We start from the raw sequence: 65711 nt of genomic DNA, 5'->3' as shown, positions 1-65711 counted from the left end.
AAAAAAAATCACAACGAAATGAGGACAAGTTGAAATATCTTTAGTTAGTTTGGCTTGGAGTTGATCATGAGACTCCAAGAGTTTCGAGCGAGCACTCCTCAGGACTTTGTGGGCCTTTTCAAGTATCTCATAATCCTCAAGGAGTCTAGCATGGCCAACAACAAGCTCATCATTTTCAATTTTAAAATCAACAACAAGAGAATTAGCATGATCATGATATTTTCTTAATTTAGCAAGGCCAACAGTTTGTGTCTCCTCAACAGCCAAAATAAGGCCCTGCTCTTCCTCAAGAGCAAGAGAAAGACACGTGATATCATCGGCATACTCACGACTATGCCCTTCCAACTCATGATTGTCTCATCTTCAGATTCAAGAAGAGCATTTGCTTTGCCTAGTTGTTCCAAGAGGTCCACAAAGTGCTTATTTGTCTCACCTTTAACTTTGGCCATGAACTTGTCAAACTCATTCCCTTTTTCTGGTGCCTCGATAGAATCCATCAAAGATGGGTTAGATGAAATGATTGGATTGATGGGAGGAGTTACTAGGGGCGGTAGTGCTGCTCCGAACAGGGGATTAGTACCATCGGTTAGGTGAGCGGTACTACCGATCTGGTAGTGCTGGTCAGAGCATTGCTCCCATAGGGGAGCGTACTACCCCCTAGCACAACGTACTACCGTGTGTACTTTTTTTAGATCTTGTGCCATTGGACTATGCACGTGTAGATCAAGCACCCGGTTAGTCTTCAGCACCAAAAAAATCTAGGATGAGAAAAGCCCTTTCATGTGTAGCCATGTATACGTACTCCATCTGTAAAGAAATAGAAATTGTGCATACAAATCATCAGGGTCAGTTTTGCATGGAAGATTTTCTAGTGGGTCTAGTTTGCCAGGAGGGCTTGGAGCGTGTGCGGCAAGGATGACGACGTGCGTATAAGGCTCAGAGGAGTTTGAAGCGCGTCATGGCGGGATCGTGCATACACAGGGCGTCAAAGAAATGCATGAAGATGTGCGGGCGGACACGATGCAGGGTGGAGCATGGTTGCAGCCGGATAATTTTGGTTGGGTCGGACTGGACAGTCTGATGGATCGACGTGGATGTCGGTCAAAGCAGAAGACAACGTTGATTTCAGCGATGACGACATAGGAGCGTGATGCTGATGGTGGCCGACTTCTGGGCGTGGGAACACGTGGTGCATGTTGGGGAACGTTGCAGAAAACAAAATTTTTCCTACGGTTTCACCAAGATCCATCTATGAGTTCATTTAGCAACGAGTGATCGGATTGCATCTACATACCTTTGTAGATCACGCGCGGAAGCGTTCAAAGAACGGGGATGAGGAAGTCGTACTCGACGTGATCCAAATCACCGGAGATCCTAGCGCCGAACGGACGGCACCTCCGCGTTCAACACACGTACGGTCAGCATGACGTCTCCTCCTTCTTGATCCAGCAAGGGGAAGGAGAGGTTGATGAAGATCCAGCAGCACGACGCCGTGGTGGTGGATGCAGGGGTCACCACAGCAGGGCTTCGCCGTTCTACTACGAGAGGGAGAGTTGTAGCAGGGGAGAGGGAGGCGCCAAGACTCAAGGGTGCGGCTGCCCCTCCCTCCCCCCTTTATATAGGCTCCCCAAGGGGGGGGGCGGCCCTAGGAGATGGTGAAAGTGCGTTATATCGACTAGAAGGGGGGTGAATAGGCGATTTTTATGGAAGTCTTCAAAACGTGGGAGTTATGAAGACAAACAGCGAAGATTATGCCTATTACTATGCAACGGAAGTTAGATTACACTAGGCCAGCCATGGTCAAGTATTCAATAAAGTGAAAGCGCAATGACAAACAGCTGCAGTGTAATAAGGATCAGGTGGGAGAAGTTATGAAGCCAAACAGATCATACATTCACGTTGTGAAGACAAAAGATAGAGCAAGCATGCAATGGCTTCACAATGAGTAACAGTAAGAAAAAGGAAGTGAAGATGAAACCAGTGACTCGTTGAAGACAATGATGTGTTGGACCAGTTCCAGTTGCTGTGACAACTGTACATCTGGTTGGCGCGGCTAGGTATTTTCCCCTTAGGACACACAGTCCCGGACACCCAGTCCTGAACACGCAGCTCAGGACACCAAGTCCTCACCGTATTCTCCTTGAGCTAAGGTCACATAGTCCTCGCCCAATCACTCTGGTAAGTCTTCAAGGTAGACTCCCAAACCTTCACAGACTTCGTTCACTGGAAATCCACAATGTCTCTTGGATGCTCTGAACGCGACGCCTAACCGTCTGGAGGATTCACAGTCCTCAAGTGTAATAAATCTTCAGATCACACAGACAAGAAGACTTAAGTGATGCCCAATGTTCTCTGGCTCTGGGTGGTTAGGGCTTTTCTCCTTGCTAGGAATTTTCTCTCAAAGGCTTCGAGGTGGGTTGCTCTCAAACGACAAAAGCCGTGCACTAAAATCTGAGCAGCCAACCGTTTATGGTTGTAGGGGGTGGGCTATTTATAGCCACTTGGCAACCCGACCTGATTTGTCCGAAATGACCCTGGGTCACTAAGGAACTGACACGTGTCGCAACGGTCAGATTTCAAACTCTCATGGCAACTTTACTTGGGCTACAAGCAAAGCTGACTTGTCCGGCTCTGGACAAGATTCTCTCTCATTGTCTTCACTCAAAGACATAGGTTTTTGGTTTAGGCATCACTTCAGTCATTCTGACTGGTTCTCCTGGACCCCACTTAACAGTACGGTGGTTCCTATGACTCAACACAAAAGAAAAAGAACTACGAAAGATCTAAGTCTTCGAGCTCCATAGGCTTCATAACGTGTCTTCTTTTGTCATAGTCTTCAATGTGACTATCTTCATATACCACCTTTGGCTTCAATGTCTTCATACATTTTTAGGGGTCATCTCTGGTAGTAAAACCGAATCAATGAGGGACTTCTACCTGTGTTATCCTGCAATTCTCACAAACACATAAGTCCCTCAACTAGGTTTGTCGTCAATACTCCAAAACCAACTAGGGGTGGCACTAGATGCACTTACAGATGGTATCTCCTAGGGGGGCGGCGGCCAAGGGTGGAGTGGCCCCCGAAGGCAAGTGGGGCGCCCCCCCACCGTAGGGTTCCCAACCCTAGGCGCATGGGGTGGGCCAAGGGGGGCGCACCAGCCCACTATGGGCTGGTTCCCCTCCCCACTTTAGCCCATGGGGCCCTCCGGGATGGGTGGCCCCACCCGGTGGACCCCCGGGACCCTTCTGGTGGTCCCGGTACAATACCGGTGACACCCGAAACTCTCCCGATGGCCGAAACTGCACTTCCTATATATAATTCTTCACCTCCGGACCATTCCAGAACTCCTCGTGACGTCCGGGATCTCATCCGGGACTCCGAACAACTTTCGGGTTACTGCATATTCATATCTCTACAACCCTAGCGTCACCGAACCTTAAGTGTGTAGACCCTACAGGTTCGGGAGACATGTAGACATGACCGAGATGGCTCTCCGGTCAATAACCAACAGCAGGATCTGGATACCCATGTTGGCTCCCACATGCTCCTCGATGATCTCATCGGATGAACCACGATGTCGAGGATTCAAGCAACCCCGTATACAATTCCCTTTGTCAATCGGTATGTTACTTGCCTGAGATTCGATCGTCGGTATCCCAATACCTCGTTCAATCTTGTTACCGGCAAGTCACTTTACTTGTACCGTAATGCATGATCCCGTGACCAGACACTTGGTCACTTTGAGCTCATTATGATGATGCATTACCGAGTGGGCCCAGAGATACCTCTCCGTTATACGGAGTGACAAATCCCAGTCTTGATCTGTGTCAACCCAATAGACACTTTCCGAGATACCCGTATTATACCTTTATAGTCACCCAGTTATGTTGTGACGTTTGGTACACCCAAAGCACTTCTACGATATCCGGGAGTTACACGATCTCATGGTCTAAGGAAAAGATACTTGACATTGGGAAAACTCTAGCAAACAAACTATACGATCTTGTGCTATGTTTAGGATTGGGTCTTGTCCATCACATCATTCTCCTAATGATGTGATCTCGTTATCAATGACATCCAATGTCCATAGTCAGGAAACCATGACTATCTGTTGATCAACGAGCTAGTCAACTAGAGGCTTACTAGAGACATGTTGGTGTCTATGTATTCACACATGTATTACGATTTCCGGATAACACAATTATAGCATGAATAAAAGACAATTATCATGAACAAGGAAATATAATAATAATCCTTTTATTATTGCCTCTAGGGCATATTTTCAACAGTCTCCCACGTGCACTAGAGTCAATAATCTAGTTACATTGTGATGAATCGAACACCCATGGAATTCTGGTGTTGATCATGTTTTGCTCTAGGGAGAGGTTTAGTCAACGGATCTGCTACATTCAGGTCCGTATGTACTTTACAAATATCCATGTCTCCATCTTGAACATTTTCACGAATGGAGTTGAAGCGATGCTTGATGTGCCTGGTCTTCTTGTGAAACTTGGGCTCCTTGGCAAGTGCAATAGCTCCAGTGTTGTCACAGAAGAGTTTGATCGGCCCCGACGCATTGGGTATGACTCCTAGGTCGGTGATGAACTCCTTCACCCAAATTGCTTCATGCGCTGCCTCCGAGGCTGCCATGTACTCCGCTTCACATGTAGATCCCGCCACGATGCTCTGCTTGCAACTGCACCAGCTTACTGCCCCACCATTCAAAATATACACGTATCCGGTTTGTGACTTAGAGTCATCTAGATCTGTGTCGAAGCTAGCGTCGATGTAACCCTTTACGACGAGCTCTTCGTCACCTCCATAAACGAGAAACATTTCCTTAGTCCTTTTCAGGTACTTCAGGATATTCTTGACCGCTGTCCAGTGTTCCTTGCCGGGATTACTTTGGTACCTACCTACCAAACTTACGGCAAGGTTTACATCAGGTCTGGTACACAGCATGGCATACATAATAGAACCTATGGCTGAGGCATAGGGGATGACACTCATCTCTTCTATATCTTCTGCCGTGGTCGGACATTGAGCTGAGCTCAATTTCACACCTTGCAACACAGGCAAGAACCCCTTCTTAGACTGATCCATATTGAACTTCTTCAATATCTTATCAAGGTATGTGCTTTGTGAAAGACCTATGAGGCGTCTTGATCTATCTCTATAGATCTTGATGCCTAATATATAAGCAGCTTCTCCAAGGTCCATTGAAAAACTCTTATTCAAGTAGGCCTTAATGCTGTCCAAAAGCTCTATATCATTTCCCATCAAAAGTATGTCATCTACATATAATATGAGAAATGCTACAGAGCTCCCACTCACTTTCTTGTAAACGTAGGCTTCTCCATAAGTCTGCATAAACCCAAACGCTTTGATCATCTCAGCAAAGCGAATGTTCCAACTCCGAGATGCTTGCACCAGCCCATAAATCGAGCGTTGGAGCTTGCACACCTTGTCAGCATTTTTAGGATCGACAAAACCTTCCGGCTGCATCATATACAATTCTTCCTTAAGGAAACCATTAAGGAATGCCGTTTTGACGTCCATTTGCCATATCTCATAATCATAGAATGCGGCAATTGTTGGGGAACGTAGTAATTTCAAAAAAATTCCTACGCACACGCAAGATCATGGTGATGCATAGCAACGAGAGGGGAGAGTGTGATCTACGTACCCTTGTAGACCGACAGCGGAAGCGTTAGCACAACGCGGTTGATGTAGTCGTACGTCTTCACGGCCCGACCGATCAAGCACCGAAACTACGGCACCTCCGAGTTCTAGCACACGTTCAGCTCGATGACGATCCCCGGACTCCGATCCAGCAAAGTGTCGGGGAAGAGCTCCGTCAGCACGAAGGCGTGGTGACGATCTTGATGTACTACCGTCGCAGGGCTTCCCCTAAGCACCGCTACAATATTATCGAGGACTATGGTGGAAGGGGGCACCGCATACGGTTAAGAATATGATCACACGGATCAACTTGTGTGTCTAGGGGTGCCCCTTACCCCCGTATATAAAGGATCAAAGGGGGGTGCGGCCGGCCAGGAGGAGGGCGCGCCAGGAGGAGTCCTACTCCCACCGGGAGTAGGATTCCCCCCCCCCTTCCTAGTTGGAATAGGATTCGGGAGGGGAAAGAGGAGAGAGAGAAGAAAGGGGGGCGCCGCCCCCCTCTCCTTGTCCTATTCGGACTAGGGGGGAGGGGCGCGCGACCCAGCCCTGGCCACCTCTCCTCTCTTCCACTAAGGCCCACTAAGGCCCATATACCTCCCAGGGGGGTCCGGTAACCTCCCGGTACTCCGGTAAAATCCCGATTTCACCCGGAACACTTTCGATATCCAAATATAGGCTTCCAATATATCAATCTTTATGTCTCGACCATTTCGAGACTCCTCGTCATGTCCGTGATCACATCCGGGACTCTGAACAAACTTCGGTACATCAAAATGCATAAACTCATAATATAACTGTCATCGAAACCTTAAGCGTGCGGACCCTACAGGTTCGAGAACAATGTAGACATGACCGAGACATGTCTACGGTCAATAACCAATAGCGGAACCTGGATGCTCATATTGGCTCCTACATATTCTACGAAGATCTTTTATCGGTCAGACCGCATAACAACATACGTTGTTCCCTTTGTCATCGGTATGTTACTTGCCCGAGATTCGATCGTCGGTATCTCAATACCTAGTTCAATATCGTTACCAGCAAGTCTCTTTACTCGTTCCGTAATACATCATCTCACAACTAACTCATTAGTTGCAATGCTTGCAAGGCTTATGTGATGTGCATTACCGAGAGGGCCCAGAGATACCTCTCTGACAATCGGAGTGACAAATCCTAATCTTGAAATACGCCAACCCAACATGTACCTTTGGAGACACCTGTAGAGCTCCTTTATAATCACCCAGTTACGTTGTGACGTTTGGTAGCACAAAAAGTGTTCCTCCGGCAAACGGGAGTTGCATAATCTCATAGTCATAGGAACAAGTATAAGTCATGAAGAAAGCAATAGCAACATACTAAACGATCGGGTGCTAAGCTAATGGAATGGGTCATGTCAATCACATCATTCTCCTAATGATGTGATCCCGTTAATCAAATAACAACTCTTTTGTTTATGGTTAGGAAACATAACCATCTTCGATTAACGAGCTAGTCAAGTAGAGGCATACTAGTGACACTCTGTTTGTCTATGTATTCACACATGTATTATGTTTCCGGTTAATACAATTCTAGCATGAATAATAAACTTTTATCATGATATAAGGAAATAAATAATAACTTTATTATTGCCTCTAGGGCATATTTCCTTCAGTCTCCCACTTGCACTAGAGTCAATAATCTAGTTCACATCGCCATGTGATTGAACACTAAGAGTTCACATCACCATGTGATTAACACCCATACTTCACATCGTCATGTGACCTATACCCAAAGGGTTTACTAGACTCAATAATCTAGTTCACATCATTTATGTGATTAACACCCAAAGAGTACTAAGGTGTGATCATGTTTTGCTTGTGAGATAATTTTAGTCAACGGGTCTGTCACATACAGATCCGTAAGTATTTTGCGAATTCTATGTCTACAATGCTCTGCACGGAGCTACTCTAGCTAATTGCTCCCACTTTCAATATGTATCTAGATCGAGACTTAGAGTCATCCAGATCTGTGTCAAAACTTGCATCGACGTAACTTTTTATGACGAACCTTTTGTCACCTCCATAATCGAGAAATATTTCCTTATTCCACTAAGGATAATTTTGACCAATGTCCAGTGATCTACTCTTAGATCACTATTGTACTCCCTTGCTTAACACAGTGTAGGGTATACAATAGATCTGGTACACATCATGGCATACTTTATAGAACCTATGGCTGAGGCATAGGGAATGACTTTCAGTCTCTTTCTATCTTCTGCCGTGGTCGGGCTTTTGAGTCTTACTCAATTTCATACCTTGTAACACAGCCAAGAACTCTTTCTTTGACTGTTCCATTTTTGAACTACTTCAAAATATTGTCAAGGTATGTACTCATTGAAAAAACTTATCAAGCGTCTTGATCTATCTCTATAGATTTTGATGCTTAATATGTAAGCAGCTTCACCGAGGTCTTTCTTTGAAAAACTTCTTTAAAAACACTCCTTTATGATTTGCAGAATAATTCTACATTATTTCCGATCAACAATATGTCATTCACATATACTTATCAGAAATGCTGTAGTGCTCCCACTCACTTTCTTGTAAATACAGGCTTCACCGCAAGTCTGTATAAAACTATATGCTTTGATCATACTATCAAAGCGTTTATTCCAACTCCGAGAGGCTTGCACCAGTCCATAAATGGATCGCTGGAGCTTGCACACTTTGTTAGCTCCTTTTGGATCGACAAAACCTTCTGGCTGCATCATATACAACTCTTCTTCCAGAAATCCATTCAGGAATGCAGTTTTGACATCCATTTGCTGGATTTCATAAAATGCGGCAATTGCTAACATGATTTGGACAGACTTAAGCATAGATACGAGTGAGAAACTCTCATCATAGTCAACACCTTGAACTTGTCGAAAACCTTTTTGCGACAATTCTAGCTTTGTAGATAGTAACACTACTATCAGCGTCCGTCTTCCACTTGAAGATCCATTTAATATCAATGGCTCGCCGATCATTGGTCAAGTCAATCAAAGTCCATACTTTGTTCTCATACATGGATCTCATCTCAGATTTCATGGCCTCAAGCCATTTCGCGGAATCTAGGCTCATCATCGCTTCCTCATAGTTCGCAAGTTCGTCATGGTCTAGTAACATGACTTCCAGAACAGGATTACCGTACCACTTTGGTGCGGATCTCACTCTCGTTTACCTACGAGATTCGGTATTAACTTGATCTGAAGTTACATGATCATCATCATTAGTCTTCCTCACTAATTGGTGTAGTAGTCACAGGAACAGATTTCTTGTGATGAACTACTTTTCAATAAGGGAGAAGGTACAATTACCTTATCAAGTTCTACTTTCCTCCCACTCACTTCTTTCAAGAGAAACTCCTTCTCTAGAATGGATCCATTCTTAGCAACGAATGTCTTGCCTTCGGATCTGTGATAGAAGGTGTACCCAATAGTCTCCTTTGGGTATCCTATGAAGACATATTTCTCCGATTTGGGTTTGAGCTTATCAGGATGAAACTTTTTCATATAAGCATCACAATCCCAAACTTTAAGAAACGACAACTTTGGTTTCTTGCCAAACCACAGTTCAGATTGTGTCATCTCAACGGACTTAGATGGTGCCCTTTTAAACGTGAATGCAGCTGTCTTTAATGCATAACCCCAAAACGATAGTGGTAGATCGGTAAGAGACATCATAGATCGCACCATATCTAATAAAGTATGGTTATGATGTTCGGACACACCATTATGCTGTGGTGTTCCAGGTGGCGTGAGTAGTGAAACTATTTCACATTGTTTTAACTGAAGGCCAGACTCGTAACTCAAATATTTTACCTCTGCGATCATATCGTAGAAACTTTTATTTTCTTGTTACGATGATTCTCCACTTCACTCTGAAATTCTTTGAACTTTTCAAATATTTCAGACTTGTGTTTCATTAAGTAGATATACCCATATCTGCTCAAATCATCTGTGAAGGTCAGAAAATAATGATACCCGCCACGAGCCTTAACACTCATCGGATCTCATACATCAGTATGTATTATTTCCAATAAGTCAGTTGCTCGCTCCATAGTTCCGGAGAACGACGTTTTAGTCATCTTGCCCATGAGGCATGGTTCGCAAGCATCAACTGATTCATAATCAAGTGATTCCAAAAACTCATTAGCATGGAGTTTCTTCATGCGCTTTACACCAATATGACCTAAACGGCAGTGCCACAAATAAGTTGCACTATCATTATTAACTTTGCATCTTTTGGTTTCAATATTATGATTATGTGTATCACTACGATCGAGATCCAACGAACTATTTTCATTGGGTGTGTAACCATATAAGGTTTTATTCATGTAAACAGAACAACAATTTATTCTCTTACTTAAATGAATAACCGTATTACAATAAACATGATCAAATCATATTCATGCTCAACGCAAACACCAAATAACACTTATTCAGGTTCAACACTAATCCCGAAAGTATAGGGAGTGTGCGATGATGATCATATCAATCTTGGAACCACTTCCAACACACATCGTCACTTCACCCTTAACTAGTCTCTGTTTATTCTGCAACTCCTGTTTCGAGTTACTAATCTTAGCAACTGAACTAGTATCAAATACTGAGGGGTTTCTATAAACACTAGTAAAGTACACATCAATAACATGTATATCAAATATACTTATGTTCACTTTGCCATCCTTCTTATCTGCCAATCACTTGGGGTAGTTACGCTTCCAGTGACCAGTCCCTTTACAGTAGAAACACTTAGTCTCAGGCTTAGGACCAGACTTGGGCTTCTTCACTTGAGCAGCAACTTGCTTGCTGTTCTTCTTGAAGTTCCCCTTCTTCCCTCTGCCCTTTTCTTGAAACTAGTGGTCTTGTCTACCATCAACACTTGATGTTTTTCTCGATTTCTACCTTTGTCAATTTCCGCATTACGAAGAGCTTGGGAATCGTTTTCGTTATCCCTTGCATATCATAGTTCATCACGAAGTTCTACTAACTTGGTGATGGTGACTAGAGAATTCTGTCAATCACTATCTTATCTGGAAGATTAACTCCCACTTGATTCAAGCGATTTTAGTACTCAGACAATCTGAGCACATGCTCACTAGTTGAGCGATTCTCCTCCATATTTTAGCTATAGAACTTGTTGGAGACTTCATATCTCTCAACTCGGGTATTTGCTTGAAATATTAACTTCAACTCCTGGAACATCTCATATGCTCCATGACTTTCAAAACGTCTTTGAAGTCCCGATTCTAAGCCATTAAGCATGGTGCACTAAACTATCAAGTAGTCATCATATTGAGCTAGCCAAACGTTCATAACGTCTGCATCTGCTCCTGCAATAGGTCCGTCACCTAGCGGTGCATCAAGGACATAATTCTTCTGTGCAGCAATGAGGATAAACCTCAGATCACGGATCCAATCCGCATCATTGCTACTAACATCTTTCAACACAATTTTCTCTAGGAACATATCAAAATAAACACAGGGAAGCAACAATGAGAGCTATTGATCTACAACATAATTTGCAAAATACTACCAGGACTAAGTTCATGATAAATTTAAGTTCAATTAATCATATTACTTAAGAACTCCCACTTAGATAGACATCCCTCTAATCCTCTAAGTGATTACGTGATCCAAATCAACTAAACCATGTCTGATCATCACGTGAGATGGAGTAGTTTCATTGGTGAACATCACTATGTTGATCATATCTGCTATATGATTCACGCTCGACCTTTCGGCCTCCGTGTTCCGAGGCCATATCTGTATATGCTTGGCTCGTCAAGTATAACCTGAGTATTCTGCGTGTGCAACTGTTTTGCACCCGTTGTATTTGAACGTAGAGCCTATCACACCCCATCATCACGTGGTGTCTCAGCACGAAGAACTTTCGCAACGGTGCATACTCAGGGAGAACACTTCTTGATAATTAGTGAGAGATCATCTTATAATTCTACCGTCAATCAAAACAAGATAAGATGCATAAAAGATAAACATCACATGCAATCAATATAAGTGATATGATATGGCCACCATCATCTTGTGCTTGTGATCTCCATCTTCGAAGCACCGTCATGATCACCACCGTCACCGGCACGACACCTTGATCTCCATCGTAGCATCATTGTCGTCTCGCCAATCTTATGCTTCCACGACTATCGCTACCGCTTAGTGATAAAGTAAAGCATTACAGCGCGATTGCATTGCATACAATAAAGCGACAACCATATGGATCCTGCCAGTTGCTGATAACTCGGTTACAAAACATGATCATCTCATACAATAAAACTTAGCATCATGTCTTGACCATATCACATCACAACATGCCCTGCAAAAACAAGTTAGACATCCTCTACTTTGTTGTTGCAAGTTTTACGTGGCTGCTACGGGCTTAAGCAAGAACCAATCTTACCTACGCATCAAAACCACAACGATAGTTTGTCAAGTTGGTGTTGTTTTAACCTTCGCAAGGACCGGGCGTAGCCACACTCGGTTCAACTAAAGTTGGAGAAACTGTCACCCGCTAGCCACCTTTGTGCAAAGCACGTCGGGAGAACCGGTCTCGCGTAAGCGTACGCGTAATGTCAGTCGGGGCTGCTTCGTCCAACAATACCGCTGAACCAAAGTATGACATGCTGGTAAGCAGTATGACTTATATCGCCCACAACTCACTTGTGTTCTACTCGTGCATATAACATCAACACATAAAACCTAGGCTTGGATGCCACTGTTGGGGAACGTGGTAATTTCAAAAAAATTCCTACGCACACGCAAGATCATGGTGATGCATAGCAACGAGAGGGGAGAGTGTGATCTACGTACCCTTGTAGACCGACAGCGGAAGCGTTAGCACAACGCGGTTGATGTAGTCGTACGTCTTCACGGCCCGACCGATCAAGCACCGAAACTACGGCACCTCCGAGTTCTAGAACACGTTCAGCTCGATGACGATCCCCAGACTCCGATCCAGCAAAGTGTCGGGGAAGAGTTCCGTCAGCACGACGGCGTGGTGACGATCTTGATGTACTACCGTCGCAGGGCTTCGCCTAAGCACCGCTACAATATTATCGAGGACTGTGGTGGAAGGGGGCACCGCATACGGTTAAGAATATGATCACACGGATCAACTTGTGTGTCTAGGGGTGCCCCTTGCCCCCGTATATAAAGGATCAAAGGGGGGTGCGGCCGGCCAGGAGGAGGGCGAGTCCTACTCCCACCGGGAGTAGGATTCCCCCCCTTTCCTAGTTGGAATAGGATTCGGGAGGGGAAAGAGGAGAGGGAGAAGAAAGGGGGGCGCCGCCCCCCTCTCCTTGTCCTATTCGGACTAGGGGGGAGGGGCGCGCGGCCCAGCCCTGGCCACATCTCCTCTCTTCCACTAAAGCTCACTAAGTCCCATATACCTCCCGGGGGGGTCCGGTAACCTCCCAGTACTCCGGTAAAATCCCGATTTCACCCGGAACACTTTCGATATCCAAATATAGGCTTCCAATATATCAATCTTTATGTCTCGACCATTTTGAGACTCCTCGTCATGTCCGTGATCACATCCGAGACTCCGAACAAACTTCGGTACATCAAAATGCATAAACTCATAATATAACTGTCATCGAAACCTTAAGCGTGCGGACCCTACAGGTTCGAGAACAATGTAGACATGACCGAGACATGTCTACGGTCAATAACCAATAGCGGAACCTGGATGCTCATATTGGCTCCTACATATTCTACGAAGATCTTTTATCGGTCAGACCGCATAACAACATACGTTGTTCCCTTTGTCATCGGTATGTTACTTGCCCAAGATTCGATCGTCGGTATCTCAATACCTAGTTCAATCTCGTTACCGGCAAGTCTCTTTACTCGTTTCGTAATACATCATCTCACAACTAACTCATTAGTTGCAATGCTTGCAAGGCTTATGTGATGTGCATTACCGAGAGGGCCCAGAGATACCTCTCCGACAATCGGAGTGACAAATCCTAATCTCGAAATACGCCAACCCAACATGTACCTTTGGAGACACCCATAGAGCTCCTTTATAATCACCCAGTTACGTTGTGATGTTTGGTAGCACACAAAGTGTTCCTCCGGCAAACGGGAGTTGCATAATCTCATAGACATAGGAACATGTATAAGCCATGAAGAAAGCAATAGCAACATACTAAATGATCGGGTGCTAAGCTAATGGAATGGGTCATGTCAATCACATCATTCTCCTAATGATGTGATCCCGTTAATCAAATAACAACTATTTTGTTTATGGTTAGGAAACATAACCATCTTCGATTAACGAGCTAGTCAAGTAGAGGCATACTAGTGACACTCTGTTTGTCTATGTATTCACACATGTATTATGTTTCTGGTTAATACAATTCTAGCATGAATAATAAACTTTTATCATGATATAAGGAAATAAATAATAACTTTATTATTGCCTCTAGGGCATATTTCCTTCAGCAATTGCTAACATAATTCGGACGGACTTCAGCTTCGCTACCGGTGAGAAAGTCTCATCGTAGTCAACCCCTTGAACTTGTCGATAACCCTTAGCGACAAGCCGAGCTTTATAGATGGTCACATTACCATCTGCGTCTGTCTTCTTCTTAAAGATCCATTTATTTTCTATGGCTCGCCGCTCAACGGGCAAGTCAGTCAAAGTCCATACTTTGTTTTCATACATGGATCCTATCTCGGATTTCATGGCTTCCAGCCATTTGTCGGAATCCGGGCCCGCCATTGCTTCTTCATAGTTCAAAGGTTCACCTTGTCTAACAACATGATTTCCAAGACAGGGTTGTCGTACCACTCTAGTGCGGAACGTGTCCTTGTGGACCTACGAAGTTCAGTAGCAACCTGATCTGAAGTTTCATGATCATCATCATTAACTTCCTCTCTAGTCGGTGCAGGCACCTCAGGAACATTTTCTTGAGTTGCGCCATTTTCCGGTTCAAGAGGTAATACTTCATCAAGTTCTACTTTCCTCCCACTTACTTCTTTCGAGAGAAACTCCTTCTCTAGAAAGGATCCATTCTTGGCAACAAAGATCTTGCCTTCGGATCTGAGGTAGAAGGTATACCCAATAGTTTCTTTAGGGTATCCTATGAAGACGCATTTTTCCGACTTGGGTTCGAGCTTTTCAGGTTGAAGTTTCTTGACATAAGCATCGCATCCCCAAACTTTTAGAAACGACATCTTAGGTTTCTTCCCAAACCATAATTCATACGATGTCATCTCAACGGATTTCGACGGAGCCCTATTTAAAGTGAATGCGGCAGTCTCTAAAGCATAGCCCCAAAATGATAGCGGTAAATCGGTAAGAGACATCATAGATCGCACCATATCTAATAGAGTGCGATTATGACGTTCGGACACACCATTACGCTGAGGTGTTCCAGGCGGCGTGAGTTGTGAAACTATTCCACATTTTCTTAAGTGTGTGCCAAATTCGTGACTCAAGTATTCTCCTCCATGATCTGATCGCAGGAACTTGATTTTCCTGTCACGTTGATTCTCAACCTCACTCTGAAATTCCTTGAACCTTTCAAAGGTCTCAGACTTGTGTTTCATTAAATAGACATACCCATATCTACTCAAGTCATCAGTGAGGGTGAGAACATAACGATAGCCACCGCGAGCCTCAACACTCATTGGACCGCCCACATCAGTATGTATGATTTCTAATAAGTTGGTTGCTCGCTCCATTGTTCCAGAGAATGGAGTCTTGGTCATTTTACCCATGAGGCATGGTTCGCACCTGTCAAATGATTCATAATCAAGAGACTCTAAAAGTCCATCTGCATGGAGCTTCTTCATGCGTTTGACACCTATGTGACCAAGGCGGCAGTGCCACAAGTATGTGGGACTATCATTATCAACCTTACATCTTTTGGTACTCACACTATGAATATGTGTAGTATTACACTCGAGATTCATTAAGAATAAACCATTCACCATCGGAGCATGACCATAAAACATTTCTCTCATATAAATAGAACAACCATTATTCTCGGATTTAAATGAGTAGCCATCTCGTATTAAACGAGATCCTGATACAATGTTCATGCTCAAACTTGGCACTAAATAACAATTATTGAGGTTCAAAACTAATCCCGTAGGTAAATGTAGAGGTAGCGTGCCGACGGCGATCACATCGACCTTGGAACCATTCCCGACGCGCATCGTCACCTCGTCCTTCGCCAGTCTCCGCTTATTCCGCAGCTCCTGCTTTGAGTTACAAATGTGAGCAACTGCACCGGTATCAAATACCCAGGAGCTACTACGAGTACTGGTAAGGTACACATCAATTACATGTATATCACATATACCTTTCGTTTTGCCGGCCTTCTTGTCCGCTAAGTATTTGGGGCAGTTCCGCTTCCAGTGACCACTTTCCTTGCAATAAAAGCATTCAGTCTCGGGCTTGGGTCCATTCTTTGGCTTCTTCCCGGCAGCTTGCTTGCCGGGCGCGGCAACTCCCTTGCCATCCTTCTTGAAGTTCTTCTTACCCTTGCCTTTCTTGAACTTAGTGGTTTTATTCACCATCAACACTTGATGTTCCTTTTTGACTTCTACCTCTGCTGATTTCAGCATTGCAAATACTTCAGGAATGGTCTTTTCCATCCCCTGCATATTGAAGTTCATCACAAAGCTCTTGTAGCTCGGTGGAAGCGACTGAAGGATTCTGTCAATGACCGCGTCATCCGGGAGATTAACTCCCAGCTGAGTCAAGCGGTTATGTAACCCAGACATAGTGAGTATGTGCTCACTGACAGAACTGTTTCCCTCCATCTTACAGCTGAAGAACTTGTCGGAGACTTCATATCTCTCGACCCGGGCATGAGCTTGAAAAACCATTTTCAGCTCTTCGAACATCTCATATGCTCCGTGTCTCTCAAAACTCTTTTGGAGCCCCGACTCTAAGCTGTAAAGCATGCCGCACTGAACGAGGGAGTAATCATCGGTACGTGTCTGCCAAGCGTTCATAACGTCTTGTTCTGCAGGGAGAACAGGTGCGTCACCTAGCGGTGCTTCTAGGACATAATCTTTCTTTGCAGCTATGAGGATGATCCTCAGGTTCTGGACCCAGTCCGTATAATTGCTGCCATCATCTTTCAACTTGGTTTTCTCTAGGAACGCGTTGAAGTTGAGGACAACGTTGGCCATTTGATCTACAATACATGTTGTAAAGATTTTAGACTAAGTTCATGATAATTAAGTTCATCTAAATCAAATTATTCAATGAACTCCCACTCAGATAGACATCCCTCCAGTCATCTAAGTATAACATGATCCGAGTTAACTAGGCCGTGTCCGATCATCACGTGAGACAGACTAGTCAACATCGGTGAACATCTTCATGTTGATCGTATCTTCTATACGACTCATGCTCGACCTTTCGGTCTTCTGTGTTCCGAGGCCATGTCTGTACATGCTAGGCTCGTCAAGTCAACCTAAGTGTTTGCATGTGTAAATCTGTCTTACACCCGTTGTATGTGAACGTTGGAATCTATCACACCCGATCATCATGTGGTGCTTCGAAACAATGAACTATCGCAACGGCGCACAGTTAGGGGGAACACTTTCTTGAAATTATTATGAGGGATCATCTTATTTACTACCGTCGTTCTAAGTAAACAAGATGCAAAAACATGATAAACATCACATGCAATCAAATAATAATAGTGACATGATATGGCCAATAGCACATAGCTCCTTTGATCTCCATCTTGGGGCTCCATGATCATCTTGTCACCGGCATGACACCATGATCTCCATCATCGTGTCTCCATGAAATTGCTCGCCAACTATTACTTCTACTACTATGGCTAACACATTTAGCAATAAAGTAAAGTAATTTACATGGCGTTTCTCAATGACACGCAGGTCATACAAAAATAAAGACAACTCATATGGCTCCTGCCGGTTGTCATACTCATCGACATGCAAGTCGTGATTCCTATTACAATAGCATGAACATCTCATACATCACATATATATCATTCATCATTCATCACAACTTTGGCCATATCACATCACAAAACACTTGCTGCAAAAACAAGTTAGACGTCCTCTAATTGTTGTTGCAAGTTTTACGTGGCTGCAATAGGGTTCTAGCAAGAACGTTTTCTTACCTACGTGAAAGCCACAACGTGATTTGTCAACTTCTATTTACCCTTCATAAGGACCCTTTTCCATCGATCCGCTCCAACTAAAGTGGGAGAGACAGACACCCGCCAGCCACCTTATGCAACTAGTGCATGTCAGTCGGTGGAACCGGTCTCACGTAAGCGTACGTGTAAGGTTGGTCCGGGCCGCTTCATCCCACAATACTGCTGAAGCAAAATAAGACTAGTAGCGGCAAGAAAGTTGACAACATCTACGCCCACAACAAATTGTGTTCTACTCGTGCAAAGAGAACTACGCATAGACCTAGCTCATGATGCCACTGTTGGGGAACGTTGCAGAAAACAAAAATTTTCTACGGTTTCACCAAGATCCATCTATGAGTTCATCTAGCAACGAGTGATCGGATTGCATCTACATACCTTTGTAGATCACGCGCGGAAGCGTTCAAAGAACAGAGATGAGGAAGTCGTACTCGACGTGATCCAAATCACCGGAGATCCTAGCGCCAAACGGATGGCACCTCCGCGTTCAACACACGTATGGTCAGCGTGACGTCTCCTCCTTCTTGATCCAGCAAGGGGAAGGAGAGGTTGATGAAGATCCAGCAGCACGACGGCGTGGTGGTGGATGCAGGGGTCACCGCAGCAGGGCTTCGCCGTTCTACTACGAGAGGGAGAGGTGTAGCAGGGGAGAGGGAGGCGCCAAGACTCAAGGGTGCGGCTGCCCCTCCCTCCCCCCTTTATATAGGCTCCCCAAGGGGGGGCGGCCCTAGGAGATGGGATCTCCTAGGGGGGCGGCGGCCAAGGGTGGAGTGGCCCCCAAGGCAAGTGGGGCGCCCCCCCCCCCACCCTAGGGTTCCCAACCCTAGGCGCATGGGGTGGGCCAAGGGGGGCGCACCAGCCCACTAGGGGCTGGTTCCCCTCCCCACTTTAGCCCATGGGGCCCTCCGGGATGGGTGGCCCCACCCGGTGGACCCCCGGGACCCTTCTAGTGGTCCCGGTACAATACCGGTGACCCCCGAAACTCTCCCGATGGCCGAAACTGCACTTCCTATATATAATTCTTCACCTCCGGACCATTCCGGAACTCCTTGTGACATCCGGGATCTCATCCGGGACTCCGAACAACTTTCGGGTTACTGCATATTCATATCTCTACAACCCTAGCGTCACCGAACCTTAAGTGTGTAGACCCTACAGGTTCGGGAGACATGTAGACATGACCGAGATGGCTCTCCGGTCAATAACCAACAGCGGGATCTGGATACCCATGTTGGCTCCCACATGCTCCTCGATGATCTCATCGGATGAACCACGATGTCGAGGATTCAAGCAACCCCGTATACAATTCCCTTTGTCAATCGGTATGTTACTTGCCCGAGATTCGACCGTCGGTATCCCAATACCTCATTCAATCTCGTTACCGGCAAGTCACTTTACTCGTACCGTAATGCATGATCCCGTGACCAGACACTTGGTCACTTTGAGCTCATTATGATGATGCATTACCGAGTGGGCCCAGAGATACCTCTCCGTTATACGGAGTGACAAATCCCAGTCTTGATCCGTGTCAACCCAACAGACACTTTTGGAGATACCCGTAGTATACCTTTATAGTCACCCAGTTACGTTGTGACGTTTGGTACACCCAAAGCACTCCTACGGTATCCGGGAGTTACACGATCTCATGGTCTAAGGAAAAGATACTTGACATTGGGAAAACTCTAGCAAACGAACTATATGATCTTGTGCTATGTTTAGGATTGGGTCTTGTCCATCACATCATTCTCCTAATGATGTGATCTCGTTATCAATGACATCCAATGTCCATAGTCAGGAAACCATGACTATCTGTTGATCAACGAGCTAGTCAACTAGAGGCTTACTAGGGACATGTTGGTGTCTATGTATTCACACATGTATTACGATTTCCGGATAACACAATTATAGCATGAATAAAAGACAATTATCATGAACAAGGAAATATAATAATAATCCTTTTATTATTGCCTCTAGGGCATATTTCCAACAGTGCATGCCTAAGGGCTTGTGCGTCTTCGACAAAGACTATGGCGCGGGGTTGATTCAACGCAGTGTACACATGAGAGAGCTTGAAGTCGACGAAGCGCGGGTAGCATAGCGCAACTACATGGAGTCATGTTGAAGGTGGGCCTGGATTTTGATGGACGACTACACTTTGTGCTGATGGAGGGGCTACGGCGTAAATGCATGGAGAGTCGAAGCCTATTTCAGTGGGAAAAGCGAGAGACACATGGATCGGACTGGGGCCCAATGGTCTGATGGGGGCGTGATACTCGGCGTCGGTCGGTGATGATCGGTGGTTCTCTGCAGTAGGGGTTTGAGTGGTGTGGGTTCGCGACCCAGGAGACTCGACCAAGACAGCAGAGGCTCAACGCGGTGATAGCGGCGAGACGTGCGATAAGCATGGGACACAGCGACAGGCCAAGGCACCGGTGGTCAGACATGTGGCCAGACAAATTGTGCAAGGGGTGCTGAAGCAGTGTTGACGAGTATCGGATTCAAGTTGGTGACTGGGTCTATCGGTGCCGGAAGATGGACAGGAGTTGATCATGGAGAATCTGAGAAAGTGGCGGAGAGTGAAATTGTCAAAAGCTGGGAGAGTACATGGCCGTATATTCTGTGGTGTTCAGTGCACATGAAAAAGTGCGGATGGCAAATACAGAAGGAGGCAGAGTGCTATAGTTGTGGGACATGCCAGGGGACTATCTGGAAGAAGAGTGAGACAACTGCGAATTTGATTCAGGGTGACACAGGGCAACAGTGAAATTCTTTCAAGTTTCAGACAAGCAGTCAAGAAAGAGCGGGGGCGTTGAGTTCAGGTAACTCTTATATGTGGCGCCCAATATGTGAGTTGTTCACTTTCACGCAGACAGTGGTCGATGTGTGATGATGTTGAACAGATTCTCTGAAAGTTTGGAGCACAAAGTAGAGTAATGAGGAACTTAATTTTGCTCGAGTGTTGACTGTGAAGAAGACGAAAAGGGACTACAGTTGCAGGTGGAGTCACATGGAGTCTGGGAGTAGCTGTGGTGCGCATGACTTATCTCAAGTCCAATGTACATGAAGGTTCGACGCATGGATGAATTCAAGGTGGTGAAGAATATTCGTCAAGGTGGAGTTTGTTAGAGTTGTGTCAAATATTATTGTATAAGGTAGGTTACAGTTGGACTTGGTTTTGGACCGTGTGTAGACAAGGTAGAAGTTGTGTCACAATAGAACACTTGTATCCTAGACCTCTCATATATATCGAGACTAGACACACGATGTAATCTATGCCAACATAATAGCATAGGCACGCAGGAGGAGCCGGCCGCGTGTGCCGACACCCGGACGGCCAGGGTGCGGTATTGTAGTGGTGTCATGGGGAGGAGCGCCCGTCGTCAGGCCCCGGCGATGTAACCATATCGTTGAACCTTGTTAACAAATCTCGGTGTCATGCCTCGTGTGATTGCTTGGTCCTCGGATAATCGACGGTGGCCTCGGATTAATTCTAACATAACTGATTCGTCTGTTTTTGCCTGCTCACACTCGATTACGAGATGCTTATATTATGGGCACATATACTATCTTGAAGAATTACCAATCGAGAAGAATCAACATGTCAATCCGAATATAAATACATGTGTTGTCATTTTGGGGAGCATGTCGATATACCCGAGTCCACATTGCTTTGCACTAGAGAGAGTTCCATAATCTGAACCCAGTGACGCTATTTGGCCTTAGCTATTTTCAAGGAGTTCTTAATATATGTACCGTAGTATACATAGTCGAAGCTTTGAGTATTGATATAGTGATCTAAGTGTTCTTATATTTCTTCATGGAGAGAGTATTATTCTTTGAGCTTACATGAGCAGTTTGACAGCCTCCTTCGTTAGTTCGTTAGCGCGGGCCAGGGCCCGTGATTCCCCACTTGCGTCCGATCATAACATGTAATGTGGCTTACACATTTTGGAGATTTTTATATTTCTCTTATAATCTTCACTTAAATTAAGCAATATTTCTTTTTCTTGCCAGGCAAAACTATTTGTTAACCAGTTTTCCCTCTTTCGTTACATCTGTCAATCAATTTTTTTCCATCTAGTCGGTTTTTTTCCACCACACCATATTGACCGCACCTCTCAAGTACATTGCTGAATCACATTAATTTAGTTACTTTTTGCAGTAACGTAGGAAGGTAACCGCTCGTCAGAGAGGGCGACTCAGTTTCCAACCCGATCCCACAGCACCGCTGTGGGTTCCCCTCCCCTTTCTCCGACTGCTCTGGTAGCGAAAGGGTGGGGGAACCCTGGATCTATGCTTCTGGTGTGTATATAGGGTGTGGGTATGTGTGGCTGGCGGCAGCGCTTTTGTGGGAGCAGGGGCGACGCTTGGGCCAATAAGGTCTCTCGGATCTATGCTCCCTCTCGTCGGGGTTCTTGATGATGACGGAGATGGATCTGTGGGTGCAGTCGGTGGTGTGGTGTTCTCCTGGTGCGGGTGTTGTGGTGGAGGTGACGCTGGTAGCTTCAAAAAGCCTATATTCCTTACAAAAGTTTTTTAATGACTTTTTTGGGCTTTTAGAATATCTTGCCCCTACTCAGCTTATTCAAGAAGCTTAACCAATTCTTTTTAGAAACCTACTAAATAAAACTTGACTAGTAGGCTTCAAAAAAGTAATTTTGGTTTGGACTTCTAGAATAAATTGAGCAGGGCCAGACTATTCCATCTTATTCTAGAAACCAACAGAAGAACTGACCCTTCCTCCATCTCCTCCTTTTGATTTTTCTCTCATCTTAGGATTTTACTTAAAAAGTGACTCAATTGTCTCACCTCATATTGACTTACCAAATAAAATAATACTTTTTGATAAGTCAATAAATGCTTACCAAATAAAATTATACTTTTGCACAATCGCATTGATATAGACATGCAATTATTTAGTATTATGTATAAATGAAGACTATTAAAATTAATGGTACTCCTTTTGTTTCTAAATATAAAACCTTTTATAGATTTTAATATGCACTAAGTATAGAGCAAAAGAGTGAATCTACACTCTAAAATATGTCTATATACATCCGCATGTATGTAGTCCATATAAAATGTTTAAAATGACTTATATTTAGAAACAAAGAAAGTAGTAAATATCACATTAATTATGATATTAATTATCATGCCAGAACCGGTCAAAGCTGTCAAACAGCCTGACATCAACCCTAACTAATGTCGTTATTGCCATCTTCAATACACCTCCCCTAGTTTTCACCTCCTTTTTTCTCTCCCTCTTTATTGAGATGTGCGTTGCGCACAAAACCGTGTGGCCAGTTTTGTGTGCGGCCGCACATCTCATAGAATCAGAGGAAGCACCCCACCAGGGCCCACACGTCGGAGACACGTTCCCGCCCGCGTGTGCCCCTTCTCTTCTACAAAACCACGCGCCCGCATACACGCCGCGGCAGAGCAGCGGAGCAGCAGCACACTCGGCCGCAGCCGCGTCCCCTCCTCCTCCTCGTCCGGGCCAGCGAGGGCCGGACCAGCCCGCCGCCGCTCACCGTCGCGATCCGCTCCTCCTCGGCCGCCTCTGCCCCCGCTCCTCCTCGAGCTCTCGTCCTCCTCTTCCTCCTCCTGGCGGCAGGGAGAAAGACAGCGGGGGCGCCTCTTCTTCCGGCACCAACAATGGCGGTGGGCTCCTTCTCCTTCCTCACCTCCTTTTCGTTTTCACAGCCTCTCCGATTCCAAGTTTTTCCGAGGAATCATGGATAATCTGCTGTGCGGGGATTGTGTTCCGCAGAATCTTCGGCGATTACTCTGCACCGCGTCCGTACGAGGAATTTCCACTTACTGGAAACTCCGGGAAGATTCTTTTTCCCCTGCCGCTCTCCGTTCCGATGCAGGGGCAAACTCTCGTGTTTGTTCAAGAAAGATGCGTGTGATTTAGTTTTGCATATGAGGGTTTTGGGGGTTTTCTCGCTCGCTTAAAAAATGGTTTTTTTCCCCAACTTGCTGGATGCGTTACAGACACTAGAATCGGATGCAGTCAACTTGTTGATTTTAGCAGTCACCGGATTTTATGTTGCATAGATAGCGTGGGATTTGTCACCTCCTCTCCGTTTCTCATAGTGTGGGATCAGTTTTAGTAGTTGTCATTGTCTGCATTTACCTGTCAGATTGTCAAAATACAGAGCTGTATAGCAGAATCTCATCTGAATCCTTTTTCTTAACTTCCTTTTGATCTAATATATATGTTTTCTTTAATTTTACTGGATGTATTCTGGACCGCAGAGCAATGAGAATGCTGATTCCGTGATGCGCATTTTTACTGTCGCATTGTACTTCATTTCATATGCTATTCATGTCGACATGTTGGCTCTCCCTGTGGTCAGACATGGCTTTAACAAGTCAGACACATTGACTCTCTTGTGACCACGCATCATGTTGCATTGGCTGTTAACCACTCAACCTGTTTGTCTTTCTCTGCATTTTCTTATATTGTTCGTGTATTAGGATGGCGCCGAATAAGATGCTTGCAGTAGTTTGTCAATTTGGTAAAAGCATCATCAAATGGTACTGCAGCAGTGCTTGTTTAGTTAATCTTACTCTAGGCATGATAATGAGCAACCCTGGTCAATCTGCTTTCCTTTTTTAGATTTACCTACTTGATCGCTTTAGTTTACTCTCATAAAGTCTCTTTAGCCCTGATATGCATGTCGTGTCCTACTTCCCAGTGATCTATCCTTCCTAGTATCTGAAACATAACATACTTCAGTTAGTTAGGCATCCCCAAAACTACAAATCAAACTGTTTCAAATTGAGCTGATGTATATTCTCCGGGCATTAGCTGAATTTCTTCTCGTGACAGTGGTCTAGGGGAGTTTGTTCAATAAAAAAAGGGTTTTCCCTTCTTCCTTTTCGATGCATTCTAAACTCTAGAGTCAAATGCAGCTATACTGACTTCATGCTGGAGATTTTAACTGCGATGTCTTGTGGCTGTTGTGGACTTGTGGCATAATAAAATTATTATTATTCTCTCGCATCATTTTTTTCTCTATAATTGCTTTTCTGGTGGTTTGCTTTCAATATTAATCGAGTTGTGCTTAACTCATGTCACAGGGCTGGACCAGTGATAGTGATGACAGTGATAAGTTTGAGTGGGACAATGATGGTGTGGCTGATTCCTCATCGGCTCCGGCTATGAGGAACTTTGATTCTCCTGGCCCATCCACGCTTGTAAGCCATATATAATTTTTTGTATTTCAGCACAAGTGCTATCCATGATTTGTTATAATTATGATCATGGTCTGATATTTGTTCGTGTAACTGTGCAAAGGGTTCTAATGAGTGGATCAACGGGGAAGTGCTGCCTACTTCTTTGATCGAGCGATATGTGGTAATGGGCTTCCCCAAAGAGATGGTCATGAAGAGTATTAAGGAGATTGGTAATATAAAAGTAATCATTTCCATTTTATTTAGTTGTTTGTGTTTGTACCATTTGTTAACACCTTTTGATTTCAGGACATAGTGATGCAGATGCACTGCTCGAGCTACTGCTCACATATAAGGTATTTGACTATTTATCCATGTGCTTTATTACCGAATTTATTCTATAGTGCTCTTGATTCATGGCAAGGATTGTTTATTCCAATTGAGATGTGAAATGCAGGCACTAGATGACGATGATGCAGGGGGTAATAATCACTCTACTTCTGGCTGCATCCTCCCTGTTGTTGAAGATGACGATGATCTTGATTTTGAGAACTGGGATGGCGATGATGATGCTGGTGGTAGAGAGTCAAGCTCTGATGATTCTGGTTATGAGGTAGATGATTACTTATCTTCAGTTCAGTAGCCAAGAATTCTTTGATCATATGCTGATATATGTGAAATCTTTGCCATGCACACCTTGAACACCCCTGTTACTTACTGTTTTGAGATTTCATCAGTGTAGTTTGAGCACTTCATTTTTTTTACATAGAATTTTCACCATGTTACAATTTTATCATTTTAACAGCATAATATAAGGAGTGAGTTGAATAACATTAGACAATATCTCCCGCGTAGTGTATTATTGTTCTGCTTGTGTGTGATTTTCATGATCTGAAAATTTATTTTTGTTAGACACCACTCGTTTTCTCTTCGGTTCTTATGCATTTGAGTATTAGTAACAAAGCTTGCGACTTGTGGAGTTATGTTGGTACAAGAAAATTATATTACAGGCGCTTTAACATGCAGAAATCCAAATTCATGCACCGGTTATGGTTTTTGATACATTTTGTAGTCCAAGATATAGTATACAATCATACTGAGCTCAGAAGAGTTTGGAAGAAATAGAAGCTAAACTTGAATGCTGAACACTGACCTAAATAATTCAATCCTGCACTGTTGTAAAGTTTTTGCTGCAACCCAGCTCATCACTTCTCCATAAAGGAGTGTTGAGAACTAGCATGCAGGTTAGGACGAACAAGCTCTTCAAGAATTAAATGGCATAGCTCAAGATTCTTCTTTTGACTTTCAGCTACGCAAAATGATCATAATACTGGAGAAGAGCATCACTTACCATATTAGTTGCATCAAACTGCTCTCCAAGACTTTTACCTGTTAGAGCTTAGGAAAATTAGGGATTCAATCCATTACTGTTCAGCTAGAAATGCATACACAAAGTAACTAGTTTAGAAATCTCATAATGTTATATATGATGTGATAGTCGATTTTTGTATTAGTTATACAAATAAAATTATGAAGATAATTATTGTATGGTTTAAACCTGTTCATGGCAAGATATATGTAAAGACTAAAAACAGCAAGTAGGGAAACAGTATGGAGTGTCTGATATGTACTACACCTGCTCAGCAAAAAAATATCGTGATTGCTAGCGAAGCGATGAATCTGAAATAGGATGGGATGTGAATATCATCATCTTCTCCTGAAGATGCACGCATTTGCCTCACCATCCATCCATCAGTATTTAAAGTTCTGTCACGAAAGCAGCATGGAGTGACCAGATGATTGTGTTTCACCATTGCTATGCATCCAGCACAACCTGCACAACTTTACCTGTACGTTTGGTTTATTCCAGTCCATCACAACCGGTACTTCATATTGCTACTTGCTACTGTATTAATGTCATTCTCAAACAGCACCTTAGGAAGTTGAGTTCCTAAATTATTTCGTTAATTTAATTTTTTTGTCAGTTTTGTTCGCTTATTTCTTGGGTAGTCTGTGCTATTCATCTCTTGACCACTGATTATCATAGGCCCCCTTCTTTTCTCTGGCCATATACATGTCACTTCATGGTTGTATTTTCCTATCAGCAGCCACTTAGTTTGGCATTAAGAAATCAGTGAGATACATATATCAAGTATTTTCTAATCTCGGTTTTCGTGGTACTTTTGTGCAGGATTTTCTGCGAGAGATGTCAGAGAGGGATGAGAAGATCAAGTCATTGGTAAACATGGGCTTTTCTGAAGATGAAGCAAATGAGGCTATTATAAGATGTGGTATGCCTCTTTTTGAAATTGTTGCCTTGATGGTCACTCTTTCAAGGAAAGAGCACCTTATTATATATATTTCTGTTTAAATTCTCCTAGGTGTGGATGCTGATATCTGTGTATTAGTTGATTCGGTTAGTGCATCTCGGGTCGCAGAAGATTGTCATTCCAGAAACTTATCTGACCATCAGGTACCGTGTGGTTTGACGTACACTGGAATAAGAAGCCACTTTCGCTCTTCTAATTTGATGTAAGGACACTACAATTTGTGTACATTTGGCAGGTTACAGACAGATGCTTCAATTCCTTTGGAGGCAGAAAGAAAGCAAGATTGATGGAAGAGAGCAGGAAAAAGAGGAAGAGGTATGGGGGTGGAGGACAAGGCAATCGACCTTCCTTGGATGGCAGCGATGAGGATTCAATGCCTCTACCAAATCCAATGGTTGGATTTAACCTGCCTGGTTACAGTGGACCATCAGTGACCCGAATGCTTTCTAAACTAGATACCGGACCACCTTTTTTCTATTACGAAAATGTGGCCCGAGCTCCAAAAGGTGAATGGGCGAAAATTTCAAGAAATCTGTTTGACATTCAGCCAGAGTTTGTGGATTCTCTTCATCTGTGTGCAGCTGCAAGGAAAAGGGGTTACATCCACAATTTGCCAATTGAGAACAGATCGCCTCTTCTTCCTCTGCCCCCAAAGACAATATTTGAGGCATTTCCTCATTACAAGAAGTGGTGGCCTTCCTGGGACACGAGAACACATCTCAATTGCTTACAAACATGTGTAGCAAGTGCAAAGCTGACAGACCGGATCCAGCGTGCTCTTGTAAGCTCAAGCAATCCGCCGACAAAAAGTGTTCAAAAATATGTCATGGACGAGTGCAAAAAATGGAATCTTGTCTGGGTTGGGAAAAACAAGGTTGCCCCATTGGAGCCTGATGAGATGGAATATATACTTGGTTTCCCAAGGGACCACACAAGGGGGGTTGGCAAGACACAGCGATACAAGTCTCTCGGCAACTCATTTCAAGTTGATACAGTTGCTTACCACTTGTCAGTGCTGAGGCGCATGTTTCCCAATGGTGTTCGTGTGCTGTCCTTATTCACCGGTATTGGAGGAGGAGAGGTAGCTCTGCACAAGCTTGGGATCCACATGAGGGTAGTGGTTTCGGTTGAGATAGGTGAAGCTAGTAAGAAGATTTTCAAAAGTTGGTGGGATCAGACCCAGACAGGCACATTGATTGAGATTGATGATGTGAAATCTCTCACAAATGATAGAGTTGCATCATTTATTAGTCAATTTGGTGGCTTTGACTTGGTGATTGGGGGCAGCCCATGTAACAATCTTGCCGGAAGCAACCGACACTACCGTGATGGCTTGGAGGGCAAGCACTCAGCTTTGTTTTACGACTATGTCAGAATCTTGAATTTCGTCAAGTCGGCCATGGGAGGACGTAGGATGTAGCCTAATCATTGTACACTACCTATGTTATCGTTTAATGCTTATATCTAGGAACTGTGACTTATCTGTGTTTAAACGTTGAATTGACGTGGAGGATTTATTTTGGAGAAAGCTCACATTAACATTTAGGCATATGGTTTATTGTTGCTAATTAATTTAGAGCCTGTTCATCTTTACTTGAAAAAAATATTATTGCAGCCCCCAAATTATTGTTTGCTAGTGCCCTCAATGTGGAAGAAGGTTTAAATTTAAGGACATTATCACTATCTGTGCACCCGAGGTTGATGTCCCAAATAATGATCTTGAGAAGGTTGGGTTTGTTTGTGCACTTTGTATATTTTGGTTGGCCATGAACTGAACATTGTTGCATATCTGCAGCAGTTATGTCTTTCAGGGAAAAGGTCGAATCCCTGGAGGAAGTGAAGTAAATTTCCTTGTGCCATCTGTGAGCTTCTTTAGTTTCTTACCATGTATTCCCTTTCAGTTACTAGAGTTAAAAACAAAATACTACTCTTGCTAGCAGAGCCAATACAAGCTAGCAGTTACCAATACAAGCTAGCAGTTACCAATACATGGATATATGTATCTTGCCTGCTGGATCTGCTCTTTTCTGCATCCCTGGGCAGAAGGCTATCACCTTGAAGTCTTCTTTAGTTTGTCTCGAATTTATGGCAAATGGTGGTTCCTTCTTTTTACTGTCGCTGTCTAGTTTGTTTTATCACTATCTCTCTTCAAGTCTCATCGTTATATCTGAATCCAGCATGACGGCCGACAGTGTTGTTCTTCAGCCTAATTTAGCGATAGTCATCTGAACTTGCAAATCTACAACACTTGCGACTAATGCTACTGTCTCTTTATTATTCCAAGAGTTTAGCAGTGAAATATGTTGTTTGGTATATAATCTTGTTGTTAGCCTGTTTGGAAGTTTGATAAAATGCATGGAGCTTGTAGTGTAGTGCTGCTTGGTTATGTTGTCACAACTCACAACACGAGTATGCATACAACTGATCTTCTTGCGCCAACTTGCAATGAGAAGCTGTTTTAAGCTGTACTGTACTTCTTTGTTTCAGAATGTACTTGTTCCATTCATAAGTTTGGTGTAGAAAGCAGTATTTTATTACTACTGGCAAAATATTCCTTTTTTGTGCAACTCGGCCTAAAAATGTCAGATAAAGAAATAAGTTTTCCCAAAAGGATTTTAACTATGACCTGCTTGACAACTTATAATTTGCACAAACATTCTCCTGCATAGTTTGTCCTTGGTCTGAAAACGTAAATCCTGATGTTGTATTTCGAATCAGGTTGTTGTCTGTATCATATGGATAATATGCACAGGCAAGATGCTGTTATCCGTTTTACATCAAGTAAGTTTTCACTGCATTTTGTTTTTGTTGCTTTTCAGAATCCCTAAACCATCTAGATGTAGAGCAAAGCTAGGATGATGAAGTAAGATCTTCAGCAATCACCAAGGCTGATCACTATCTTTTTTTGATGACTTCAAATTTTTCAAGGAGTGCGCAGCGTACAAGGATGTAAGGTTTCTGCACTTGTATCCATAGGAATTTGGGTGTCGGTAAATTCTGTTTTCGATGGATTTTGAAGGGGAACTTTTCTTTACCAAGGATCAGACAATACTAAGAGACCAACAAGAGTACGGTAAATTACTAGATCATCCGTAGTTCGATACACTAGAACTTGCTGTGGCTACTTTCTTGGGGCTCTGAAAATAATTCCTCTGAAACAGAATCATTCAGTCATACCTTCAGTTGAGTAAATAATGGCTCTGAAAACTGGGATCTCTCATCTTGGTTACCTTTACCTACTGCACTGCAAAACCGGAAGCTCAAGCTCATGCTAGGTTAGACTCAAAGAATAATGGTGATGATTAGTTAGCTAAAATCTGGAAACCCCTGCCCATTTGCTCTAGCTGACAGCAAGAATAATAAATAGCAAGCACTATGCCTGATTGTGTCCTGAATGCCTAATCGTGTTCCACATGAATATAATTTCATTGTGTTTGACTTGTGAAATCGTGCAGATGTGGGCGTCAAAGTTTTGTCTAGCTGCGGAGAGATGCCTGGAGTTCCATTACAGTGCAGGTAATCTCAAGTATGACGAAAACGGGTCTCTTTTGCTTCTGCCATGACTCTGAATCTCCACTGCACTTGACTGCACCCTCTATCTTGATCTGCTTGACGAGTTATAATTTGCACAAACATTCCCCTGCATAATTTGTCCTTGGTCTGAAAGAACAATTCCTGATGATATATTTGAAATCAGGTTGTTGCCAGGATCATATGGACAATATGTAGAGTCACGCTGCCGTTATATGTTTTCCTTCCAGTAAGGTTTCACTACATTTTGTTCCTGTTCCATTTGAGAATCCCTAAACCATGTAGATTGTAGAGCAAAGATAGATGATGGACATCTTTACTAATCACCAGGGCTGATTACTACTACCTTTTTCTTCTTTCCTGCAGTTGACGACTTCAAATTATTCAAGGAAAGCATGGCGTACAAGGATGTAAGGCTTCTGTGCTTGCATCCATGTAAATCTGGGAGTCAGTCAATTTTTGTTTTGAATTAAGGGGAGATTTATTTTTCATCAAGGACAAGACAATAATAAGATGTTAACAAAATGCTCAGAAAAATCGCTTCGCTTTTGTGCCACTTCAGTTCAGTAAGTTGGATCATTCTTACCCAACGAAATTAGATAATTTATACCTTCAGCTCAGAACCAATTGCGGTTACTTTCCTGGGGCTCTGAAAACAGTGGCTCTGAATTTTGATCATTCAGTCATGACTTTAGTTCATTAAACGTACAATTGCTCCGAGAACTGGGATCTCTCATCTTAGTTACCTGTACCTAGTGCATTGCAAAACCAGAACCTCAAGCTAGGCTCACATAAGGGTGACGACGATTAGTAGTTAAGATCAGGAGATACTATGCTCTACCCATTGCTGTAGCTGACAGCAAGAATGTACAGCAAGCACATTATGCTCGATTGTGTTGCGGATGTCTAACCAAGCTCCATCTCACTGTTCTTTCTTTGTGTTTGCCTTGTGGGATGCAGATGTGGGCATCCAAGTTTCATCCAATGGTGGAGAGATGCCTCGAGTCGCATTTGGTTGGTCGTCAACCCTGTCCTCGTGGGCAACCAGCTGATGTAGACCTCTGAGCCGTCGTGCTCTGAACCTGAACCTGGACTGGATCGGTCTGTATATTTTTTGAGTTGTTCAAAGAAAGAGATGCTGAAACGGAACCTCCGTCAGTCAGTGTGCTTACAGGGCTTGGTTTCTGTAGATTTTGAACCGGAGGTGGAAGATGACATTATCCCTCTCTTTTCGGAGGGGCGAGGTAATGTAATCTGCACATCTCTCTAACGGACAGCAAGCGCTATGCTTGATTGTGTCGCGGTCCGATATGTGTTTGCCTTGTGAGATGCAGGTGTTGTGTCGAAGTTTCATCCGGCCGTGGCCGCGGAGAGATGATGTCTTTGCAGATTAAATTTTTTTATGTGGTTTGTCCACAAGCAAGTAATACTCACAAAGGACAACTTACTTAAGAGGCGATGGGTAGGCAACTCGCGGTGTTGTTTTTGTGCTCCGGATGAGACAATACAACATTTATTCATTGAATGCCCACTTGCCAAGTTACTTTGGAGAACGATTCATATAGCTTTTAATATTAATCCTCCAGTAGATATTGCGTCTTTGTTTGGGACGTGGTTAGCTGGATTTGAACAGATCACGGCAGCTCGTATTCGGATTGGAATATGTGCGTTACTATGGGCTATATGGAACTGCAGAAATAATATGATTTTTAACAGACAAAACAACTTAACTTTTTTGCAGGTTATCTTCAGAGCTACAGTTTTGGATCCGTACGTGGTCCTTACTCACTCTTATGGACTCCAGGGAGCCTTTGGTTACTGGGTGCAACCAATGGGAGATGATGGCTCGGGCTATATTCAACCGGTTCAGATGGCGTTCGCATAACAGGATATGGGGCTAGAGAGCTTGTCCTTATTATCACCATATCGGTTGTTTTTAGGCCCTTTGTATTTTTCAGATTTATGTGCTATGACTTTGCTCCGTTTGTGAGCTGTAAGACCTTTATATTGATACTTTCTAAATTTTTAATAAAAGAGCCGCATGCATCATCATGATGCAGAGACCGGGGGTATACCTCCATTTCTAAAAAAAACCGAGCTGATAGACATAGGTAGATCCTGAGCCGTCGTGCTCTGAACCTGAACCCGAATCTGAATTCTGAACTAGGTGGGTGGGTCGTGCTTTGCCAGTGTGGGTGCATGTATATTCAGTGTTCTTTGCCTGTCTACTACAGTACAAATTCCTTTATCTAATAATAAATAAACATGTGCTGAGGTCAGAAACTTGACAAATGTTAACAGCAAGCTACCGAATGAACTTTTGCCGAGTTCTGAGCTCGGCATATGTTTCAGGACAATGGTTCGCTGAATTTCGGCACTCGTACAAAATCTGACCACCTGAGCGTGACGGAAAGTAGCGGGCAGAGGTAGGACACTAGTACGTTTCAACCGCCAAAATGAATGACAACTGTGAATGATGCGGCCCTCAGGTTGCCTTCACCCTGGGCGTTCCCCACACAAACAGTAACAATGGCACAATTAGGATGTTATATACTTAATTTCATGAAATTAAAAAAAATCACACTCTGTTTCTTCTACTTCGAAGGTGTATTTTATTTATTAAAAAAATAAATTTCTATCTTTGGCCAAGTTTATAAGAAGAATAATCAATATCTATAAAAAACTAATTAAAATATAACCACTGATGCTTTGATATTGTAGATTTTGATAGTATTTTTTTCTATGTACTTGGTCAGAGATGTAAAATTTGGACTCTAAGAAAAGTAAATGTATCATATAAACAGACAGGAGGCGATTAAATATTGTTATATATACTCTTTTTGGGAATTAAATACTGCTATATCTTGTGCACCTTGCCGCGGTATTGAACCCAATGGTGAGTGTACACCTTGCTGCCATGTAAAAGAAACTAAATCATTGATGGCGCGCGTTGCTGCGCCCATCCATTTTTACACTTTAATGTTAGGGGTTGATGTAATTATATGGAGCCATAGACAAATACTTATCATGTTGAATTAAGTTAACAGGGCTACTTCCATGCCGTAGCCTTACGATGCCAAATTTCAAAATCGTAATGCTATTTATAGAGAACTTCCCCTTGAATTGAAGATAGAATAGACCAATGAAATCAGGAAAGAAAATCAATTATCAATATGATTATTTACTCCGATAACAAACTTGATGGCATTACTTGTGATACAATTTGCAATAGGTTAGAAATCAAATGCCTAACTCAAACAGAAATTTCTCATGCCCTATATCATACATTGGTAGCTTTATGTAACACATGAGCATATTTTCCACAACTACATGATACGCAGGGCAGGGAAGCAGATTTATTAGTGGGAATTCACTGTGTTGAGACTCTATGTATATGCATGCATGTATATGTGTCCGTAATGATATATTTCCATATGTTGGTGGAGACATTAGCTACTTGGGCAAAGAATTGCAGTTCAACAGTTATGGTGAGCATTGAGTAAACACAAGATACATGTGCGTAGATATACTTCTGGCAACATATGTATGTTGTAGGTATATTTGAAAACCAAAACTATTACCTCTAGCGACTCCATGTTTGAACATAGATATGATAATAGCCCTCTCAGTGTGGTTTCTGAGCATCTCAACAAACATGGGAGTAAGTAAGTCTCTTCTTGTATTGAAAGCTAGATCGTTTGAATAAGCGGAAATTGAACGTGCCATTGTGGCCATTATATATACTAACGCATTCGAAGAAGATATGGATTTATAATGAAATTTAAATCATCATGCCCATTCCTGTTTACAATATTAAAATGTCTAAACTGCTATGCTTAAAAGCTAAAGAGAACAAATGGGAGACATGACCTGCCAAGATATTTTTTTTTGCAAATTACTGTTGCAGAAATGAAAAGGTAACACATCTGTTCTGGATGTCCTTGAATAAACCGACAAATGAGATGAGTTATTGACATGTATACAAATTTTACAATTTTCTACAAGCAATATTAGAAACATTCAAGAGGCAGTCGGAAAAAAATAAAGGTATCTTCTCTTTGTAACTAATTCATGATGTGCAACGTGTGCCATATCATGATGATCAGATGATAAGTAGAAAAAATAACCTGAATGTCAGGACCTGCACAAGAGTGGGTCATTCAGAATCTTGTGCGGAGGAGCAAGTCGCTGATAAGTTAGCATGAAGAAAGTGAGGTTCTAACATAGAGATAAAGGAAATCAGTCGACGAAAAGTAGAGAACTATCTTTTATTTTTGATAACACGAAAAGTAGATAAGTAAATTCAAAGCCTTCACCTTATTTTGTTCAATTTATAGGAAAAGCTGAACCAGTTGACCTATTGATAGTAATAGTGCAATTCTATAATGACCGACAAGAATACCAAAAACATATACTCTCTTTTTTGTGAACATAATATCCTCTTATATATTATAATCTCTTCAATAAAAAAGATCCATCTTCATTACTCATTATATATTGATAGATCCACTGTAGTAGTTGGACATAATAATTTTCCTATAAAGAACACACGTCTGTGATTTTGTGCTCAAAATTCCAATCAACTGGGTGACATCCTGATTGTTGTGGAATGCTAATCCTAGGCACTCTGAAAGGACAAATCCAAACCAGCAGAGAACACTGATTATATGCAAGATAAAGGGAAGGGAATGATCTGTACCAGCGGACTCCATCGAATGTTGACATGTACCCCCATTTCCCTTGTCGAATTGTTCTTGTAGAGGCAAACCTAGGTCGCTGCCAATGATCATTCGTTAAGGCTCGAGCCCCATTCAGCCACAAAGTGGAGACCATTCTTGCTGCACCGGTCTGAAAGCCAAGTAGTTGACGATCATGCCGCTAGATCTAGGAGAATTCAGATGCTAAAGTAAACAATATCAACTTTACTACAGGATCCCGCCTCAAAGAGACAAGAAGGAACATATTATTTTATTTATCTGAGGATGTTGATTGCTGAAGGAGCTGTACGTACCCTTGAGGGATAGAACCAGTAGAGGATTGATTCGCTGAATTGATCAGCGTTGGCATGGGAGTCGCTGCTGCCCCACCGCCACCTGCAGCGCTGTCCACTGCCCGAACACCAACCCGATGGCCTCTCCAAGCGCCGCCTCCGGATCGGTGGAGATCTGGGCCATGGCGCTGTCGGATGTGGCAATGGTGTCACGCCTCACTGGTCTGAGAGTTGAGCCCCTCTTTGCTGCAACTGGAGAAGGAAGACAGACGGTGGCTGGTCAACGTCGTGGAGGCGCGATGATTCGTCGGCGGCCGCGAGGGAGAATGAAGGGAGGGATTGCCGCCCCTTCGATGTCCTTGACCTGACCTGAACTGAAGCGACGTCGCACACCATCTAATTGGTGGGCTGTTCTTTCACCAACCGCTAAACGGGCTGCCTGGCCCAATCAACCAGAGGCCACCGATTTTTCCACTGGAATAGCCTCCCTAGGTCACCCGGCCCATTGGTTAATTACGGGATTAGATAGTCATCTGATGGCCAGCAACGACCCGGAACAAACATTCGACGGCCAGAAATCTTGATGGTCTGGGAGGGCAAGGAATGTGCTCAGTTTTAATGTATCTAAATTATGAAACAGAGAATGAATATCCGATGGTGAGCAACCTTTATTGTCACGGATTATCACAATGCACAATAATTGGCTTGCTTACACTTTCCTCAATCTTCAGAGTTCAAATAAATTCCTTTGGATAATGTTCTAGGAAAAACTGGAATCACGTCCTAAGTCCGTGAATAATTTTGCCCCGTAACAGAACAAAAAATACAATTCAGAAATAAAACTCAGAATTTTCAACCAAGATGGTCTATTTATTCAGAGAAGTCGACCATGCTCAGTAATTGTAGTTGCATATTTGTCTTTATCAATCCTGCTGCAATGATTTTTTCTTGTCTTCCCACATGGCAATCCTCTCATGCGCCTTCTCCACCTTCAAGTTACACATATGACACATAAACAATGAGAAATATGTGCAACATCATTAATTAATTGCTTCACATAAATTTTATTATCACCTTCCCTTCTATTTTCTCCCTCATTTCTAAATTCATATATATATTTTTCAAATTCATACTTTGTAAAGTTACCAAAATTATAGATATAAATATAAACATCTAAAGCACAGCATAAAGACAATATAAAGATATGCTGATTTAATATCATAGATCTTTCTTTTTGCATAACTCCCCCATTCCCAAGTAAGTGGCTTAGAAACTGAGTAAGAAAGTCAATAATTTCTAAGTTTGGCCAAGTATATATACAAAAATTATGAATATTTATAAAACAAAAGCAATAATACTCCCTCTGTCCCATAATATAAGATGTAGTTACCTCGAATATACACATATTGGATGTAATAACATCTTATATTATGTGATGGAGGGAGTACATCATAAAATATATTTTTATAATGTATTTATTTAAAATTGTAGTTGTTGATATTCCCTTTTACATATTTGGTCAAAGTTTGAACGGATTGACTTTCAGAATTTATATTCTACCTATTTAGGGACTAAATGAGTAGATTGGTAGACAATTCATAAACTTCGTCCTTGAACGTAATCCCTCTCCCTTTCTCACTCATACATCCTACCGCCCGGTGGTAGTTAACCTCATGTCTCATATACTACCATGTGGTAGTACATATACTACTTTATCATTATAAATATGTTCATATACTATATCTAAGATTTTTCAAAATGAGCTATATAAAAAATTGCATGTGAGTCCATAATGTTTTTTGTATATTTTAAAAATACCTTCACATTTGTACGTATAGAACAATATACCAAAAAATAGTACAAACTACCTACATAGTGGGATATACACCTAACCAAATATTCTTATATACAACATACTATACATACATACTCTTGGTTTTGACACATACTATATACAAGACACAAAACACACGTGGTGGTAACTATCACTGGGTGGCAGAAAACATTTGTATAGGAAAATCCTTCTTACTCCTAGGTACACCGACGTCTCATATACAACCATGGGGGATTATATGTAATATTTTATAGGTTTGAGTATGTTCATATACAATATTAAACATACTTCAAAGTGAGGTACATGAAAAAAATGCAAGTCGGAGCATAATTTGTACTGTATTTTTGTAATATCTTCATTTTTGTACATATAGAATGAGTATGCAAAAAACTGATACATATAGTACATAAAAAGTAGTATATATTGTACCACAATAAATTTATAAACCGCATACCATCTATACGTACTCTCATGTATGATAGGTACTACCTAGATTGTGTGGAACATGCGGGGGTGTAACTACACCCAGAAGCAGAAGCAGTTAATATAGGTTAGGTTCATACTCCCTTCGTCCGGAAATACTTGTCGCAGAGATTCATGTATCTAGACATATTTGAGTTCTAGATACATCTATTTTTATCCATTTCTGCGACAAGTATTTTCGAACGGAGGGAGTACTTACCTCGTGTTGCCAGTCAGTCCTGAAGGTCACCCATAATAGGATGAGTGTTTGTAGTAGTGTTCCGCCGATTACCATGCCACTCCAAACCCCCTTTGCGCCCAGACCAAGATAGAAACCAAGGAATAAGCCAAGGAGAAAATTCCTTATTTGACACTGTCTTAAAATCTGGTTCCTTATTTGACACTGAAAAAGTTTTTCTTCCCTATTTGACACTAGTCCTAAATTTTATTCTCTATACGACACTTCCGTTCATTTTGAGTCTAAATGACACCTGAAAAGACGATTTTGCCCCTCATGTGGTATGTGTGCGCGCGTGCGTGTGCTGTTGCGTGTGTGGGTGCAGGCGCACATGTGTGTTGCTGCTGCATGTGTGTGTGCATGTGTGCTGCTGCGTGTGTGTTTGCTACTGCGTGTGTACGTGCGCGTGTGTGTGTGTTGTTGCGTGCCTATGTGTTGCCTGCGTGTGTGCTGCTGCGTGTGTGTGTATGTGGGTGTGTGCTGCGTGCGTGTGTTTTGCTGCGTGTGTGTGTGTGTGTACACGCGCGCGTGCGTGTGTGTTGGTGCATGTGTATGTGTTGATGCGTGTGTGCTTCTGCTTTCGCACTTATGCTGCATGTGTGCCTATTGCCCCCCACACACATACCACATGAGGGGCAAAAGAATCTTTTCAGGTGTTATTTAGGCTTAAAATGGACGGAAATGTCATATAGGAAATAAAATTTAGAACTTGTGTCAAATAAAGAAGAAAAACTTTTCCAGTGTCAAATAAGAAAGCAGATTTTAAGATAGTGTCAAATAAAAAATTTTCTCTAAGCCAAGCGGCATGCCAACGAAATAGTAGCACCCAACATTCACGTACGTCAGAAACACCTGCCAACCGCACCCCACGGCCACACCTGCAATTAATAAAAGAAATCCTTATAGTCTCATATTACCATAAATTGCACACTTCCCTCCTTATATCAAGGATTTGCAAAACATAAACTTAAATTACACACTTCTCTTCTAAACTTAAGCTCTAGATAGTTTACGTAAAACTTAAATTACACACTTCCCTCCTAAACTGCACCCCATGGCCACACCTGTAGTTCCGCCGATTGTTTCTTTGTTGCGGAATTGATGAGCTTCTTATAAACTCTAGTTATTTTCATAAACTTTAATTACGCACTTCCTCCTTTTATGAAGGCTTTGCAAAACATAAACTTGCTCCTATAACCATATAAACCTCAGATGTCCCTATTTACATGAAAGTAAAATTTAACATTTGTTGCTTTCTCTGATTTTTTACTATAAAATTCTTTGGGCTGAATCGTAAAATTCGAAAATCAATACGCATAAATCCTATCTATCTTTTAAGTAGTGTTTTTTGGATTTCAAGAGTTCAACAACAATGTAAAAACAGATATGCGGAGAACACTATGAAATAATAAGATGAAAATTTTCAGGAAATAAGGCACATCATCGTCAATGCTTAAGATTGTAGTCTCACATATTAATCCTGCTATACATATTACATTCTGTGGGCAGTTTAATTATTTCATCATAGACTTTTTGTTAATAGTCTGATAGACTACATTATGCAATATAAAAACAACTATGATATTGTATAGAGGATTTTAGAACCTAGCAATGTATGTTCTCTATGTCTCAGCCATTGTACCACTTTCCAATGTGGGAACGTTTTTCTAGAACCAAGGTACACCGGAACCCTCATCTAAAACTTACCAACAAACATATAATATGGGAGTGCTGGAATTTAACTTTTGGAGCTTAAACTGTACATTCTCATCTTCTCATTTTCATTAAACTTTGCAAATTATCAAATTATTTGATGATGATTTTCGTTGGTAAGTTTCCAAGTCATTATATATGCGTGCTAGTTGTTTTCAATGGATTTTACAAAAATTTCAAAAATATTTTTACTGAGATCTACATAATGCACACAGGAAACCTACATGACTGTACAAATTTTGAGATCGAGCTTGGCTCAATACGAACTAATATTTTCTTGTGATATTGGCCATGATTTTGAGAACGAGCTTGGCTCAGTACAAACATGAGTCGTGGAAACTGGCACGCAGTTCACTATTACGGCTTGGTGCCAACTTCTTTGTTGATTCACCACGACTTTTCAAAACTACTGTATCTTGTGGATAGACATCACTTAAGATAACGTGGGAAGGGGGGCACTTGGAGAAACATGCACTCAACTGGGGAGCATGAGCGGACATGTGTGAGAATGCCATGTGTCTCACGAGGCAGCTCACGTGTCTTGTTTGCTCTTATTTCGGTCAGTTTTGTCTTCTTATCATGTCTTCATCTGGAATTTTTTATTTGTCAGAGTATTATATATGTTTGACCTGTTCGGTAGCTAGGCTTCTGTGGATTATTTTGAAATGTGCTTTCAATCTCAAAGATATACCAGACGATTTGGATCTGGTGATGAGGGGCTGGGCTAAAACTTTTGGAAAAGAGGAAAGGGGTTTAGTTTGGATAGGTATTTCTACTATTTGTTGGACTATTTGGAAATTGAGAAACAGTGTGATTTTTTGATAATAACAGGGTAAATGATCCCTGTGTGCCTGTCAACTTGTTACTTAAAAACTTACATGATTGGAATCTCTTGCAGAAAAATCCCGTAAGAAATAAAATGATGGAGGCTGGACTAAAGCAGATCGGTGTGGTGGCTGAAGAAGTGTTTCGAGCAGCTCATGGGTGGCGACTGGCGACTAGAAGGATCATGGGGTGAAAAGCTTCAAGGGTCTTCTGGATTCGCTGACGCTGCAAAGAACTCTACTGCCTCAAGCCTTCCCACTGTTTTTTCTGCTTTTGTCTTTGTCCTTCAGAGAAGACTAGTGTGTTGAGGCTGTTTCCGTTATCATTGTTTAGCTGCTGTTCTAAAGACTTCTTAAACTCTGTAATGCTGGTGCTGGGAACGGTTTTGAGCCCAGGCCTTAAGTCTCTCCCTTGGGAAGCTCTGCACTTTTTGAGGACATGTGGGCAGGGCAAGGGATGGCTTCCCTCCTACCTCAATGCAGTGCTGACAGGGACCGGGGGGAGACAGCTTAGTTTCTTTGCTTTTATTTTTTGCTAGTTGTAAGACTTGGTGATTTCTATTAATGAAAATCAGAGAGGAGAGCTCTCTTTTATCAAAAAAATAATAATCAAAAGCATGACCTTCACATCAAAGTTGTTGGAATCAACGGCTAGAGAAGATGATATAATGAGCATTGAAATCCACAATACTCAAGGGGTTGGTCCGATCTAATGATCTTTGTCACTGAGCCTACCAGGAATATAGATTAGGAGCATAATAGAGTCAAGCAAGACCAAAGTGGAGAAGCTTATCATCATGTGGTTTGGAGGTGGAACTACTCGCATATTTGTGTGTTGGAGTGCAAAGTGAGCCCTCTCACATGGTTTACTCATTATGTATTTTGCACATGGAACTCGAAGATCCACTTGATGATTGTTCCCCGAGATTGGTTTTCTACTCGCTTGGTGCTTTCATGTCAAGTTTGGATTGAGACGAAGTCTTGGTCTTTTAAAGCATCGGACATGCATACTCTTGGAAAAAGTTCAAGGCCATAAGCCTCCATTGTTGTAGGGCGTAGTCTCATCCGACCTTCTCCCTAACTAGCACAATGGCCCTCTCAACGCGAGGGCATCACTTTAGTGTATTCAAAGTAGGTTCATGATATAGATCTGCTTGATAGTGTTTCTCTTTTTATTCCATGATGTTAATTGTATTTTTTTAAGGCAAAATCTAATTTGTTAGGTTTATTTTTTTTCTTTCCCCTGAATTATCGATTCTACCCTCCCTATCTTGATTACCACGCCCAAGAAATGCAACTACAATTAAGGAACATAGGGAAGTATTTGGATCACAATCTATAGTGTTCATGACTATGAACTTTGTGTGGGTGTTGCTTCATGGAATCTAATTATTAATAGACGTCAACACATAAATATTCATATTTTTACATCTAATGTTGTGTAGGAACTATATCAAACATAAGTTGAGTTGTAGCTGCACCTACTGATCTAATATGTGTCACATACAAAATATCAGCTAGGTCACTTTTTAAAGTTCAATTCTCTGCATTAAAGTAGTATCATGCACACACAACACATAGAGCCATTAATTAATATGGTGTATCCAACAATCACGGGTACGGAATTATTTATGTCATTCGACTCCGATATGTATTCCACATATGGGATGGTTATAGAATGCCCTCGCAAATAATCACCGGACCTATAACATGAACTCTACTTTGAATACACTAAAGTGATGCCCTTCTCCACCTATGTTTTTTATGAAAATAAACATATTTATTGATAGTTGGTGAAATTAAAAGGTTTCATGATACACCTTTTAGGATTTCCTCTATTTTCTTAATGTGGTAAAGCACGTAGTACTATTTTTATTGATTTCCTTTAAATTCAATGCTATTTAACCCGCCAATTCAATTCACACACAGTATGCTCTATCGAGGATGTATTTGTTGCTCATGTGGCATGATTTTACTATGTGTTTTTTTCCTTCATAATCATTTACATTGGACCTAGGTATGGACAATTGCCGTCCAAATTTCATCTATAGAACTTCAAAAGACTAATTCAACTTTCTCCTTTACGTAGCCAGCCGTATGCACCATATTATAATGATTCTTTAATTAATTAATACCAATACCTTATAATGATCCTTTGTTTAACAAATTGTAATCCTTCCCGTTCTATAAATTTTCCACTTTGTTGTCAATTGACATCTATTAGACATCACTTTAAGCATTTTTAGGGGTTAACTTTAAGTAGTTATTTTTGTTGTAAAATACTTACAGTATCCAAAATAGGACAATTGAACACACTCCTTAAAAATTATATCATATATTTCGATTGTTCAAGTTCAAGGTTCAATCAGATTCATACTTGTCAAATCAATCCTGAAGGAACATTTTTGTGAGCTACATGTAGTACACACCTTTTGAATATGTTATGTCTCCTTGAACTGCACAATACATAATAAAATTCAAATATCGAGAAATTATTGGCGAAGGTCCAGCATTCAGAACACTTTTTGGCGGACTTTATTCGGCGCGGTTTGTACACGAATTTATTAGGCATGTAGAATGCTTTCTGCGGCCAGATACAATATAGTACAAAGCTAGCTGCCCCGTGTACACAATCGGCTTGTTGCACAAGCTAGCTAGCGGCCTGGTGGATTGATCATCATTGCTAGTTGTGTACATGTACATACATTGCTAGCTAGCGGCCTGGTGGACTGATCATGCATCGCTAGTTTTGTACGTGCGTGTGATTCTTCAGCCAATAATATTCAGGAAAATGCATGTATGTTTTCTTATGAAGCGCCCATTATGGTGGAATGAATGTGTGCATGCATAAGGCATCAGCCCACGCTAATAATATTATGACCGGCACATCTTTTTTTGCCAGATAGCGACACGTCCGTATAATCCTTTTTTGACCGCCACGTTTTAGCCTCACACTGTTTCTTTGACGTGGATTGTTTTGAGGGAACTTAGTCCCTGTTATGGCGCTGCTAGAAGGAGGGCGCGAGAGGGCCGGCCGGGGGCCTTTTGCCCACGGCCAAGCAAGATGGAAGGGATTTCCTTCTTAATTCTTGCTTGATTAGATTGATACATCTCTTCTCTTTATATAGAAAGGTTTACCTGACTCCCAAGCAAAGCTTACTTGACCCCTAAGAAAGCGACTCTTATCTCTAATTAACCCTAAGACTAACGGGCTATACCGCCGGCCCAGGCCATTAGGCCCATTACGTACTCTAACACTACACCCCACCTGGACATGCAGCTTGTCCTCAAGCTGCAACCTAACTAACTTATAACCATGACTCGAGGTAACACAAACCTAACACCTAAAAACAAGCCTTTTACATCTCGGCTTGTTTTATTACTCTCAACCTGAAATGGACTGGGATGATTTATTTTGGACCTCTTAACAAAAAGTGGATACCATCCGCACGTCGGACGTGCACGTGTACAGCCACCTGGATCCCATGGACACCATCTGGACAAAAGGAGTGCATGTGTATGGCCACCTGGAAGTGGTCGCAAGAGCGACCAGCAGAGGCGCCCTCGCGGCGGCCGGCAGCGGAATGCAGTGGTGCTACGCGGTGCGCTCTTGTCGGTGACACCATGCCTTCTCCCCGCCAGACGGCTGTTGGTCGGCACCGCACATAGAAGAGTGGAGGGTTGTCGATGGACAATGGCGAGGAGGGGTGCGCCTCCCCAACCGCCGATGTTGCAGACTTTGAGGGCGTTGTCCGTGGGGAAAACAGCATGCCCAAGATCCCCGACGCAGTGGACGAGATCGAGGTCCTTTGCGCAGCGAAGCGCAACTGGGAGGAGCGGCAGCTGCAGACCACGCAACTCCCGCACACGCCGACGCGCTAGGAGGCCGCGTGCAGCAGCCTGCAGCCTCACCGTCGCCGACACATGGCGGGTAGTGATCCAAACTGGAAGCGGTGACGGCGACGGCGGAAACTTGATCTGCTGGATGGGGACGCCCTGGGGAAGCGGTGATGGCGACGGCGGGAACTTGATCTGGTGGATCGGGACTCCCGTCGGCGCGGTCCATGCGGGGCCGGAGCTGACCGGTGATGGCTGCTGCAGTTGCAGCGGCTGCTGCGGCGGAGCGCCGGGCGTGGCGGAGGTCGCCAGGAGCGGTGGCTGGCACTGCAGCCAGGGCAGGGCGGTGGATGGCAGCTGCTGCAGCGGCCGATGAGCGCGGCGGAGGCCACCTGGTGCGGCGGCTGCCACGGCAGCTAGGACGGGGCGGTGGTGGCGGTGGATGGCAGTTGTAGCGGCTGCTGCAGCAGCCCAACGAGCGCGGCGGAGGCCGCCTGGTGCGGCGGCTGCCACGACAGCCAGGACGGGGCGATGGATGGCAGCTGCAGCGGCTGCTGCAGCAGCCCGGCGAGCGCGGCGGGGGCCGCTTGGTGCGGCGGCTGCCATGGCAGCCACGGCGGAGCGGTGGCGGTGATGGGCGGCGCAGCCGGGTGCGGCCCATAGGACCCGGCCAAGAACAGGTGGATCTCCTGGACCGCCTGTGTTAGGTCCCGCAGCGCCCCGGACACCTCCGGGGTGAGGACGACGGGGGCGGGTGCGACGGAGGATCCCGGCGCGGGCAGGAGCGGGGCGACGGTCGTGACCAGCAGCGGAAGAGACGGGTTGGGCGGCGGTGAAGACATGATCAAACCGAAGCTAGCTGATACCAAATTGTTATGGCGCTGCTAGAAGGAGGGCGCGAGAGGGCCGGCCGGGGGCCTTTTGCCCACGGCCGGGCAAGATGGAAGGGATTTCCTTCTTAATTCTTGCTTGATTAGATTGATACATCTCCTCTCTTTATATAGAGAGGTTTACTTGACTCCCAAGTAAGACTTACTTGACACCTAAAAAAGCGACCCTTATCTCTAATTAACCCTAAGACTAACGGGCTATACCGCCGGCCCAGGCCATTAGGCCCATTACGTACTCTAACAGTCCCACACTAGGTTTTTTTTCTGAGGGAATAGTCCGTTAGTTTTTTTCTACATCCTATTTTTTTCAGTTAGTATTAGTACAAGGTATATAGCTGAACAAAACAGTTTTTCATTAGTAATGGCATTGGTGGGTAATTATTCCACTTAAGTATATCTAATGGCTCTAAAATCTTGGTCTATTATATAAACGGTCAGATGTTTCTATATTTTGTGATAATTTCTAGATTTCTAGATTATTTCTCTTTTTTGTGGTGAGTCCGTATATTACTTCTAATATATAATAGATAGATAAAATGTCAGATGATTCTAATGTTGTGATAATTTCTAGATAATTTCTCTTTTTTCTGGTGAGTCCGTATATTACTTCTAATATATAGTAGACGTGACACGAAGTTGCAGCACACCGATAACACATTCCATGGCCTTCTCAAGGGAATCATGGATGGTGCAATGAGTTTGTGTCCTGGTATCTTTATTGCATATAGGTATGGTTCTGTATAGGCAAGACCAACGTCATATGCAGTCGCCCGATAACATGGAACACATTGCCCGAAAGTAGTTCTTTTTGGGAGAATTTTATATTTTCCTTATAAACTGAGTACAAAGTAGTTCATAGAAAAGTTTTCTAAGATTTATAGTTGTATAAATGAAAAAACTTTAAAGAATACTCCATCCGAACCAAAAATGTGGCGTGCCTTTAGTTTAAATTTGAACTAAAGCTGAACTAAAGCCAGAACACTTTTTTCTTTTGGATTGGAGGGAGTAAGTTAGAAAGAAAAAAGTATTATCAAATGAATTATTTGAATAAAAAACGTTTTCCAAGTATGGGCTAGTAATAACGAAGATGAAGTAATGCAAGGGACTTCTAAAATGGTTGATTTGTTCACTGACTCCCTCATTCCTTTACCTCCTCCCTCTCTCTCTCTCTCTCTCTCTCCATGCCTAATAACAAATTATCGCACCTTCACCTTCATGTATCCTATCAATTCTTCTCATTCAGCACTAGGTCTGCAAATAGGCTATGGCATGCCAAGCTCTGCTTTGGGAATGAAAATCGAAAGATGGACCTATGGTTGGACTCGTCATCATTGACGCAAGTGCGACGATTCATTCTTGAAGGCTTAGACTACGAGTTGTGTATGTTTTTTGTTTGTTTTAGCCTGTTAGCATACGGTCAGTGGTTGCTTGGTGGTGTTATTGTCACAACGCATACGACGTCGCGTTTTCTTTTCTCGGTCGACTTTGTATGCACTGCGACATTTTGAATAATGAATAATATATGGCTGTGTGCATCAATCATTGCAGAGGCTTGTGGCTATCCTCCTTTTTGAAAAACAAATTCAGCACCAGATGTGTATATAGGCTATGTCACAGCATCTCAATGTGTCTCCTTGGAGTCGTTTAGGACTTTGCCAATCGCCAAATCCACTCTAAGTCGTACGACATAAACTTGCCCATAGTTTGACTGGTCTTTTTTATTAGCTAGTAACATACATGTGTTTCTACTTCTCTTCTAAGAAAAAAAAAGAGATATCATGTTTTTGAGTAAAAAAATTCATTTCCTGTCTAGTGGCTCAAGAATACTTCATGAGTTGAGATAAAAATTAGTGTACACCACTACAACGTTTGACCAGGAACAATGACTAACTTATGCTGCTTATCAAAATAGGTTAGATTGGTTAAAAATGCTTTTTAAATAATTATACACCGAATTAAGATGGTATTTTTATCAAAGGATAGATTGCTATCACAATGCATATTATGTAGCCACGTAGCTAAAAATTGTGTTATATATTCTTCCAGAAGAGATTTCTACTAGTTTATAGTTCAAATCAACATTTCTTGTGGCAGGAAAAAACATGTGCTATCGTTCCCCATTGGTGCCCGCCACTGGTGCCGCCATTGGTTGATATGTGGGTTGGCTAGATTTTGAACTTGAGGTCTCTTATACTTAATTAATGAGAGTCTCTTAGCTATCACGACAAATAGGTTGTCACGACGGTTCAGCATGCCACAAGAAGATAGCAAGTTAGTTACCATCGACCAGTTCTTACCTTTTGCCAAAAGGAAACCAACAGACATGGTTCTTACCAGAAAGCACGGGTTGAACGCCATTGAGGATGAGGGTGATGGCAAGCAGCGGGCAGAGGTCGGACACTGCTTCCGCAACGTTTTTGCCACCTGTGAAGACGTAGGCAATGCGATCACGGAGGCACAACACAATGACTGCCGCGACAACAGCCAGAATGAACGACATTGTTGTCGACATGACGACTGAGAAAGCTGCCGCCCTCGGGTTGCCGGCACCAAGCTCGTTCCCCACGCGAACGCTAAGAATGAAACATGAAACATATGCTATATAAATTCACACTGCTTATTTTACTTTGAAGGTGAATATTTTATTGGAATAAAAAAAATCAACTTTTCTATCTTCGATCAAGTTTATAAGAAGAACCATCAATATCTGTAAAACTAAATAAATAAAAATATATGAGGTTAATGATTTCGCTTTCATACTGTAGATTTTGGTACGTAGTATTTTTTTTTTTGCATCTACTCCCTCCGTAACATAATATAAAAGACGTTTTTTTGACACAGACATGAAATGTAACAACGTCTTATAAAATGTTAGACAGTGAGTACTAGCTAGCCTGGTCCGACATGGAAATCTTTGACACTAGGAAAATAAAGGTACTATCTTATAAGGACAACAGCCAGGACATGATCGGAGGTGAGTAAATAAATATTGTTATCCCGTATGTATGTAGTGTACGTAGTACCTTGCTGCCGCGTTGAACCCGATGGAGATGGTGTAGACCCATCCGAATATGGCCATGCTGGCAAATTAATTAAGATGTCAACAAAGAATGAATACCAGATGGTGATCGATGAGGAAATCAAAGTAGTAAATACTGCTGTATAAGAGTAGTGGTCTAAAACGCTTTTATATTTCTTTACGGAGGGAGGGAGCAGTAGTTACCAGATGGAGAGGGAATCGAGAGAGAGCTCAGGGTTGGGGAGAAGACCGGCGATGAGCACCATGACCTGGAAGTACCACGTCTCTAGGCAGAGCATGACCGCAGACGCGGCGGAGAGCTTGGCGAAGCCGCACAAGCCGGCGAAAGCCTGCGTGGTGAACCCTGTCCAGGTCTCCCTGCACCTAGGGGCGGCCAAGATGTAGGCGAACTGGGCAAGCACGATGAGCCACCAGCTGAGGCTAAGCACCAGGGAGGCGCCCAGGAGGCCGAGGCCGAGCTTGTAGACCGCCAGCCAGCTTAGCGCCAGGTGGAGCAGCAGCGTGGCGGCCGCTATGCAGGCGCTGGGCGCCACGATGCTCTGCGCCTGGAGGAACTTCTGGATCGGGAAGTTGGTCGCGTAGGCGAAGATTTGTGGGATGAGGCCGTAGACAAAGACGGCAGCGGCCGCGGCGATGCACTCTGACTCACCGAGGAGGAGGAGGATGGGGCGCGAGTAGACGTATATGATGGCGAGGGGGACGCCGGTGGCAGCAAGGAGGATCGTGGAGCGCTGCAGGTACACGCCCAGCATCTCGTACTTGTGCGCGCCGTAGGCTTGTCCACATAGAGTCTCCACCGCGCTGCCCATCCCAAGCTGCACATGAACATTTATTTTCTTTTAATTTTGCCCATCTTCTTATTATTAAGCTATTCTAGCATTGAAATACGTTTAGATACAGACATACATTTAAGCGATAAATTTCTTCAGACGAAAGTACTCCCTCCATCCCATAATATAAAAGCGTTTCAGACGAAAGTAGCATTTTAACGAACGAATGAATCGCGTGGAAATCATACAGTAACCGAAATCACAAGGAAGTGTTTGTTGCTCACGGGCAAACGTATGAGACTCCTGTCTAGACTCGATCAATAAGTGGCACATGCCACGGGCGGCCGGGTAGGTTGGCCAGTGGTTGGTCGTGATAAGCGCCATGCATGCATGCATGCATCTCTCTAGCTACTCTACTACTGGATCGGTGTGGTACGTACCATGAGGCCGTATGAGAAGACCTGGATGCCCGTGTTCCCCAGCGACGCCGCCGCGAGCTCCAGGTTGCCGAGCTGCCCACAGAATATCTGCGTGGACATGGACATGAGGTAGTTGATGAGGTACACAGCCACGGCCGGCAGCGCCAGCCGCAGCAGGAGCGGCAGCTCCACCGCGGCGCCCGCCCATGCCCGACGCCCCCACGATGCCGCCGTGTTGCTCAGAATCACCTCCAGCTCACGACTCCCGGCATGGCTGCTGCTGCTAGGTGACCCGAGGAGTGGGCTGGAGCACTCCATAATGCCTGCCTTGGCTATGAGTCGCCTGCCACCCTGCCTGCCTGCCAACTATATATGCATAGGTGTGTGGTAGGTACGTACCACTTGATGGCCAGAGTTACTTCTTTCAGCTGGGCGTTTGGGTTTACCTGAAATAAATTCGGGTTTTCAAAAACAATACCTGATATAATTTGTCCCTTTTTTTAGTTTGTCGATAACTTAAAATGAATTATTAAATGGATACAAACAGAACGAGCACACATCCGGCCTCGGCTCCGGATGAACATAATACCTTGAGATGCATGCTCGATAGGGGTCTTCGAGTGGAGTATTAGTTATAAATGCAGTTCAGTAACAATCTATATATCTTGGACGTAATGCCTATATGAATCATGCCATGAATAATGGGAAATCTGAAACAGTTCCAGAACTCCGCTATCTTGTGAATTACCATCGTCCTGATATCATATTCTTAATGGAGACAAAGATGAGCAAGGGGAAGTGTGAACAATTGCAATGGATGATGGGTTTTCCCCATGGACTGTGTGTTAAGTCTGACGGGCGAAGTGGTGGTATTGCACTGTGGTGGAAAAAAGAAATGTGTGTGAGCTTGAAATCTTTTGCTAAAGCCCATATAGATGTGTTTATCTCTTTGGATAATTCGGAATGGAAAGAATTCAGGCTTACAGGATTCTATGGAGAGCCTCGTCGCGAACATCGAAAAGATAGTTGGTACTTGCTGAAGTATTTAAAGAGACAGTTCAAAAGCCCCTGGTTATGTGTTGGGGACTTCAATGAAGTGATTTCCAATTGTGAATATTTTGGTTCTGGGGCAAGGGAGGAATGGCAAATGGATGGTTTTCGTGAGGCCGTCAACTACTGTGATTTCATTGATCTTGGTTATGTTGGAGTTCCATATACTTGGGATAATCGGCAACACGGAAACAAAAATGTTAAGATCCGTCTGGACCGAGCCTTAGCCAATGTTGAATTTGTAGATGCTTTTCCAAATTCATGGGTTCAGCATGTGCAGACCACTATGTCAGACCACTGTGCTCTGGTGATAGAAATTAAAAGAGGCCATAATCCAAGTGCTTATAAAAGGGCATCTAAACCCTTCAGGTATGAAAATATGTGGTGTTCACATGAGGACTATGAATATATTGTTAAGGGTGCATGGAAGAGGAACAATGTTCAGAATGATTTGAATGGTATTGCATCCACCTTACGGAGAGTTCAGAATGATTTGCAACACTGGAGTTATGATAAATTTGGTTCAGTCCGTAAAAGTATCAAGGTGATTCGGGAAAAATTGGAGGAGCTTCATTCTGTATCTTCCTACCGAGGACCAACAGTGGAGGAGCATAACCTTATCCGTCAGCTAAATAATATGTTAAGCCGTGAGGAAACAATGATGAGGCAACGGTCTAGGGTGCAATGGCTTCGAGACGGAGACAGAAATACTGCATTTTTTCATGCCAAAGCAAAAGAACGCAGCCGCCAAAACCATATTGGTCCTCTAACTAAAGAAGATGGTTCTCTCACTACTAATCAATCTGAACTTAAGGCAATGGCTGAGGATTTCTTTGCTCAACTTTTCCAAGCTCAAGAGGAACTGAACCCATCATTAGTCACTCGTTTTGTTCAGAAGAAAGTGACTACTGCCATGAACTTGATCCTGGATGCACCATTTACAGAGGATGGAATCTCAAAAGCTCTATTTAGTATGGGACCAAATAAGAGCCCAGGTGTAGATGGATTCACGGCCGGATTTTTTCAAAAACATTGGGATCTAGTCAAAGATGACGTGGTACCAGCTGTGCTAGATTTCTTGAATGGTGGAGTGATGCCCGAAGATATTAATAAGACGGTACCGGTTCTTATTACTAAAGTTAAACACCCGCAATTTCTGTCACAGTATCGCCCTATTTCTTTATGCAATGTTTTATATAAAATCTGCTCAAAAGTGCTCGCTAATCGCTTGAGAATAATTATTGATGATATTATTGGGGAAGAACAGAGTGCCTTCATACCAGGAAGACTCATAGCTGATAATGTTCTAACGGCATATGAATGTATTCACTACCTTAAAAGGAAGAAAGGAAAGACGGGTGGATGTGCTATCAAAATTGATATGGCCAAGGCCTATGACCGTGTAGAATGGCAATATCTTCAAGAAATAATGCTTGCGCTGGGTTTTAGTGAAGCTTGGACACAACGAATAATGGAATGTGTATGTACGGTCTCTTTTTCCGTGCGTGTGAATGGAGAATATTCAAGTTTCTTCAAGCCATCTAGAGGACTTCGACAAGGTGATCCTATATCACCGTATTTATTTCTATTATGCGCTGAAGGGTTGTCTTCTTTATTGAAGAATTCTGGTCCAAGATACTTAGCGAAAGGAATCAGAATTGGCATCCATGCCCCCCGGGTGTCACATCTTTTGTTCGCTGATGATTGCATTACTTTCTCTGAAGCTTCCAAGAAAGGAGCGGACAGAATTCAGACTGTGATCGAGAATTATAACCGAGCTTCAGGCCAACTAGTCAATAAACAAAAATCATCAGTTTTCTTCAGTCCAAATACAGAACATGATGTTAAGATGGAAGTGTGTAACGGTTTGGGTATCCAAAATGAAGCCCTTGGTGCTAAATACTTGGGTTTACCTACGGCTGTTGGTCGATCCACTAAGGAAGCCTTCGAGCATATTCCTGAACGTGTACGCTCATTGGTATCAGGTTGGTGCGAAAAGAAGCTAAATGCATCCGGTAGAGATGTTCTTCTCAAGTCAGTGGCACAAGCCATGCCAATTTATTCAATGAATTGTTTCAAGCTTAGTTCGGTTACATGTAAGAAAATTACATCGTCAATAGCCAGCTACTATTGGGGGGGATGTCCAGAGAAGAGGAAAATGCATTGGTTAAATTGGCCGGACATGACTCGCTCCAAACTGCATGGTGGTATGGGCTTTCGTGATATCCCTACATTCAATCTGGCGATGCTTGGGAAACAAGGATGGCGTTTAATGATGAAGCCACAATCATTATTTGCTAGGGTATTAAAAGGAAAATATTACCCGCATTGCGATTTTATGCAAGCTAAGAAAGGGAAACATTCATCGCATACTTGGCGAGCGATTATTAGTGGGCGAACTTTCCTAAACATGGGTCTCATCAAAAGGGTGGGAACGGGCACAGACATCAATATTTGGTAAGATAAATGGATCCCGTCTAATCTGTCACTACGCCCCTTGTGGAAACCTGATAATACTCACCTTACTCTAGTGTGTGACCTCATTCACGAAGATGGAACATGGGATGATCATCTCATAAGAAACTCTTTCCTCCCATCGGATGCTAATGCAATTCTCTCCATTCCTCTTGGTGGTTTGGACTGTGACACTTTAGCCTGGGCATTCGAGAAACATGGTATGTATTCAGTGCGCTCAGCTTATCACTGTTTATCGAGTAATGCAGCTGCACGCCGGCACATTGATCCAACATCATCACGAGGTTATGATCACCCTATGTGGAGGCTATGTTGGCAACTCAAAGTTCTCCCAAAGATAAAACATTTCTGGTGGAGAGTACTTCATGAGTTCATTCCTACCATGGGTATCTTAAAGAGAAGACATATTGAACATATTGGGGCATGTTCGTTCTGTGGAAATAATGATGAGTCTATCTTCCATGCGATTATATCGTGTCCATCTATTAAAGCAATATGGAAAGCTGTAAATGAGGCAACGGGCGTCAAACTCCCTCGTCTTCACCCGAAAACATGGGCATCAGATATCATCAGCGGGAAGGTATGTTCTGCGAAGGATGCTGAGACTATTACAACAGCGGCGTATGCCATATGGACCAGCCAAAACATGGAAAAAGGGGAGATCAGCACTTCTCACCAAGCAAAGTTGCCCGATGGGTAGCAGAGGTGCTACAGGAGGTATCTAGTGCCACTCATCCCACTGATCACCATGAGAAGAAACTAGTTAAGTGGAACCCTCCTCCTGAAAATATTATAAAGATAAATGTAGATGGAAGTTTTAATCCTACAACTGGTACTGGGGCTACTGGATGTGTGGCACGAGATAGTATGAGTCGAATCCTTGCTGCAAGAAGTCGCTGGTATAATTCTGTGGCCAATGCTCTGTCGGTGGAAGCGCTCGCATACCGTGATGGTGTTGATCTTGCAAATACTTTGAAATTCCAGCGGGTAACGGTCGAAACTGACTGTCATAATTTGGTGCAGCTTTGGGAGGCTCGTCAACATCAGCGGTCTGAAATTATGGGAATCCTTCATCAGATTCAAGAGATCGCTTCACAATTGCTACATTGTAATTTAATCTTTGTAAGACGTGAGGATAATTTTGCTGCCCACTTATGTGCGCAACATGCTAGTAGTGAGAACGTGTGTAGCTTGTGGACTGGTACTGCCCCTCCTTTCCTTGCAAGATGTATCCAAAACGATTGTAATATGTTGGCAGATGAATAATAGAATTATGAATGTTTCGCAAAAAAAAATCATAGTAATAAAAGTAAAGATAAGTACTCCTTCCATCCGGAAATACTTGTAGTAGAAATGGATACAAATAGATGTATCTAGAACTAAAATACATCTAGATACATCCATTCCTCGGCAGAGTATTTCTAGACGGACGGAGTACAATTTAATCGCTGCCCAACTATAATTTGTTAACCCAACATTTGCTATGATTATTTTCAGAGATGCCTCTAGTGAACCTATGCCACCGCAGCCCATCTTTTCTTATCATTGCGTAGTTTCCATCCTCCTGTGCATATCATCTGTATATTAGTCAATTTACTTATTTACTCCCTCCGGTCCTTTTTACTCTGCATATTAGAATTCTCTGAAGTCAAACTTCACAAAGTTTGACCGTATTTATATGAAAAAATATCAACATCTACCATGCTAAAGTTATATAATATGAAACTTTAAGTCATGAGACATCTAGTGGTATTGATTTCAGATTGTGAATGTTGGCACTTTTTTCTATAAAGTTGGTCAAACTTTACGAGGCTTGACTTCAGTCAAATCTTATATGCGAACTAAAAAGGACCGGAGGGAGTACTTATTTATGGCAACTAGCAGCATGGGCAGTTTGAGATGCTGGGGACAAGATTGTTTGTGATCGTGTGCAGTTGTTGTTAACTTGGCCGACGTCTCACTAGTTCCTACTGGTTCAATAAACCTTAATTCTCAATCGAGGAAATACTTGTTACAAGTCTACATCACCCCTCCCACTTGGGGGTACCAAATGAACTTCTCCGAAAGTAGGACTCTCATACATACAAACCCTAGCAACCTCTGAAGAATTCTTCTGGGGAATTTGGACCAAAATATATTCGACGATCAATATGTTGTGTTGATACATCTAAAACTTATCTACGCATTTTGAAGTTTATTGTATTAATTCCCCTATTATTTCCCAATGTTGTATTGTTCCCTTCAATGTTTTATTGATTTACGGGATTTTCCAAGAAATCTCACTATTTCGTGATTAAATTCTAGAAGGCATGAACTCATCCATTTTTTTCTTTTTTTGCGTTTCAAAAATCTTCCTGGATCTAAATTGGTTGGGAAAAAAAATCACACAACTATATTTTGTAAATGAAGAGGAGAAAATAAGAACCACACAAGGAGTTGATCTGGTGGATGATAGGTCCAATCAATGCGGCCATCCCCCAGCCACCACATGGAGCGAATAAGTGCACTATATCAACGTTGAGCACTGCCCTAGCGCGACGAGTCTGTCTTAACCAAAAACCCAGTATATATATATCCCTCAGGATTTTTTGCAAAATAGGTTGGGCAATATGAGACAAAAAACCTAGAAGGCTGCCGCCGAACGAAGATTAGACCGGAAACTGCAACCAGAAACTCTCTTGGTCACATCTCCGACCTCTCCATTAACTTCTCCGCTGCCTCCATGATGAATATGAAGTAATCCACCACCAAACTATGATTTTGTGTTAGTATCTTGATCTCAACTCTGTGATAACCACCAAGTGCAATTGATAGTTTTAGCATGTAATGATAAGTACTGAGTGCCGGTCCGACGAGGAATTGAATGTAAACCATCTATTCTTTAAGCCCTATAACAAACTTGTACTGTCATTCATGCATTGATATATAAACAATGATTAATTTTACTACTAGACTGAAAGAGACTAAGTAGATTGCATGAATTAAAGTACGAAAACTGGAAAACAATAGAGAGAGCAAGTGTGGGAAAGTGTGAACATTTGTGAACAAGTGGTAGCCAACGGGAGAAATTCTTCTAGGAAAAGGGTTACTTGGTACGCTTAAGTTTCCTTTGAGTGAACCGCTATACATAAGCTAAATGACGGAGTTCCAAAGATATAAGCTAAATGATAGTACATATTTATTCTTCTTCACATGGTGCATTTTTAGAATGGTGCGATCGTTCGTGCTGCGAGAAGATGGTGTGATTGTGCGTGCTGCAAGAAGATGGTCGATACATGGCGTGATCGTCTGTGGTGGCGACATAGTTGGAGAAAAGAGATTCCTGGTTGATGATGGACCGTCGGAGCAACCTCAATCTAACTGGTTACCTTTGGTATGTAATAGAATCATCATGATCATCTTGTTAGAATAGTTGGATAGAGATAGGACTTGTGTTTAAACCTGTAATCCTATTCTATCTCTTCTTCTCTCTCCCATAGCAATTATTCTCTGTCTCCTGTAACGATCTATCAGATCGATCTCTCCTAAACTTGTACGCCAAGGCTTATGCCCAATATATATCAATGCGGCCCGAGACAAAGGGTTTAACGCTTCCAACCTATTTTACATGGTAGTCAGAGCCTCTTCCTCAAAGATCATAGATCGCATCTAGCTACCTCCCAAAACTATACCAATCTTCCTCCTTCGACCAAGAGCATGTCGACCACCGCTGCCGCATCGTTGTCCACCACCGCTGGCGCGCTCATCACCTCGTCATCTTCCGCCTTCGCGTCGTCTTCCTCCACCACCACCGCGGGGTCTCTCAGATCGCCACCAGAGGAGAAGCTTACGAGGGGAAACTTCCTTCTATGGAAGGCCATTGTGCTGCCTCAGATCAAAGGCGCTCAGATGGAACACCACCTCGACGGGACGAGCCCGCCACCACCGGCCACCCTCACCGTTACCAAGGACTGCAAGGAAGAACAAGTCTTCAACTACGCCCGATCCCTCACGTACGCACAACAGCAACAACTTCAAGGGTACTTGACGGGATCTCTTTCCCGCGATATCCTCGCTCAGGTCGCGACGCTACAGACGCCAGCCGAAGTTTGGAGCGCCATCCATGCCATGTTCGCTGCCTAGAGTCAAGCCCAGGCCATCAACACCCGCATCGAGCTCACCAATCTCAAAAAAGGTAACATGACCATGGCTGACTATCTTGGCAGGATCAAGAGCCTTACTGATAAAGTCGCGTACACTGCCGCGGCACTCTCCGATCCGGAAATCGTCTCCAAGATCCTCGCTGGTTTGGACATGGAGTACAATCCAGTGATTTCTGCACTCACCGCTCATGTGGAACCCATCACCGTCCAGGAGTTGTACAATCAGCTTCTGAGTTTTGATGCCCGCCTCACCCTCCTTCATGGTGGCGATCTTCGGCAGTCGTCTGCGAACTCCGCGTCCCGTGGCCGCGGCCATGGGCGCGGTCACCAGGGGCAGAGTCATGGCGGTGGGCGCGGACGTGGTGCTCCTCAGGGCGACGACGCTCGCTCTGGTGACACCTACGGCTACCACTGTTGGGGAACGTAGCAAAATTTTAAAATTTTCTACGCATCACCAAGATCAATCTATGGACTCATCTAGCAATGAGGGAGAGAGGAGTGCATCTACATACCCTTGTAGATCACGAGCGGAAGCGTTCAAGAGAACGGAGTTGATGGAGTCGTACTCGACGTGATCCAAATCACCGAAGATCCTAGTGCCGAACGGACGGCACCTCCGCGTTCAACACACGTACGGAGCGAGGACGTCTCCCGCGCCTTGATCCAGCAAGGAGGAGGGAGAGGTTGAGGAAGAGGGCTCCAACAGCAGCACGACGGTGTGGTGGTGATGAAGCTGTAGTACTCCGGCAGGGCTTCGCCAAGCTCTTATGGAGGAGGAGAGGTGTTGGGGAGGGGAGGGGCTGCGCCTTGGATGTTGTCTGCAGCCCTCCCCTCACCCCTCTATTTATAGGGGAAAGGGGAAGGGGGCCGGCCCCCTCTAGATGAGATCTAGAGGGGGGGGCAAGGGGAGGGGGGCTTGCCCCCCAAGCAAGGGGGCGCCCCCTTTAGGGTTTCCCCCAACCCTAGGCGCATGGGCCCTAGGGGGTGTGGCGCCCCAGCCCACTTGGGCTGGTTCCCTTCTCCATACAGCCCATAAGGCCCTCCGGAAGAGGTGGACCCTCCCGGTGGACCCCCGGAACCCCTCCGGTGGCCCCGGTACAATACCGATATGCCCCCAAAACTTTCCGGCGACCATATGACAACTTCCCATATATAAATCTTTACCTCCGGACCATTCCGGAACTCCTCGTGACGTCCGGGATCTCATCCGGGACTCCGAACAACATTCGATAATCACATACAAGTCTTCCTAACAACCCTAGCGTCACCGAACCTTAAGTGTGTAGACCCTACGGGTTCGGGAGACATGCAGACATGACCAAGACGACTCTCCGGTCAATAACCAACAGCGGGATCTGGATACCCATGTTGGCTCCCACATGCTCCACGATGATCTCATCAGATGAAACATGATGTCGAGGATTCAATCAATCTGTATACAATTCCCTTTGTCAATCGGTACGTTACTTGTCCGAGACTCGATCGTCGGTATCCCAATACCTTGTTCAGTCTCATTACCGGCAAGTCACTTTACTCGTACCGTAATGCATGATCCCGTGATCAACCACTTGATCACATTGAGCTCATTATGATGATGCATTACCGAGTGGGCCCAGAGATACCTCTCCGTCATACGGAGTGACAAATCCCAGTCTCGATTCGTGCCAACCCAACAGACACTTTCGGAGATACCTGTAATGTACCTTTATAGTCACCCAGTTACATTGTGACGTTTGGCACACCCAAGGCACTCCTACGGTATCCGGGAGTTGCACAATCTCATGGTCTAAGGAAATGATACTTGACATTCAGAAAAGCTACAGCAAACGAACTACACGATCTTTGAGCTAAGCTTAGGATTGGGTCTTGTCCATCACATCATTCTCCTAATGATGTGATCCCGTTATCAATGACATCTAATGTCCATAGTCAGGAAACCATGACTATCCTTTGATCAACGAGCTAGTCAACTAGAGGCTCACTAGGGACGTGTTGTGGTCTATGTATTCACACATGTATTACGATTTCCGGATAACACAATTATAGCATGAACAATAGACAATTATCATAAACAAAGAAATATAATAATAACCATTTTACTATTGCCTCTAGGGCATATTTCCAACAACCACAACGGGGGCAGCTACAACAACAACAACAACAACAACAACGGCGACAACTTCACCAACGACGGCGGCTTCAACTCCAACAATGGCCGTCGTCCCCCTGCCACCCGTCCTCGTCCATGCTGCCAGCTCTGCAAGAAGTCTGGCCATGAGGTTATGGATTGCTGGCATCGCTTCGACGAGAACTTTGTCCCTGATGCTCGCCATGTTGCTGCTGCCATGTGTGAACAGGGAGGCGATGGCGTCTGGTATGTTGATTCTGGCGCCACCGACCATGTTACCAATGAACTCGAGCAACTAGATCTTCACGAGAGGTACCATGGCGCTGATCAGATCCACACCGCAAGCGGAGGAGGTATGGATATTTGCCACATTGGTCATGCCTCAATTAATTCCCCTAACCTTAAACGTGATCTAGTTCTTAAGGATGTCCTTCATGTTCCAAAGCTGACAAAAATCTTGCATCCATATCTCATTTAGCCACCGATAATAATGTCTTATTTGAAACTCACCCTCGTTATTTTTTCATTAAGGATCGGGCAACGAGGGAACTTCTCCATCACGGTAGATGCATTGGGGGTCTCTACCCCATCACATCCGGAGCACTTAGTCGCCGACGTCGTCAAGTCTACTCCGCCATCGAACCCTCTCTGGAAAGATGGCATCAACGATTACTACATCCATCAACGGTCATTGTGAAACAAGTAGTCAATAAAGATTCTTCCTTTGTCACATAGTTCCATTAGTGAGTCTGTTTGTGAAGCTTGCCAATGTGCCAAGAGTCATCAGCTTCCCTATCCTAAGTCTTATAGTGTGTCTCATGCTCCTTTAGAGCTTTTTTTAGTGATGTATGGGGCCATGCCCGTGATTCCTTTGGACGGAAAAAATATTATGTCAGTTTCATTGATGATTACAGCAAGTTTACTTGGATTTATTTGCTTAAATATAATTCTGAAGTTTTTTCTATCTTCCAAGAGTTTCAAAAACTCGTTGAACGACAATTTGATCGAAAGATTCTGTCAGTCCAAAGTGACTGGGGAGGGGAGTATGAGAAACTCAACTCTTTCTTTAGTAGCATTGGGATTGAGCATCATGTGTCATGCCCTCATGCCCACCAGCAGAATGGCTCTGCTGAATGCAAACATCGTCACATAGTTGAAGTTGGCCTTTCTCTCTTAGCTCATGCCTCTATGCCTCTTAAATATTGGGATGAAGCTTCCATTACTGCCACTTATCTCATCAATAGGCTTCCCAGCAAAGTCATTGGCAATTCCACTCCATTAGAACGTTTGTATCATAAAAAACCTGAATATAACTATCTGAAATTTTTTGGGTGTGCTTGCTACCCCAATTTGCGTCCATACAATCATCACAAGCTTGAATTCGATCCACTTAGTGTGTTTTTCTTGGTTATAGAAACCTCCATAAAGGGTATAAATGTCTTGAAATATCCACTGGACGCATCTATATTTCCCGAGATGTTGTTTCTGATGAGACCCTTTTTCCTTTTGCCAAACTACATCCAAATGCGGGAGCCTTACTTCGTGCTGAAATAGCACTCCTACCTGATCTTTCTGCACCTTGTGATCACGGTGGCGAATTAACTAAGGTTGATCATGTGCAAAAATCCTAAGGAAATTCTGATTCAGCTGATATTTGTGCTAATTTGAATCGTCACTGTATGTGTGAAGAAACAGACAAAACAGGCACGGAATATGCTGCTGATCTGGCTGACAGCATGTGATCCCAGGCGGATCCGCGCGCTCAACCTGCTGCCGCTGTCGACGCACGATCCCAGGCTGATTCGCCCGTGGGCTGGACTCGCGCGGGCCTGTGGCCGACCACTCTGCCAGGGTGGAGCCCACTAGCCTCGCCATATCGCCTCACGCCACGCCTCCTCGCTTCGATTCGCACGCCAGCGCATGTGCGGGAGAGGGCGAGTCCCCTACTGCCACGTGCCGCGGGCCTCAGCAGCGGCCGACCCCGGGCGCGTGGCCGGTCCCACCTCAGCACGGGCCTCCTCAGCGGCCGACCAGTCGCCAAGATCCGCGCCAGGATCCGCCTCGAATCGGGAACTGGCCAATTTGTTCCCTGCATCGGATCGGGAGCCGGCGGGATTTTCTGTGGCAGATGAGGCTTCACCAGGATCTTCTGTACCACCATCTACAATGGCTGTTCCTGTGCATTCTACGCCCTCTCTTTGGCAAACAAGGGCACGGCCGGGTATTGTGAAGGAAAAACAGTACAATGATGGTACAATTAGGTATGACAAAATCAAACGTGATTTTCTTACCACCACTGGTGAACCAATTCATTTGCATGATGCCCTTGCCAATAAGGATTGGAAGGAAGCTATGGATACTGAATATAATGCACTTATGAAAAAAAAAAATTTGGCACTTGGTACCACCAAAACATGGAGACAATATTATTGATTGTAAGTGGGTGTACAAGATAAAAAGAAAGTCTGATGGAAGCATAGACAGGTATAAGGCCAGATTAGTTGCCAAAGGATTTAAACAAAGGTTTGGAATTGATTATGAAGATACCTTTAGTCCTGTTGTTAAGTCTGCCACTATTCGACTTGTCTTGTCTATTGCTATTTCCAGAAGTTGGAGTTTAAGACAGCTAGATGTTCAGAACGCGTTTCTTCATGGTGTTCTTGAGGAAGAAGTGTTCATGAGGCAACCACCAGGTTATGAGGATCACAGCACACCAAAGTATGTCTGTAAGTTGGATAAAGCATTATATGGCCTGAAACAAGCACCAAGGGCTTGGTATTCCAGATTGAGCATGCAGTTACAACACCTTGGGTTCATACCATCCAAGGCAGATACATCATTGTTCTTCTTTTAAAAAAAGGCAGTATTACTATCTTTGTGCTTGTCTATGTTGATGATATAATTGTTGCTAGTTCAAGTGCAGAAGCTACTACCTGCTTGCTTAAGGATTTAAAGTTGGAGTTTGCTCTCAAAGATTTGGGTGACCTCCATTAATTCCTTGGAATAGAAGTAAAGAGAATTAAAGATGGCATACTTCTCTCGCAGGAAAAATACACCACTGATATTCTCAGAAGAGTGGGTTTGGAAAATTGCAAGCCGGTTAGTACACCAATTTCTACCTCAGGAATGCTCACAGTACAATGTGGAGATGCTCTTGCACCAACGGATACAACAAACTATAGGAGTGTTGTAGGTGTCTTGCAATATTTAACTCTCACGTCCTGATATTTCCTACTCAGTGAACAAGGTATGTCAATACTTGCATGCACCGAAACTACTCATTGAATAAAAGGTGCAGACGACTTCTCGGTGGAGAAGGTGATTGGCGCAGAAGAAGATGAATTGGAACGTTGGCTAAAATAATTAGATTGGCTGAGGGCATAGGAAGGTCATACGCCCAGGCAACGAATGAAATCTAACGGGGAGATGAAAAAAAAAGTTGAATCCTAGGTACTAAATACCGACGATCTGGCTGTACATCTCAGGTGGACACGTGGAATAGGGTAATGGATGCTGATGTGGCATGACGTTGATGTGGATGATGCGCATGTTGAAAGAATTAATAGTAGTGGGGATCAACTTCTTAAAAATGTAAGATGTGAAGGCAAAGATTGCACATACAATTATTGCGGGAGGGAGGCAAAAACACTGATAAGGAAGAAAAACAAAAAAAGAAATTTTCTACAAGAAACAAAAGGAAGGAGAAAAAACAATTTTTCTACGCCCACATGGCACAACGACCGAAAATGAACAAGAGATTGGCTGGCTTGCATCGATTTTCTGTCAAGACATGTATTGGTAAGAGCGTGTGGTGAAGGAACTTGTCTTGGATGTTGTTCCTACCAAGGTGACACAGTTGATGTTGATTCATTTTTGCCGCTTTTGGGGAGAGCCGTAAAAAAAGCCTTTGTTCAGATGTTCCAAAAAAAAGCACCGGCCTGGATGGCTTTCCGACACTTTTTTTTCAAAGGTACTGAGATGTTTGCGATCAGGAGACCGGGGCGATTTTACCGTTCGGGCACCCTGGGCACGTGCCCGGGCTCGACGGCGCCATTTAGATGAACTCCAGCAAGCCATCATCCAAGCCACCAGAATCGTTAAACATGTTAAAATACGTTGGAAAATCGCGAAACAACGTTTTGCAAACAAACGAACAGAACTACATGGGCCAGCTTGATCATTTCATTGCTTACTAAGCCTTTCTCGCTACAACCAGAGCCTTAGGCCCATTCTCATGTTTCGTAACATTGGTTATGGGCTATGCTCGCAGCAACCATAAGAAAAGCCAGCTCACCATAAGCACGAAATCATTAATTGAAGAGTACTCATTGCAAAGATCACTCCAACTTCACAGGTTGCGATAAAGTGGCGCACATGCAGTGTGTCATTTGTCGCAACCTGAGAGTTTTCCCTTTTTTCGTATATCTGTTTATTCAAAACGTTTTATCTCTCAAACCGTGCGCGCATATCTGAAACCGTTTTCACCGTTAGATTCCTCGCGTCGAGATCTTCAAAACTAAATCCCATGTTGATAGGTTTTACCAAACTTTTTTTTCACGAAATAAATTGGATGAAAAAACCGAACCGGGAGCACGGGTTTTTTCCCTTTCCAAAAGAGGCACGCTCGTGCCTCTTACGAAATCACAACCGTGCCTCTCACGGAAGCAAAATTGTGACTCTCGCGGAAGGAAAAAAAAGAAGAGAAAACACGTTTTTTCGTTTTCAAGGAGGTACGGCCGTGACTCTCACGAAAACACACCTGTGCCTCTCGCGGAAGCAAAACCGTGACTCTCGTGAAATAGAAAAAAAAATAAAACGTGTTTTTTTCGTTTCCGAGAGGCACCGTGCCTCCTGCGGAAGCAAAACCGTGACTCTCGCGAAAGGAAAAAACGGGTCCGAATAACTGCCACACGTGTGGCATGGACGGGAACCCGCCCGCACGCCTCGTGTGGCATGGACGGGAACCGGCCCGCACGACCACGTCCGCGCGCACAAAAGCACGGCCCGCACGTCCGGTGTGTGGCAACCCCGCCCGCACTGCCCCTTCCGGGCCAGACGATCCGTTGCCCGCACGACCCAGCCGTTCCCGGCCTCCGATCCATCCCCTCTCTCGTCTGCCGCCATCGTCCCACACCTCTCGAACCCCGACCTCCGTCGCCGGCCATCTCTGGTTGCCATGGCAACCAGGGCAGATCCGTAGGGCACTCCCACCGCAAACCACACCCCAACCCTCCCCACCCCCAGCCCCCCACTCCAACCCAGCCCTCCAGAGACGATCATCTAAAACCAGGTGAAATCTCCCGATCTCATCCTTCTCATCCTTAAGGCTGAAAATCTCCCGATCTTGTACTGGGTCCATGCTATAGGGGTAGAACACTGCATGGTTCAGTGTATATTCACAATTGCCAGGCAGAATACACCAGATCTGCCATGTACTACGTTTGAGATTAACTTAAGTTCATAGTTTAATTGACGCAAGTAGTTGGGTATGAAATGGATGAGTAGGAATCCCTAAAAAAGGGCAGGAAGGACAATTTTTGGAATGAAGGGGTGGGAAAAATTAATTGCCACTTGTGTATAACGACAGTTCCCACCTTTCGTTGTCAGTAGCTGCCACCTATTTTGACCTGTTGCTTGCCATCCCTATCTTCTATGTGCAAGCAGCATAAGAATACAATTCTTGTGGATTGTTGATGCCTTCTTGTTCATTCAGTGATTGAGAACACATCGTAAAGAAGGGAGACACGGAAAGAATGAATCACGAAGATGGCGCTGATGCTTGGGGTTCTCAAAGGCCAGAAACGCCCCCTTGGAATGCATCAGAGTACAGTCAACTCATCTCTGCAGGGCCGTTGCTGCCACTACTAGAACAGTATGCAGGCGTAGGTATGATGCGTGATAACAAAAGAAGAGAACAGTTGCCATCTTCGCAACGATGAAGATGACATTCTACTTATGTCATACACTGTCATTTTTTCGCAGGT

At 43.6% G+C, this 65711-nt stretch overlaps 2 protein-coding genes and 1 pseudogene across 3 annotated transcripts; 2 read left to right on the top strand and 1 right to left on the bottom strand.

The window, feature by feature from the left end:
• Positions 1-23249: 23249 nt before the first annotated feature.
• On the top strand, positions 23250-29007 carry LOC125506545 (DNA (cytosine-5)-methyltransferase DRM2-like). Its single transcript, XM_048671338.1, has 8 exons — positions 23250-23533; positions 24962-25078; positions 25179-25287; positions 25364-25410; positions 25512-25667; positions 27246-27345; positions 27436-27527; positions 27620-29007. Exons 1-8 carry the CDS (start codon positions 23528-23530, stop codon positions 28802-28804), a joined length of 1812 nt encoding a protein of 603 aa, XP_048527295.1. The 5' UTR covers positions 23250-23527; the 3' UTR covers positions 28805-29007.
• A 7542-nt stretch (positions 29008-36549) lies between these two features.
• LOC125511666 (protein DETOXIFICATION 40-like) lies at positions 36550-50252 on the bottom strand. 2 transcript variants are annotated; one of them, XM_048677090.1, is made up of 7 exons: positions 49954-50252; positions 48927-49558; positions 48727-48783; positions 48038-48276; positions 39242-39317; positions 38422-38563; positions 36550-36894 (listed from the first exon to the last, which is right to left on the bottom strand). In XM_048677090.1, exons 1-7 carry the CDS (start codon positions 50248-50250, stop codon positions 36829-36831), a joined length of 1509 nt encoding a protein of 502 aa, XP_048533047.1. In that variant the 5' UTR covers positions 50251-50252; the 3' UTR covers positions 36550-36828. The 2 variants fall into 2 exon arrangements, with proteins under 2 accessions (XP_048533047.1, XP_048533046.1); XM_048677089.1 differs by lacking the exons at positions 38422-38563; positions 39242-39317.
• A 7450-nt stretch (positions 50253-57702) lies between these two features.
• Positions 57703-57841, top strand: LOC125511854 (annotated as a pseudogene).
• The last annotated feature ends 7870 nt before the right edge of the window (positions 57842-65711 follow it).

Source organism: Triticum urartu, chromosome 5 (genome assembly GCF_003073215.2).
Source record: "Triticum urartu cultivar G1812 chromosome 5, Tu2.1, whole genome shotgun sequence".
Classification (NCBI taxonomy): domain Eukaryota; kingdom Viridiplantae; phylum Streptophyta; class Magnoliopsida; order Poales; family Poaceae; genus Triticum; species Triticum urartu.
This window is presented reverse-complemented; position numbering and strand designations above follow the sequence as displayed.

Bases quoted from the DNA above. Each gene is read 5' to 3' on its own strand.
- LOC125506545 (XM_048671338.1), top strand. The intron at 25,288-25,363 runs GTAATATAAAAG...TTTTGATTTCAG, and splicing joins GAAGAGTATTAAGGAGATTG to GACATAGTGATGCAGATGCA. The intron at 27,528-27,619 runs GTACCGTGTGGT...TACATTTGGCAG, and splicing joins GAAACTTATCTGACCATCAG to GTTACAGACAGATGCTTCAA.
- LOC125511666 (XM_048677090.1), bottom strand. From the start codon at position 50,250: ATGGAGTGCTCCAGCCCACTCCTCGGGTCACCTAGCAGCAGCAGCCAT. The intron at 48,277-48,726 runs GTACTACGTACA...TTTCATTCTTAG, and splicing joins GGGTTCAACGCGGCAGCAAG to CGTTCGCGTGGGGAACGAGC. The intron at 38,564-39,241 runs GCTTGGCTTAGA...GTGTCAAATAAG, and splicing joins TACTATTTCGTTGGCATGCC to GAATTTTCTCCTTGGCTTAT.